Source organism: Lissotriton vulgaris, chromosome 9 (genome assembly GCF_964263255.1).
Source record: "Lissotriton vulgaris chromosome 9, aLisVul1.2, whole genome shotgun sequence".
Classification (NCBI taxonomy): domain Eukaryota; kingdom Metazoa; phylum Chordata; class Amphibia; order Caudata; family Salamandridae; genus Lissotriton; species Lissotriton vulgaris.
In genome coordinates, this window is record NC_141697.1 from 591,517,545 (window position 1) to 591,589,633 (window position 72,089).

The following is a 72,089-nucleotide window of genomic DNA, read 5'->3' on the forward strand; positions in this document are numbered from 1 at the left end:
TATACTGCTTGATGGAGCTCTGTATGATCTTAGGATAGAAACACAGTGAACTTTGAGAAATGTCACATCTACAACTGCATTATCACATTCATTGTTCGATTTGGGTGGAATGACATGTGGGATAACATGTCCTATGTCATATATCTTAGGGATATTAAAAATCAGTGAGGAGTTAATTTATCCTCGCGAGGATTGACTTACAATAACCTTGTAATGCATAGCAGAGGGTATTTTAATCATTATAATACATAATCACACCATCACCATTCCCACAAAGCACTTAATTACTTGGTGACTTGCTCATTCATATGAAAGGGATAGCATTGTTGCCATCATGAAGAATAAAAGCATGTCTGTGATACAGAAATATAAACAGGTTTTCAAACAGGGAACGCAGACTTCTATTTAATATATTATTTATATTTAGATATGATCATGACTCTTTGAAATGAGTTCACACTGATGGCCACATCACCATTCGGCGTTTGTACAATTGTACAATTAATGAAATGGTATTGACATTTAACACACTTTCCAAATACCCACCCGCAGTTTTATAGAAGTGATAATGAAATAACCGTTACAAATGGCATGCTGAGGCTGTCTCTGCATGCAGGAAAATTGGGAAATATTACAAGCCCATATTTAAAAGTTTCAGAAAGTTGTAAGAATAAATGTAAACATTTTCCTTCGCCATCCATTCTCAGCCAGAGGCTGGGCGATTGAAAATTATGGGTAGGTGCGTTAAAATAAATGGAAGCTATGTATTGAAATTGTAATGACAATAATCTACTGACAGTTTATAGGTATCAGTTTATTAGTAAATCTCCTACTGCCTTTGTATATATTTCACTCCTAATCTTATTACTGTTCACAGCCTTCCCTGAACACTATTCGCAGATCCTGTACCTAGGCGCTGCCACTAGGAGCTGATTTTGTTATCGTGGGATGGAGTAATTGCCATCATCATTATGGAGCGCTCTACTCTGAACATGGCGAGGGTACTCCATCCACTGTATTTACAGATGTCTGCCAACCTGCCGACAACTCTAGCATTTCCAAGAACCGTTATCACAGTGGTTCCCGGATATCAATTGTAACTTTGATAGATTTGTAAGATTTTGACACATCCCCTGGTTTACAAGTTCTTGTAAATCTGGGTATGCCTTAAAATCCATGGGAGTTGCATGGGAATACCTACTCAACGCCCATGGAACTCCTTCCCATGGCAGAGTAATGCAAGGCAGCTATTTGAATTGCGTTGTTTTCCTCCGGGTATTTTAGAGCCTCTCAGAGCCTCGCAAGGAGGCTTTCCATGGCTTTAAAGATATGCCTTATGGTTTACGTTGCTCTTGCACCATATTGCATGGTGCAAGAGCAATGCAAAAGGCCTCATAAATAGGCCCCTAAATTTCATGCAACGCAGAACAGAATGTTGCCTTGCTATGTTGGTTTCTGTGAATGGCTAGTAAATCCCGCCAGGATTTATGTATTTCTTCTTAAATCAACAAACCAAAAGAAACTTAACACTGCTTTTGTGGTAATACGAGGACAATGTAGGGCTCTTGACCCTGTGAGACATTTTAACAAAGCTCCTATTTATTACAGCCTTAATGGAACAATGTAATCTTCATAATCAGGGAACATTCTCATCAATCTTTCATTATCTTTAAGCATGTGTATACCCACAAGGTACAAAGCAGTAACTTATTTTCTTACTCATAAAATTGCTTTGTCATTGGTTTTTTGTAAACATGGACTATTGATACTGCTTGATGGAGCTCTGTATGATCTTAGGATCAAAACACAGTGAACTTTGGGAAATGTCATATCTACCACTGCATTATCACATTCGTTGTTCGATTTGGGTGGAATGACATGTGGGATAACATGTCCTATGTCATATATCTTAGGGATATTAAAAATCAGTGAGGAGTTAATTTACCCTAGCGAGGATTGACTTACAATAACCTTGTAATGCATAGCAGAGGGTATTTTAATCATTATAATACATAATCACACCATCACCATTCCCACAAAGCACTTAATTACTTGGTGACTTGCTCATTCATATGAAAGGGATAGCATGGTTGCCATCATGAAGAATAAAAGCATGTCTGTGATACAGAAATATAAACAGGTTTTCAAACAGGGAACGCAGACTTCTATTTAATATATTATTTATATTTAGATATGATCATGACTCTTTGAAATGAGTTCACACTGATGGCCACATCACCACTCGGCGTTTGTACAATTGTACAATTAATGAAATGGTATTGACATTTAACACACTTTCCAAATACCCACCCGCAGTTTTATAGAAGTGATAATGAAATAACTGTTACAAATGGCATGCTGAGGCTGTCTATGCATGCAGGAAAATTGGGAAATATTACAAGCCCATATTTAAAAGTTTCAGAAAGTTGTAAGAATAAATGTAAACATTTTCCTTCGCCATCCATTCTCAGCCAGAGGCTGGGCGATTGAAAATTATGGGTAGGTGCGTTAAAATAAATGGAAGCTATGTATTGAAATTGTAATGACAATAATCTACTGACAGTTTATAGGTATCAGTTTATTAGTAAATCTCCTACTGCCTTTGTATATATTTCACTCCTAATCTTATTACTGTTCACAGCCTTCCCTGAACACTATTCGCAGATCCTGTACCTAGGCGCTGCCACTAGGAGCTGATTTTGTTATCGTGGGATGGAGTAATTACCATCATCATTATGGAGCGCTTTACTCTTACCATGGCGAGGGTACTCCATCCACTGTATTTACAGATGTCTGCCAACCTGCGGACAACTGTAGCATTTCCAAGAACCGTTATCACAGTGGTTCCCGGATATCAATTGTAACTTTGATAGATTTGTAAGATTTTGACACATCCCCTGGTTTACAAGTTCTTGTAAATCTGGGTATGCCTTAAAATCCATGGGAGTTGCATGGGAATACCTACTCAACGCCCATGGAACTCCTTCCCATGGCAGAGTAATGCAAGGCAGCTATTTGAATTGCGTTGTTTTCCTCCGGGTATTTTAGAGCCTCTCAGAGCCACGCAAGGAGGCTTTCCATGGCTTCAAAGATATGCCTTATGGTTTACGTTGCTCTTGCACCATATTGCATGGTGCAAGAGCAATGCAAAAGGCCTCATAAATAGGCCCCTACATTTCATGCAACGCAGAACAGAATGTTGCCTTGCTATGTTGGGTTCCGTGAATGTCTAGTAAATCCCGCCAGGATTTACGTATTTCTTCTTGGATCAACAAACCAAAAGAAACTTAACACTGCTTTTGTGGTAACACGAGGACAATGTAGGGCTCTTGACACTGGTGAGACATTTCAGCAAAGCTCCTATTTATTACAGCCTGATCGGAACAATGTAATCTTGATAATCAGGGTACATTCTCATCAATCTTTCATTATCTTTAACCATGTATGTACCCACAAGGTACAAAGCAGTAACTTATTTTCTTACACATAAAATTGCTTTGTCATTGGTTTTGTGTAAACATGGACTATTGATACTGCTTGATGGAGCTCTGTATGATCTTAGGATCAAAACACAGTGAAGTTTTGGAAATGTCACATCTGCAACTGAATTATCACATTCATTGTTCGATTTGGGTTGAATGACATGTGGGATAACATGTCCTATGTCATATATCTTAGGGATATTAAAAATCAGTGAGGAGTTAATTTATCCTAGCGAGGATTGACTTACAATAACCTTGTAATGCATAGCAGAGGGTATTTTAATCATTATAATACATAATCACACCATCACCATTCCCACAAAGCACTTAATTACTTGGTGACTTGCTCATTCATATGAAAGGGATAGCATGGTTGCCATCAATAAAAGCATGTATGTGATACAGAAATATAAACAAGTGTTCAAACAGGGAACGCAGACTTCTATTTAATATATTATTTATATTTAGATATGATCATGACTCTTTGAAATGAGTTCATACTGATGGCCACATCACCACTCTGCGTTTGTACAATTGTACAATTAATGAAATGGTATTGACATTTAACACACTTACCATGTTTCTTAGGCGATCAACAGTTTTCTCCAACATCCCCACCTGCAGTTTTATAGAAGTGATAATGAAATAACCGTTACAAATGGAATACTGAGGCTGTCTCTGCATGCAGGAAAATTGGGAAATATTGCAAGCCCATATTTAAAAGTTTCAGAAAGTTGTAAGAATAAATGTAAACATTTTCCTTCGCCATCCATTCTCAGCCAGAGGCTGGGCGATTGAAAATTTTAGGTAGGTGCGTTAAAATAAATGGAAGCTATGTATTGAAATTGTAATGACAATAATCTACTGACAGTTTATAGGTATCAGTTTATTAGTATATCTCCTACTGCCCTTGTATATATTTCACTCCTAATCTTATCACTGTTCACAGCCTTCCCTGAACACTATTCGCAGATCCTGTACCTAGGAGCTGCCACTAGGAGCTGATTTTGTTATCGTGGATGGAGTAATTACCATCATCATTATGGAGCGCTCTACTCTTACCATGGCGAGGGTACTCCATCCACTGTATTTACAGATGTCTGCCAACCTGCGGACAACTCTAGCATTTTCAAGAACCGTTATCACAGTGGTTCCCTGATATCAATTGTAACTTTGATAGATTTGTAAGATTTTGACACATCCCCTGGTTTACAAGTTCTTGTAAATCTGGGTATGCCTAAAATCCATGGGAGTTGCATGGGAATACCTACTCAACGCCCTTGGAACTCCTTCCCATGGCAGAGTAATGCAAGGCAGCTATTTGAATTGCGTTGTGTTCCTCTGGGTATTTTAGAGCCTCTCAGAGCCACGCAAGGAGGCTTTCCATGCTTCAAAGATATGCCTTATGGTTTACGTTGCTCTTGCACCATATTGCATGGTGCAAGAGCAATGCAAAAGGCCTCATAAATAGGCCCCTACATTTCATGCAAAACAGAACAGAATGTTGCCTTGCTATGTTGGTTTCCGTGAATGTCTAGTAAATCCCGCCAGGATTTATGTATTTCTTCTTTGATCAACAAACGAAAAGAAACTTAACACTGCTTTTGTGGTAACACGAGGACAATGTAGGGCTCTTGACACTGGTGAGACATTTCAACAAAGCTCCTATTTATTACAGCCTGAACGGAACAATGTAATCTTGATAATCAGGGAACTTTCTCATCAATCTTTCATTATCTTTAACCATGTATGTACCCGCAAGGTAACTTATTTTCTTACACATAAAATTGCTTTGTCATTGGTTTTGTGCAAACATGGCCTATTATACTGCTTGATGGAGCTCTGTATGATCTTAGGATAGAAACACAGTGAACTTTGAGAAATGTCACATCTACAACTGCATTATCACATTCATTGTTCGATTTGGGTGGAATGACATGTGGGATAACATGTCCTATGTCATATATCTTAGGGATATTAAAAATCAGTGAGGAGTTAATTTATCCTCGCGAGGATTGACTTACAATAACCTTGTAATGCATAGCAGAGGGTATTTTAATCATTATAATACATAATCACACCATCACCATTCCCACAAAGCACTTAATTACTTGGTGACTTGCTCATTCATATGAAAGGGATAGCATGGTTGCCATCATGAAGAATAAAAGCATGTCTGTGATACAGAAATATAAACAGGTTTTCAAACAGGGAACGCAGACTTCTATTTAATATATTATTTATATTTAGATATGATCATGACTCTTTGAAATGAGTTCACACTGATGGCCACATCACCATTCGGCGTTTGTACAATTGTACAATTAATGAAATGGTATTGACATTTAACACACTTTCCAAATACCCACCCGCAGTTTTATAGAAGTGATAATGAAATAACCGTTACAAATGGCATGCTGAGGCTGTCTCTGCATGCAGGAAAATTGGGAAATATTACAAGCCCATATTTAAAAGTTTCAGAAAGTTGTAAGAATAAATGTAAACATTTTCCTTCGCCATCCATTCTCAGCCAGAGGCTGGGCGATTGAAAATTATGGGTAGGTGCGTTAAAATAAATGGAAGCTATGTATTGAAATTGTAATGACAATAATCTACTGACAGTTTATAGGTATCAGTTTATTAGTAAATCTCCTACTGCCTTTGTATATATTTCACTCCTAATCTTATTACTGTTCACAGCCTTCCCTGAACACTATTCGCAGATCCTGTACCTAGGCGCTGCCACTAGGAGCTGATTTTGTTATCGTGGGATGGAGTAATTACCATCATCATTATGGAGCGCTCTACTCTGAACATGGCGAGGGTACTCCATCCACTGTATTTACAGATGTCTGCCAACCTGCCGACAACTCTAGCATTTCCAAGAACCGTTATCACAGTGGTTCCCGGATATCAATTGTAACTTTGATAGATTTGTAAGATTTTGACACATCCCCTGGTTTACAAGTTCTTGTAAATCTGGGTATGCCTTAAAATCCATGGGAGTTGCATGGGAATACCTACTCAACGCCCATGGAACTCCTTCCCATGGCAGAGTAATGCAAGGCAGCTATTTGAATTGCGTTGTTTTCCTCCGGGTATTTTAGAGCCTCTCAGAGCCACGCAAGGAGGCTTTCCATGGCTTTAAAGATATGCCTTATGGTTTACGTTGCTCTTGCACCATATTGCATGGTGCAAGAGCAATGCAAAAGGCCTCATAAATAGGCCCCTAAATTTCATGCAACGCAGAACAGAATGTTGCCTTGCTATGTTGGTTTCTGTGAATGGCTAGTAAATCCCGCCAGGATTTATGTATTTCTTCTTAAATCAACAAACCAAAAGAAACTTAACACTGCTTTTGTGGTAATACGAGGACAATGTAGGGCTCTTGACCCTGTGAGACATTTTAACAAAGCTCCTATTTATTACAGCCTTAATGGAACAATGTAATCTTCATAATCAGGGAACATTCTCATCAATCTTTCATTATCTTTAAGCATGTGTATACCCACAAGGTACAAAGCAGTAACTTATTTTCTTACTCATAAAATTGCTTTGTCATTGGTTTTTTGTAAACATGGACTATTGATACTGCTTGATGGAGCTCTGTATGATCTTAGGATCAAAACACAGTGAACTTTGGGAAATGTCATATCTACCACTGCATTATCACATTCGTTGTTCGATTTGGGTGGAATGACATGTGGGATAACATGTCCTATGTCATATATCTTAGGGATATTAAAAATCAGTGAGGAGTTAATTTACCCTAGCGAGGATTGACTTACAATAACCTTGTAATGCATAGCAGAGGGTATTTTAATCATTATAATACATAATCACACCATCACCATTCCCACAAAGCACTTAATTACTTGGTGACTTGCTCATTCATATGAAAGGGATAGCATGGTTGCCATCATGAAGAATAAAAGCATGTCTGTGATACAGAAATATAAACAGGTTTTCAAACAGGGAACGCAGACTTCTATTTAATATATTATTTATATTTAGATATGATCATGACTCTTTGAAATGAGTTCATACTGATGGCCACATCACCACTCGGCGTTTGTACAATTGTACAATTAATGAAATGGTATTGACATTTAACACACTTACCATGTTTCTTAGGCAATCAACAGTTTTCTCCAACATCCCAACCTGCAGTTTTATAGAAGTGATAATGAAATAACCGTTACAAATGGAATACTGAGGCTGTCTCTGCATGCAGGAAAATTGGGAAATATTGCAAGCCCATATTTAAAACTTTCAGAAAGTTGTAAGAATAAATGTAAACATTTTCCTTCGCCATCCATTCTCAGCCAGAGGCTGGGCGATTGAAAATTATGGGTAGGTGCGTTAAAATAAATGGAAGCTATGTATTGAAATTGTAATGACAATAATCTACTGACAGTTTATAGGTATCAGTTTATTAGTAAATCTCCTACTGCCTTTGTATATATTTCACTCCTAATCTTATCACTGTTCACAGCCTTCCCTGAACACTATTCGCAGATCCTGTACCTAGGAGCTGCCACTAGGAGCTGATTTTGTTATCGTGGGATGGAGTAATTTCCATCATCATTATGGAGCGCTTTACTCTTACCATGGCGAGGGTACTCCATCCACTGTATTTACATATGTCTGCCAACCTGCGGACAACTCTAGCATTTCCAAGAACCGTTATCACAGTGGTTCCCGGATATCAATTGTAACTTTGATAGATTTGTAAGATTTTGACACATCCCCTGGTTTACAAGTTCTTGTAAATCTGGGTATGCCTTAAAATCCATGGGAGTTGCATGGGAATACCTACTCAACGCCCATGGAACTCTTCCCATGGCAGAATAATGCAAGGCAGCTATTTGAATTGCGTTGTGTTCCTCTAGGTATTTTAGAGCCTCTCAGAGCCACACAAGGAGGCTTTCCATGGCTTCAAAGATATGCCTTATGGTTTACGTTGCTCTTGCACCATATTGCATGGTGCAAGAGCAATGCAAAAGGCCTCATAAATAGGCCCCTACATTTCATGCAAAGCAGAACAGAATGTTGCCTTGCTATGTTGGGTTCCGTGAATGTCTAGTAAATCCCGCCAGGATTTATGTATTTCTTCTTCGATCAACAAACCAAAAGAAACTTAACACTGCTTTTGTGGTAACACGAGGACAATGTAGGGCTCTTGACCCTGTGAGACATTTTAACAAAGTTCCTATTTATTACAGCCTTAATGGAACAATGTAATCTTCATAATCAGGGAACATTCTCATCAATCTTTCATTATCTTTAAGCATGTGTATACCCACAAGGTACAAAGCAATAACTTATTTTCTTACTCATAAAATTGCTTTGTCATTGGTTTTTTGTTAACATGGACTATTGATACTGCTTGATGGAGCTCTGTATGATCTTAGGATCAAAACACAGTGAAGTTTGGGAAATGTCACATCTACAACTGAATTATCACATTCATTGTTCGATTTGGGTGGAATGACATGTGGGATAACATGTCCTATGTCATATATCTTAGGGATATTAAAAATCAGTGAGGAGTTAATTTATCCTAGCGAGGATTGACTTACAATAACCTTGTAATGCATAGCAGAGGGTATTTTAATCATTATAATACATAATCACACCATCACCATTCCCCCAAAGCACTTAATTACTTGGTGACTTGCTCATTCATATGAAAGGGATAGCATGGTTGCCATCAATAAAAGCATGTATGTGATACAGAAATATAAACAAGTGTTCAAACAGGGAACGCAGACTTCTATTTAATATATTATTTATATTTAGATATGATCATGACTCTTTGAAATGAGTTCATACTGATGGCCACATCACCACTCGGCGTTTGTACAATTGTACAATTAATGAAATGGTATTGACATTTAACACACTTACCATGTTTCTTAGGCAATCAACAGTTTTCTCCAACATCCCCACCTGCAGTTTTATAGAAGTGATAATGAAATAACCGTTACAAATGGAATACTGAGGCTGTCTCTGCATGCAGGAAAATTGGGAAATATTGCAAGGCCATATTTAAAAGTTTCAGAAAGTTGTAAGAATAAATGTAAACATTTTCCTTCGCCATCCATTCTCAGCCAGAGGCTGGGCAATTGAAAATTATGGGTAGGTGCGTTAAAATAAATGGAAGCTATGTATTGAAATTGTAATGACAATAATCTACTGACAGTTTATAGGTATCAGTTTATTAGTAAATCTCCTACTGCCTTTGTATATATTTCACTCCTAATCTTATCACTGTTCACAGCCTTCCCTGAACACTATTCGCAGATCCTGTACCTAGGAGCTGCCACTAGGAGCTGATTTTGTTATCGTGGGATGGAGTAATTACCATCATCATTATGGAGCGCTTTACTCTTACCATGGCGATGGTACTCCATCCACAATATTTACAGATGTCTGCCAACCTGCGGACAACTCTAGCATTTCCAAGAACCGTTATCACAATGGTTCCCGGATATCAATTGTAACTTTGATAGATTTATAAGATTTTGACCCATCCCCTGGTTTACAAGTTCTTGTAAATCTGGGTATGCCTTAAAATCCATGGGAGTTGCATGGGAATACCTACTCAATGCCCATGGAACTCCTTCCCATGGCAGAGTAATGCAAGGCAGCTATTTGAATTGCGTTGTGTTCCTCCGGGTATTTTAGAGCCTCTCAGAGCCACGCAAGGAGGCTTTCCATGGCTTCAAAGATATGCCTTATGGTTTACGTTGCTCTTGCTCCATATTGCTTGGTGCAAGAGCAATGCAAAAGGCCTCATAAATAGGCCCCTACATTTCATGCAACGCAGAACAGAATGTTGCCTTGCTATGTTGGTTTCTGTGAACGTCTAGTAAATCCCGCCAGGATTTATGTATTTCTTCTTAAATCAACAAACCAAAAGAAACTTAACACTGCTTTTGTGGTAATATAAGGACAATGTAGGGCTCTTGACCCTGTGAGACATTTTAACAAAGTTCCTATTTATTACAGCCTTAATGGAACAATGTAATCTTCATAATCAGGGAACATTCTCATCAATCTTTCATTATCTTTAAGCATGTGTATACCCACAAGGTACAAAGCAGTAACTTATTTTCTTACTCATAAAATTGCTTTGTCATTGGTTTTTTGTAAACATGGACTATTGATACTGCTTGATGGAGCTCTGTATGATCTTAGGATCAAAACACAGTGAACTTTGGGAAATGTCATATCTACCACTGCATTATCACATTCGTTGTTCGATTTGGGTGGAATGACATGTGGGATAACATGTCCTATGTCATATATGTTAGGGATAATAAAAATCAGTGAGGAGTTAATTTATCCTAGCGAGGATTGACTTACAATAACCTTGTAATGCATAGCAGAGGGTATTTTAATCATAATACATAATCACACCATCACCATTCCCACAAAGCTCTTAATTACTTGGTGACTTGCTCATTCAAATGAAAGGGATAGCATGGTTGCTATCATGAAAAATAAAAGCATGTCTGTGATAAAGAAATATAAACAAGTGTTCAAACAGGGAACACAGACTTCTATTTAATATATTATTTATATTTAGATATGATCATGACTCTTTGAAATGAGTTCATACTGATGGCCACATCACCACTCGGCGTTTATACAATTGTACAATTAATGAAATGGTATTGACATTTAACACACTTACCATGTTTATTAGGCAATCAACAGTTTTCTCCAACATCCCCACCTGCAGTTTTATAGAAGTGATAATGAAATAACCGGAACAAATGGCATACTGAGGCTGTCTCTGCATGCAGGAAAATTGGGAAATATTGCAAGCCCATATTTAAAAGTTTCAGAAAGTTGTAAGAATAAATGTAAACATTTTCCTTCGCCATCCATTCTCAGCCAGAGGCTGGGCGATTGAAAATTATCGGTAGGTGCGTTAAAATAAATGGAAGCTATGTATTGAAATTGTAATGACAATAATCTACTGACAGTTTATAGGTATCAGTCTATTAGTAAATCTCCTACTGCCTTTGTATATATTTCACTCCTAATCTTATCACTGTTCACATCCTTCCCTGAACACTATTCGCAGATCCTGTACCTAGGAGCTGCCACTAGGAGCTGATTTTGTTATCGTGGGATGGAGTAATTACCATCATCAATATGGAGCGCTTTACTCTTACCAAGGCGAGGGTACTCCATCCACTGTATTTACAGATGTCTGCCAACCTGCGGACAACTCTAGCATTTCCAAGAACCGTTATCACAGTGGTTCCCGGATATCAATTGTAACTTTGATAGATTTGTAAGATTTTGACCCATCCCCTGGTTTACAAGTTCTTGTAAATCTGGGTATGCCTTAAAATCCATGGGAGTTGCATGGGAATACCTACTCAACGCCCATGGAACTCCTTCCCATGGCAGACAAATGCAAGGCAGCTATTTGAATTGCGTTGTGTTCCTCCGGGTATTTTAGAGCCTCTCAGAGCCACGCAAGGAGGCTTTCCATGGCTTCAAAGATATGCCTTATGGTTTACGTTGCTCCCGCTCCATATTGCATGGTGCAAGAGCAATGCAAAAGGCCTCATAAATAGGCCCCTACATTTCATGCAACGCAGAACAGAATGTTGCCTTGCTATGTTGGTTTCTGTGAACGTCTAGTAAATCCCTCCAGGATTTATGTATTTCTTCTTAAATCAACAAACCAAAAGAAACTTAACACTGCTTTTGTGGTAATACGAGGACAATGTAGGGCTCTTGACCCTGTGAGACATTTTAACAAAGTTCCTATTTATTACAGCCTTAATGGAACAATGTAATCTTCATAATCAGGGAACATTCTCATCAATCTTTCATTATCTTTAAGCAAGTGTATACCCACAAGGTACAAAGCAGTAACTTATTTTCTTACTCATAAAATTGCTTTGTCATTGGTTTTTTGTAAACATGGACTATTGATACTGCTTGATGGAGCTCTGTATGATCTTAGGATCAAAACACAGTGAACTTTGGGAAATGTCATATCTACCACTGCATTATCACATTCGTTGTTCGATTTGGGTGGAATGACATGCGGGATAACATGTCCTATGTCATATATGTTAGGGATAATAAAAATCAGTGAGAAGTTAATTTACCCTAGCGAGGATTGACTTACAATAACCTTGTAATGCATAGCCGAGGGTATTTTAATCATTATAATACATAATCACACCATCACCATTCCCACAAAGCTCTTAATTACTTGGTGACTTGCTCATTCAAATGAAAGGGATAGCATGGTCACCATTCCCACAAAGCTCTTAATTACTTGGTGACTTGCTCATTCAAATGAAAGGGATAGCATGGTTGCCATCATGAAAAATAAAAGCATGTCTGTGATAAAGAAATATAAACAGGCTTTCAAACAGGGATTGCAGACTCCTATTTAATATGTTATTTATATTTAGATATGATCATGACTCTTTGAAATGAGTTCATACTGATGGCCACATCACCACTCAGCGTTTGTATAATTATACAATTAATTAAATGGTATTGACATTTAACACACTTACCATGTTTCTTGGGCAATCAACAGTTCTCTCCAAAATCCCCACCTGCAGTTTTATAGAAGTGATAATGAAATAACCGTTACAAATGGCATACTGAGGCTGTCTCTGCATGCAGGAAAATTGAGAAACCTTACAAGCCCATATTTAAAAGTTTCAGAAAGTTGTAAGAATAAATGTAAAGTTTTGCTTCGGCATCCCTTCTCAGCCGGAGGCTGAGCGATTGACAATTATGGGTAGGTGCGTTAAAATGAATGGAAGCTATGTATTGATATTGTAATGACAATAATCTACTGACAGTTTATAGGTATCAGTTTATTAGTAAATCTCCTACTGCCTTTGTATATATCTCACTCCAAATGTTATCACTGTTCACAGCCTTCCCTGAACATTATTCGCAGATCCTGTACATAGGAGCTGCCACTAGGAGCTGATTTCGTTATCGTGGGATGGAGTAATTACCATCATCATTATGGAGAGCTTTACTCTTACCATGGCGAGGGTACTCCATCCACCGTATTTACAGATGTCTGCCACCCTGCGGACAACTCTAGCATTTCCAAGAACCGCTATCACAGTGGTTCCCGGATATCAATTGTAACTTTGATAGATTTGTAAGATTTCGACACATCCCCTAGTTTACAAGTTCTTGTAAATCTGGGTATAGCTTAAAATCCATGGGAGTTGCATGGGAATACCTATTCAACGTCCATGGAACTCCTTCCCATGGCAGAGTAATGCAAGGCAGCTATTTCAATTGCGTTGTGTTACTCCGGGTATTTTAGAGCCACTCAGAGCCACGCAAGGAGGCTTTCCATGGCTTCAAAGATATGCCTTATGGTTTACGTTGCTCTTGCTCCATATTGCATGGTGCAAGAGCAATGCAAAAGGCCTCATAAATAGGCCCCTACATTTCATGCAAAGCAGAACAGAATGTTGCCTTGCTATGTTGGGTTCCGTGAATGTCTAGTAAATCCCGCCAGGATTTATGTATTTCTTCTTAAATCAACAAACCAAAAGAAACTTAACACTGCTTTTGTGGTAATATAAGGACAATGTAGGGCTCTTGACCCTGTGAGACATTTTAACAAAGTTCCTATTTATTACAGCCTTAATGGAACAATGTAATCTTCATAATCAGGGAACATTCTCATCAATCTTTCATTATCTTTAAGCATGTGTATACCCACAAGGTACAAAGCAGTAACTTATTTTCTTACTCATAAAATTGCTTTGTCATTGGTTTTTTGTAAACATGGACTATTGATACTGCTTGATGGAGCTCTGTATGATCTTAGGATCAAAACACAGTGAACTTTGGGAAATGTCATATCTACCACTGCATTATCACATTCGTTGTTCGATTTGGGTGGAATGACATGTGGGATAACATGTCCTATGTCATATATGTTAGGGATAATAAAAATCAGTGAGGAGTTAATTTATCCTAGCGAGGATTGACTTACAATAACCTTGTAATGCATAGCAGAGGGTATTTTAATCATAATACATAATCACACCATCACCATTCCCACAAAGCTCTTAATTACTTGGTGACTTGCTCATTCAAATGAAAGGGATAGCATGGTTGCTATCATGAAAAATAAAAGCATGTCTGTGATAAAGAAATATAAACAAGTGTTCAAACAGGGAACACAGACTTCTATTTAATATATTATTTATATTTAGATATGATCATGACTCTTTGAAATGAGTTCATACTGATGGCCACATCACCACTCGGCGTTTATACAATTGTACAATTAATGAAATGGTATTGACATTTAACACACTTACCATGTTTATTAGGCAATCAACAGTTTTCTCCAACATCCCCACCTGCAGTTTTATAGAAGTGATAATGAAATAACCGGAACAAATGGCATACTGAGGCTGTCTCTGCATGCAGGAAAATTGGGAAATATTGCAAGCCCATATTTAAAAGTTTCAGAAAGTTGTAAGAATAAATGTAAACATTTTCCTTCGCCATCCATTCTCAGCCAGAGGCTGGGCGATTGAAAATTATCGGTAGGTGCGTTAAAATAAATGGAAGCTATGTATTGAAATTGTAATGACAATAATCTACTGACAGTTTATAGGTATCAGTCTATTAGTAAATCTCCTACTGCCTTTGTATATATTTCACTCCTAATCTTATCACTGTTCACATCCTTCCCTGAACACTATTCGCAGATCCTGTACCTAGGAGCTGCCACTAGGAGCTGATTTTGTTATCGTGGGATGGAGTAATTACCATCATCAATATGGAGCGCTTTACTCTTACCAAGGCGAGGGTACTCCATCCACTGTATTTACAGATGTCTGCCAACCTGCGGACAACTCTAGCATTTCCAAGAACCGTTATCACAGTGGTTCCCGGATATCAATTGTAACTTTGATAGATTTGTAAGATTTTGACCCATCCCCTGGTTTACAAGTTCTTGTAAATCTGGGTATGCCTTAAAATCCATGGGAGTTGCATGGGAATACCTACTCAACGCCCATGGAACTCCTTCCCATGGCAGACAAATGCAAGGCAGCTATTTGAATTGCGTTGTGTTCCTCCGGGTATTTTAGAGCCTCTCAGAGCCACGCAAGGAGGCTTTCCATGGCTTCAAAGATATGCCTTATGGTTTACGTTGCTCCCGCTCCATATTGCATGGTGCAAGAGCAATGCAAAAGGCCTCATAAATAGGCCCCTACATTTCATGCAACGCAGAACAGAATGTTGCCTTGCTATGTTGGTTTCTGTGAACGTCTAGTAAATCCCTCCAGGATTTATGTATTTCTTCTTAAATCAACAAACCAAAAGAAACTTAACACTGCTTTTGTGGTAATACGAGGACAATGTAGGGCTCTTGACCCTGTGAGACATTTTAACAAAGTTCCTATTTATTACAGCCTTAATGGAACAATGTAATCTTCATAATCAGGGAACATTCTCATCAATCTTTCATTATCTTTAAGCAAGTGTATACCCACAAGGTACAAAGCAGTAACTTATTTTCTTACTCATAAAATTGCTTTGTCATTGGTTTTTTGTAAACATGGACTATTGATACTGCTTGATGGAGCTCTGTATGATCTTAGGATCAAAACACAGTGAACTTTGGGAAATGTCATATCTACCACTGCATTATCACATTCGTTGTTCGATTTGGGTGGAATGACATGCGGGATAACATGTCCTATGTCATATATGTTAGGGATAATAAAAATCAGTGAGAAGTTAATTTACCCTAGCGAGGATTGACTTACAATAACCTTGTAATGCATAGCCGAGGGTATTTTAATCATTATAATACATAATCACACCATCACCATTCCCACAAAGCTCTTAATTACTTGGTGACTTGCTCATTCAAATGAAAGGGATAGCATGGTCACCATTCCCACAAAGCTCTTAATTACTTGGTGACTTGCTCATTCAAATGAAAGGGATAGCATGGTTGCCATCATGAAAAATAAAAGCATGTCTGTGATAAAGAAATATAAACAGGCTTTCAAACAGGGATTGCAGACTCCTATTTAATATGTTATTTATATTTAGATATGATCATGACTCTTTGAAATGAGTTCATACTGATGGCCACATCACCACTCAGCGTTTGTATAATTATACAATTAATTAAATGGTATTGACATTTAACACACTTACCATGTTTCTTGGGCAATCAACAGTTCTCTCCAAAATCCCCACCTGCAGTTTTATAGAAGTGATAATGAAATAACCGTTACAAATGGCATACTGAGGCTGTCTCTGCATGCAGGAAAATTGAGAAACCTTACAAGCCCATATTTAAAAGTTTCAGAAAGTTGTAAGAATAAATGTAAAGTTTTGCTTCGGCATCCCTTCTCAGCCGGAGGCTGAGCGATTGACAATTATGGGTAGGTGCGTTAAAATGAATGGAAGCTATGTATTGATATTGTAATGACAATAATCTACTGACAGTTTATAGGTATCAGTTTATTAGTAAATCTCCTACTGCCTTTGTATATATCTCACTCCAAATGTTATCACTGTTCACAGCCTTCCCTGAACATTATTCGCAGATCCTGTACATAGGAGCTGCCACTAGGAGCTGATTTCGTTATCGTGGGATGGAGTAATTACCATCATCATTATGGAGAGCTTTACTCTTACCATGGCGAGGGTACTCCATCCACCGTATTTACAGATGTCTGCCACCCTGCGGACAACTCTAGCATTTCCAAGAACCGCTATCACAGTGGTTCCCGGATATCAATTGTAACTTTGATAGATTTGTAAGATTTCGACACATCCCCTAGTTTACAAGTTCTTGTAAATCTGGGTATAGCTTAAAATCCATGGGAGTTGCATGGGAATACCTATTCAACGTCCATGGAACTCCTTCCCATGGCAGAGTAATGCAAGGCAGCTATTTCAATTGCGTTGTGTTACTCCGGGTATTTTAGAGCCACTCAGAGCCACGCAAGGAGGCTTTCCATGGCTTCAAAGATATGCCTTATGGTTTACGTTGCTCTTGCTCCATATTGCATGGTGCAAGAGCAATGCAAAAGGCCTCATAAATAGGCCCCTACATTTCATGCAAAGCAGAACAGAATGTTGCCTTGCTATGTTGGGTTCCGTGAATGTCTAGTAAATCCCGCCAGGATTTATGTATTTCTTCTTCGATCAACCAACCAAAAGAAACTTAACACTGCTTTTGTGGTAACACGAGGACAATGTAGGGCTCTTGACACTGGTGAGACATTTCAACAAAGCTCCTATTAATTACAGCCTGAACGGAACAATGTAATCTTGATAATCAGGTAACTTTCTCATCAATCTTTCATTATCTTTAACCATGTATGTACCCACAAGGTACAAAGCAGTAACTTATTTTCTTACACATAAAATTGCTTTGTCATTGGTGTTGTGTAAACATGGACTATTGATACTGCTTTATGGAGCTCTGTATGATCTTAGGATCAAAACACATTGAAGTTTGGGAAATGTCACATCTACAACTGAATTATCACATTCATTGTTCAATTTGGGTGGAATGACATGTGGGATAACATGTCCTATGTCATATATCTTAGGGATATTAAAAATCAGTGAGGAGTTAATTTATCCTAGCGAGGATTGACTTACAATAACCTTGTAATGCATACCAGAGGGTATTTTAATCATTATAATACATAATCACACCATCACCATTCCCACAAAGCACTTAATTACTTGGTGACTTGCTCATTCATATGAAAGGGATAGCATAGTTGCCATCATGAAGAATAAAAGCATGTTTGTGATACAGAAATATAAACAGGTTTTCAAACAGGGAACGCAGACTTCTATTTAATATATTATTTATATTTAGATATGATCATGACTCTTTGAAATGAGTTCATACTGATGACCACATCACCACTCGGCGTTTGTACAATTGTACAATTAATGGAATGGTATTGACATTTAACACACTTACCATGTTTCTTAGGCAATCAACAGTTTTCTCCAAAATCCCCACCTGCAGTTTTATAGAAGTGATAATGAAATAACCGTTACAAATGGCATACTGAGGCTGTCTCTGCATTCAGGAAAATTGGGAAATATTGCAAGCCCATATTTAAAAGTTTCAGAAAGTTGTAAGAATAAATGTAAACATTTTCCTTCGCCATCCATTCTCAGCCAGAGGCTGGGCGATTAAAAATTATGGGTAGGTGCGTTAAAATAAATAGAAGCTATGTATTGAAATTGTAATGACAATAATCTACTGACAGTTTATAGGTATCAGTTTATTAGTAAATCTCCTACTGCCTTTGTATATATTTCACTCCTAATCTTATCACTGTTCACAGCCTTCCCTGAACACTATTCGCAGATCCTGTACCTAGGAGCTGCCACTAGGAGCTGATTTCGTTATCGTGGGATGGAGTAATTACCATCATCATTATGGAGAGCTTTACTCTTACCATGGCGAGGGTACTCCATCCACCGTATTTACAGATGTCTGCCACCCTGCGGACAACTCTAGCATTTCCAAGAACCGCTATCACAGTGGTTCCCGGATATCAATTATAACTTTGATAGATTTGTAAGATTTTGACACATCCCCTAGTTTACAAGTTCTTGTAAATCTGGGTATAGCTTAAAATCCATGGGAGTTGCATGGGAATACCTATTCAACGTCCATGGAACTCCTTCCCATGGCAGAGTAATGCAAGGCAGCTATTTCAATTGCGTTGTGTTACTCCGGGTATTTTAGAGCCACTCAGAGCCACGCAAGGAGGCTTTCCATGGCTGCAAAGATATGCCTTATGATTTACGTTGCTCTTGCTCCATACTGCATGGTGCAAGAGCAATGCAAAAGGCCTCATAAATAGGCCCCTACATTTCATGCAAAGCAGAACAGAATGTTGCCTTGCTATGTTGGCTTCCGTGAATGTCTAGTAAATCCCGCCAGGATTTATGTATTTCTTCTTCGATCAACAAACCAAAAGAAACTTAACACTGCTTTTGTGGTAACACGAGGACAATGTAGGGCTCTTGACACTGGTGAGACATTTCAGCAAAGCTCCTATTTATTACAGCCTGAACGGAACAATGTAATCTTTTTTTTCAGAACAAATTTTATTTGGGTTTAGCAGTTGACAGAATAGAAAAGAAACACTGCTTCCATTGAAGCAGGAAGACAGTGAGCTTATAAGTGCAATTATAATCAAAATATTCAATCAACATTCCCCTGAACCCCCCCTCCCCGTAATTCAGCCCAGTACCCACCCCCACCCTGCACGGTGTTGACATTGTCCAGAACAGGAGCTTAAGCATCTCAATAACAGCATGTGGTTCAGTTCACTCAGGGGCAGTGTGAATAAGGTCTATATCAGAGGCCCGAGTTGTCGGGGGTCTAGTAACAGGCCCCTATAGTCTGCCCATTTCTTCCAGATCCGATAGTGCTTTTTGGGGCAGCCCCTGGCCTCAAAGATTGGGCGTTCCAGACCCATGTTGAAGTCCATGCCTCGCTTCCACACCTCTACCAGCGGAGCCCTGGGGGCCTTCCAAGCTTGGGCTATGTCCCTCTTGGCCACCGTGAGACCCAGAAGAAGTAGGTGTCATTTGTATCTATTACCCCCTACTTGCTCCATAACATGAAGGAGGCCCAGTTTCGGTGTGCGGGGGAGTTCCCATGCCAAAACTTCCTCGAGGCAGTCCCACACGCCAGTCCAAAATCTCTGCAGCCGTACACATTCCCATACCGTATGTAAGAAGGAGCCTATCGCACTTCCACACCTCAGACACTCCGGAGAGGCTATCAGCCCCGCCTTCCACAGTCGCTCCCTCGTAAAGTACGCCCTATGTAGGTACTTAAACTGGATAAAGCGCAGGCGCACTGCTATCGCTGCTCCCCTAGGGGCCTCCAGGGCTTCCCTCCAGTCTTCCTCCTCCAACTCCCCCAGCTCATCCTCCCAGACCGCCCGCAGTTTAGCAAGAGAGGGGGAACAATGGGTCACCAATGTTTGGTATATAGTCGAAATTTTCTTGGTTTCCAATTCCCCCATAAATATCTTAGCTTCTAAGGGGCTAAATTCTGGTAAGGACGTTATGTCCGCTATTGCGGGGGCCAGAGCGTGTCGGAGCTGTAGGTATCTGAAAAATTGGGACTGGGGCATGTCGTATTCCTCCCGCAGTGCTTGGAATGATTTGAGGGTCGTGCCCTTTAGAACATGGCCCAGCGCCGAGATGCCAATGGCATCCCAGCCTTCGAAGCCCTGCAGTGAAGCCAAGCCTGGCAACCTCCCATTGTGCCACAGAGGAGTCTCGCTCGTTAATCTATTCCACCATCCCATGCAGCGGAGAGCGTCGCGCCACACTCTGAAAACTACCTGGGTGACCATTGGAAGCCTCTTTCGGATAGCCTCCGAGTATAGGATAGTATGGAGCGTGTCCGGGTCCATCATATATCTCTCTAGGGCATAGGTCGGGTCACTTCGATCCCCATACCACCATTCGTTAAGGACAAGCAGGTGCGACGACTGGTAGTAGGACTGGACGTCCGACGTGGCCAGCCCCCCACAGTAGGTCGACAGGAAGCAGGTGCGGAGCGCCACTCTCACCGCTCCCCCAGTCCATAGGAACCGGCCCAAGGCGGAATTCACCTGCCGAAACCACTGCGGCTGAACCGGGTACGGGTGATTCTGCAGTTGGTAGAGGATACGGGGCAGGGCCACCATCTTAAAAATGGCCGAGCGGCCATAGACATTCAGGGGCATCCTGGACCACGTCTGCATATCCGAGCGAATTCTGTCCCAAACTGGCACTATGTTGCGGGACCACGACACTCCCGGTATATCCGTCAGAAAGACGCCTAAGTATTTAAGGCCTCCCGTTGCTTCCTGCAGAGCCGAGGCCCAGGGACCCAAGGTCCCTCCGTCACCCAGGACCCATAATTTCGACTTCCGTACGTTAAGTCCAAGACCGGACACCTCACCGAAAACACGCATTATTTCCAGGACCCTCGGCCCTGATTTATTAAGGTCTGTGAGGAAGAAAAGCACGTCGTCAGCATAAAGGGCAATCCTGTCAGACGGGCCTCCCACCCACTCCACTCCGCGCAATTGGGCATCTATCCTCACCCAAGCCGCGAGCGGTTCCATAGCCAAAGCGAACAGGTACGGTGAGAGGGGGCATCCCTGCCGGGTGCCTCGACCAATGGGGAACGAGCTGGAGACCGCCCCCGCAATCCTGACCGCTGCCGTCAGGTCCGTGTACAGCAAGTGAATGTAAGATAGAAAACGGGGGCCCAGATTGAGTCGGAGGAGGAGCGCTCGAAGATAAGGCCAGCTAAGGGAGTCAAAGGCGCGGTCTATATCCGCCAGCAGAAGGGCCGCGGGGATGCCCGCCGCCCGTACCGCCTCCACCACCAAGTGCGCGCGCCGTATATTATGTCTCGTCGCTCTATGAGGCATGAAACCTGCCTGGTCCGCATGGATCAGATCCGTGATATATGGGAGGAGGCGGTTCACCAAGGCCTTTGCCAGTATCTTCGCCTCAACGTTCAGTAACGAAATCGGGCGATAGGATTCCGGCCTATCTTGGGGCCTCCCTGGTTTGCAAAATACCACAATTTCGGCATGTCGCCAGTCCGCTGGCAGTCTTCCGCGGCCCCTAGCTACCTCCAGGGCCTTCTTATAGCGCATCCCTAATTGGAGATGAAACATCTTCATATATTCACACGGGAATCCATTGGGCCCAGGGGCCTTGCCCGCGTTCAGCCCGCCCAGGGCTTCTCCCAGCTCCTCCGCTGACAACGGAAGGTCCAATCGATCTCGGGCCTCATCCGAGAGTGCTCGGGGTGGAAGGTCCGCGAGGAATTTGTCGATCTCCTCCGCTGGGAGGGATTCCAGAGGGGCATACTGTGTCTCGTAGTACTTAGCAAACGTCCGGGCCAGAACCCCGGGGTCCGAGATAGGGTCACCCACAGCGTCTCGGAGGCCGGGCAAGGGTTGGGCTTGATAGGTATCCTGACACAGCCTATATAGCATCGTGCAAGATTTGTCCCCCCATTGGTAGATTCTGCTCTGTGTAGCGAGCCAAGACTGTCGGGCCTCATCCAGCAAGAGGGAGGTGTACGACCACTGGAGGTGTAGGAGCTTGGTCACCTCGTCTCCACTCTCTCCCGTCAGGCAGTGCGCCTCCTGGCCTCGCACCTGAGCAGCCGCTTCCGCCAAAGCCAACGTGCGGGTCCTACGGTGCGTGGCGCACCATGCGATGTCTACGCCCAAAGCACCGATTTCAGGGCCTCCCACAAAGTCATGGCATCCATACACGGGTCCTCATTCTCCGCCCAGTAGTGTGCGATTGCCTCCCTCATGTGTGATTGGTAGTCATCGCGCTGCAAGTGCCACGTGGAGAGGCGCCAGCGAAACGGCTGTCGTTGCACACCTAGGCTCAATGTCAGCGCGGTCGGGGAGTGGTCAGACAGGCCCCTAGGAAGTATGGAAGTAGAGTCGACCCTTCCTATCCAGGGCTGTGGGACAAACAGGTAATCTAGGCGAGAGAAGGATTTGTGGACCGCAGAGACAAATGTATATTCGCGATTGCATGCATGGTGATATCGCCAGGTGTCAATCCAACCCATCCCCCGCGCCATTCTGCTCAGTCGTGTAATAGTATCAGAGAGCTGACCTCCCCCGGGCCTACAGCGATCAAGTCTCCCATCCATCACATCGTTCCAATCGCCACCTACAATCGTCAGTACAAGTGGGACCTCAGTCCATACATCGAACAGTCGTTCAATCAGAGCATCCTGGAGGGGGGGTGGAGCATACACACTGCCAAAGACCACTGGCTCACTCCCCAGCCTCCCTTTAATGAATGCGTATCGTCCATGTATATCCAGCCACTATCTGTCATGTGTGTAAGGGACCCTGCGATGTATCAGGATAGCGACACCCCTGGACCCCCTCGTGAACCCAGCATGGAACACTTGTTCATATCCATACCTCCGTAAACTAAGGACTTTGGTGCCCATAAGGTGTGTCTCTTGAAGGAGCAAAACATCCGCTTTTTCAGTCTTCCCCAAACGTAGAACCGCACTCCGTTTAATTTTATCAAGCATCCCTCTCACATTCCAGCTCAATATACGCAGCGAGGCTCGCGAAAGACTCGCCCCCTGTCCTTCAGCCACCATCAATCGTCCAAAATCTGAGATCTTCGGGCCACCAAGACCACACACGCACATATCGCTGCCTCCAAGTTCTTGTAAACACCATGCTAGAGCTAGAACCAACTTCCCCCCCCCGCCATCCCCGGGTCCCCAAAACCCCTGATCCCCCCCCTATACCCCTTCCCGCACCCCAAACTGTACCAACGACCCCCCCTCCAACCCCTCCAACCCCCCACCTCATACCTCAGCAACATTGAAGTACCTGTCACGGTGCAGGCAATCTCAACCCTCCAACGGGAGTTCCAAGACCCACTACACCAATGGATCCCACTCAACTACCCACCTCGTACACAACAACCCCCCACCCAACACGTGGGAATGAACTCCGGGAGTAGACCCGCTCTAGCGCGAGCGCCTCCCGACCCACCGCCACCCATGGGCAAGGAAATACGTAGTTCATCTGGAAGTGGCATGTCCATGAGCAGTTTTCAAAAGAGAGGTTACCCCACTGTCGCCAGGGAACAGGGCACAAAGGACAAAAAGTCAAAGAGGAATCCCTGGGATATGTTTGTTAGCCCGTAGTATCTATACCCATACAGTTACACCATAGCCCCTGGATTACAAGTTGCTATAGATCACCGTTAGAAGGGAAGAGATTTGTATAATGATTCCCACAAAGAAAAATGTTTGTTAACAATCTAGTTTTTTTATTAAAATAAAGAAATAGTTTACAATAAAAATACACACATTTAAAATTTCAAAGGAACTTTCCCTGAAAAGTAAAAGTTAATCAGCAAAATATCAGTGAACAATATAAAACAATAAAGCATATGAGTACATTCACATTACATTGCATATCATAAACACAAAGATTTTGTTACTAAAGACAATACATGGAATAAAGAGAAAAGAAAAAAGACCCCTTTTAAAACGGTGGCACTTTGATGTTTTTACCACTATAGATTTCCAGATCCACTAGCTAGAAATGACATGTACACTACTACACACATGCGACAAGAATACATGTACATCCAGTGTGTTTAAGTGGATGTACATGTATTCTTGTCGCATGTGTGTAGTAGTGTACATGTCATTTCTAGCTAGTGGATCTGGAAATCTATAGTGGTAAAAACATCAAAGTGCCACCGTTTTAAAAGGGGTCTTTTTTCTTTTCTCTTTATTCCATGTATTGTCTTTAGTAACAAAATCTTTGTGTTTATGATATGCAATGTAATGTGAATGTACTCATATGCTTTATTGTTTTATATTGTTCACTGATATTTTGCTGATTAACTTTTACTTTTCAGGGAAAGTTCCTTTGAAATTTTAAATGTGTGTATTTTTATTGTAAACTATTTCTTTATTTTAATAAAAAAACTAGATTGTTAACAAACATTTTTCTTTGTGGGAATCATTATACAAATCTCTTCCCTTCTAACGGTGATCTATAGCAACTTGTAATCCAGGGGCTATGGTGTAACTGTATGGGTATAGATACTACGGGCTAACAAACATATCCCAGGGATTCCTCTTTGACTTTATGTCCATGAGCAGTGCCAGGCCTGCTCCATCCGTCAAGGCCCCTCATCAGCCTTATAGGCCCAATTCTGGAATCAGCGTGAGTGTGAGGATCTCAGGATTAAGAGGGGGAAGAATCCGTCCCCTCCGGTGCCTCGGCTGTCTCGTCGCGGGGAGGCGGGCGCTTCTGGGACCGCGACCTCCAGTTGCTCTTGCTGCGTGATCTCCTAGGCGTCCTCGGGGGTCTCCCGGTGGTCGACGAATCCGAGTTCCTCCTAGGGGGAGTGTTCACCTTGACTCGCACCGTTTCGTCTGTCCACTCAAACACTTCCTCCGGGGAATTGAAGAACTGGGTGCGGGATTGGAAGACCACCCGCAGGCGCGCCGGGAAGAGTAGAGCATATGAAATCTTGAGTTCTCGCAGACGTGCTTTTGCCGCGGTAAATGACTGTCTCTGCTGCTGGACTAGTTTTGTATAATCCGGGAACACAAGGATTTTGTGGTTCTCAAACATCAGAGGGTCTTGGGCGCGGGCTTGACGTAGGATAACGTCCCTATCGTGGTAGTTTAGCAATTTAGCAATCACTGAGCGGGGGCGAGCTCCAGTGGGCGGTTTGGGAAGAAGTGCCCGATGCGCCCGCTCCACCACAAAGCAGCGCGACAGGGAGTCCGGGGGGAGCCATCCCTCCAGCCATTGGGTCAGGAAGGCCTCCATGTTCCCTTTTTCGCAGTTCTCCGGGAAGCCCACGAAGCGCAGGTTGTTTCTTCTGGCCCTCCCTTTCCGCATCCTCCACCCGCAGCGCAAGACCCTTCTGGATCCCCTCCATGGCGGCAACTTTCTTCTTGAGAACCACCACGTCGTCTTCAATCTCCGTGATCCTGGATTCTGTTTCGTGATGCGTGCAACCGCATTGCGTAGATCTTGTCGAAGCAGGGTCACGTCGGCTCCAACTGCGCCGATTTTCGCGTCCAGCATGTCCCTCGACTGCGTGATCGCCGCCATCAACGCTGCGTTGTCCGGTCCAGTGCTCTGGGCACCGCCAGAGGCCCCCGCACCCCCACCGGGCCCTGCGAACTTGTCCATCGGGCCCTGTTTGGGAGCGTTGCCACCGCCGCCCCCTCTCGTCATGGCGCAGGCAGAGTAGTACACTCAATTCAGGGGAAGCCAGCAGCCAAGGGTACCACTCACTGGATGTGCGTTCTCCGGTGACGAGCGCCTACGAGGTCATCGGGGTAGGTCGTGGCCCAGGAAGTCTCGGAATGCGGAGCACTCCCCTGCGGATCGCCTGTAAGTCACTATGTGCCCAGTGGCCGGAGATAGTGCTGGGTCCACACGGCCGATGCACCCGGCAACAGGGGCCACTCACTCCGCCACAGGTCTGTGCCACATCTCCCAACTGCTACGCCCACGTGTCCCGGGGCCGCCGGCCAGCTAGCGTCTGTGCGAGGGCGGCGGGGGTCTGTCCAGCTCGCTCCCCTCACCGCGGTCCGATACGGCCGCCGAGCTGGGGCGCACCTATTGCCCAGTACCTGCAGGGTCACAGTTCCAATGAGGAGGGGGGGGGGACCGTTAGGGGAGTCGGTATGGCAGCCAACTCCCTAATGCTGCAGTATGCCTCAGCCCCGCGGCTCGAGCCCGCCGCCGAATGGGGTCAGGCACGGTCTCAGAGTGCCCCCTCCCCCACTGGGTCACACGCCCCACCACCACTCCTCACCCCTCTGCAGTTGATGTCAGGGCGCCTTCTCCGTCCTCCTTCGTCGGCACTATCGTGCTGACCGTCCAGGCGCGGACGGGGTCAGCCCATCCCCCACCGCCACTCCGCAGCTTCTTTTCGCCGGAGCGGCACCTTCCGCCGGCGCACCCCGGCTTCCCCTCACTTCCGGTCGGGTGAAACCGGCAATCGAGGTCCCGGCCGCGGCCAGGAATGAAGGCCTCGTCTCCGTCGGGCCCCCGGCGGCCGTATCTCTCTGGCCCCGGACCGCCGAAGCTCCCAATTCGCCGTCGGGGGGTCGCCACCAGGGCCGCTTATAGCCACTCGGTTTTGGGGGCTGTGTGGTCGGGGCGACGCAGGATATATGCAGAATCAAGATTCGGCGGGACGGAGCTCGTCTAGGCTGCGTCCGCCATGGTCGCCGTCTTGGCCACGCCCCCGGAACAATGTAATCTTGATAATCAGGGTACATTCTCATCAATCTTTCATTATCTTTAACCATGTATGTACCCACAAGGTACAAAGCAGTAACTTATTTTCTTACACATAAAATTGCTTTGTCATTGGTGTTGTGTAAACATGGACTATTGATACTGCTTGATGGAGCTCTGTATGATCTTAGGATCAAAACACAGTGAAGTTTGGGAAATGTCACATCTACAACTGAATTATCACATTCATTGTTCAATTTGGGTGGAATGACATGTGGGATAACATGTCCTATGTCATATATCTTAGGGATATTAACAATCAGTGAGGAGTTAATTTATCCTAGCGAGGATTGACTTACAATAACCTTGTAATGCATAGCAGAGGGTATTTTAATCATTATAATACATAATCACACCATCACCATTCCCACAAAGCACTTAATTACTTGGTGACTTGCTCATTCATATGAAAGGGATAGCATGGTTGCCATCATGAAGAATAAAAGCATGTCTGTGATACAGAAATATAAACAGGTTTTCAAACAGGGAACGCAGACTTCTATTTAATATATTATTTATATTTAGATATGATCATGACTCTTTGAAATGAGTTCATACTGATGGCCACATCACCACTCGGCGTTTGTACAATTGTACAATTAATGAAATGGTATTGACATTTAACACACTTACCATGTTTCTTAGGAAATCAACAGTTTTCTCCAACATCCCCACCTGCAGTTTTATAGAAGTGATAATTAAATAACCGTTACAAATGGAATACTGAGGCTGTCTCTGCATGCAGGAAAATTGGGAAATATTGCAAGCCCATATTTAAAACTTTCAGAAAGTTGTAAGAATAAATGTAAACATTTTCCTTCGCCATCCATTCTCAGCCAGAGGCTGGGCGATTGAAAATTATGGGTAGGTGCGGTAAAATGAATGGAAGCTATGTATTGATATTGTAATGACAATAATCTACTGACAGTTTATAGGTATCAGTTTATTAGTAAATCTCCTACTGCCTTTGTATATATCTCACTCCAAATCTTATCACTGTTCACAGCCTTCCCTGAACATTATTCGCAGATCCTGTACATAGGAGCTGCCACTAGGAGCTGATTTCGTTCTCGTGGGATGGAGTAATTACCATCATCATTATGGAGAGCTTTACTCTTACCATGGCGAGGGTACTCCATCCACCGTATTTACAGATGTCTGCCACCCTGCGGACAACTCTAGCATTTCCAAGAACCGCTATCACAGTGGTTCCCGGATATCAATTGTAACTTTGATAGATTTGTAAGATTTTGACACATCCCCTAGTTTACAAGTTCTTGTAAATCTGGGTATAGCTTAAAATCCATGGGAGTTGCATGGGAATACCTATTCAAGGTCCATGGAACTCCTTCCCATGGCAGAGTAATGCAAGGCAGCTATTTCAATTGCGTTGTGTTACTCCGGGTATTTTAGAGCCACTCAGAGCCACGCAAGGAGGCTTTCCATGGCTTCAAAGATATGCCTTATGGTTTACGTTGGTCTTGCTCCATATTGCATGGTGCAAGAGCAATGCATTTGTGTACTTATACTGCTAGCTAACAACTAATGGGGAAACATTGGTATGGTGGGAGGTAAACAGAATGGGTTAAACTTCATTAATTAACATGAATTTGTGTTTGTTTCCATAATAGTTCCAAAAGTGGCTTCTGAGGCCTAGTTAAAAATGGACGTTCGGGTAAGTAGAGAGCAAGAGCTGGACAGCATAGGCGCGCCAGTAGCCTGCAAGACAGAGTGAACTGCCTGTGCTCGAGGAGGTTCAAGGCTATTATAGCTAGGAACCTAGGATGGGTGCCAAACATGGACGATTGAATGTACTGATCCTGGGAAAGACTGTCCTAAAACAAAGACCCTTTATTTTTCTGCTAAACCATCGAGAAAATGATGTTGTAATGGTGAGATGATCCTCACCCACCCTGAATTTGTCCAATCAGAGTGTGAATAAGTAGTGATAGTTACTTTTTAGATAGATTAAGTTAGGGAATTAGGGTATAAAAACCCCTGGTTTTGTCCAGAAGGAGTTGCTTTTTCGATTTCTTCTGGAAGTGCTGCCCAACTGCTGACCGATTCCTGGATGTAAGACTCTAATGATATTTTTTACTTGTTTGCTTTGCAGGATTAAAGGATAAGACGAGGGTGTTAGTTGGAGGTTGTTGGGAGAGAATGAATTTGGAACTATCTGTTTCTTTACTAAACTTTTACTGATTTCTTGAATAAGCGATTTTTCTGAGCTCTAAATAAAATGATCATTTAAAAAAAAAAAAGATTTTGCTGAATAAATAATAAATTAATGCACAAATGTCAGATGCAATAAAGTTTTTGCTTTTAATAAAGTTGGGAAAATGGAATTTTAAAAGCTGGTCTTGTGATTTTCCTACGCCTAATTTTCTTTCTAGCAGATCCATTGCCACAATGGTGGTGTGTCTGAAATATTAAATGCTTGAATAAAAACCATGGTAATATTGTGATAAACTCTAGGTGTAAATAATAACCGCTTGGATAGAATTTTAGACGCTCCACCAAATGTTACAGTATTTCTCCATTGAGATTCACCAAAGCCTTGAAGCCAGGAGTAAGTGAATAGAGTAAATGCGCAGTGTTATGGGCCCCACTGATGCATGATTTGTGTGTTTAAAGGTTTCAGGGAAAATGGTGAATATTGATTAGAAATGATTTCTGGAGCCGCGCTGTAGCAGTTATTTCTTGGTAGCAGAGTAGTGGTTGCTAAGGAAATTATGTATAGAGTACCATATACAATTTTGACGTATAAATTTATGACTAACATTTGTTGAGTTTGTATTACGTTATATGTAGTTCTGAGAAGGCTTCCAAGTGTTGGGTAAAGCCAGGGCCTCTGTCTGCAGACGGAGGAAGTGTGGCAAGGTAAAGTCGCACAGTGAATAGTCTGTTTCAAAAAAGGAGTATCGCCGAATACTGTGGTGGTATCGTCGCATATCACTGTTTAGGGACATTAGGTGTGAAAGGATAAATGTATAGTGAGGACAGTCTATGAAATTTCAGCCTTCAAGCACAGGGATCATTGCGTATCCTGATTAAAACTTACTGCTGGGAGAGTAGTAGGACTCAACCCGAGCTTGAAAGTAGGGTAAAAAGGAGCGGCGTCTCTTTTTGCTAACAGTAGAGGAATTCTGTGGTGGGTTAGTTGGACGCGCTGCCTACTGGTAAAGCAGAGTTCATGTATATATGAATAGGGTTTTCCGTATGAATGTGTGTAAATGAAATTGCAATACGCGTTCAAGTGAAACTCTGGGATTCTCTCTAAGGAGGTGAAAATGATCTCTGTATGTGTTTTCCTAGAGAAACGAGTTTGTTATTGCCTGATACAAGGGTAAGGCCAGTAGTGTTGCTTTATCGATGAGTCTAAAAATTCTGAGGAGATGAGCGTTGTCTACTCCGGTTACAGAATATTTGTGTGATTGAAAATTCTATCACTTTATCAGCGAAACAGATTAGTGGAATTGTTTTATGTAAGTTACTAACTGGTTTTGTAAAATATCTTGTAAATACGGCTTCTTGAAAAAACCCTGTAAAGGAGGGGTCAGTCAGCGCTGCAGAAGCCGGAGCGCTGGTGACGTCAAAAGTGTCGCGCTGGGATTGGTCCGTGTGACCGAGACAGAGTAGGAGCTGATTGGTTCTTCACAGAAAGCAGCAGAAGCTATTCGTTAAGCACTATAGTGACGTATCGTGTTCTTACTGGTGCATTAGTGCGAACCGCGCTGTGATAGGTTGGTGTTACGGAATCAGCAGCAGAATAGTACGCGATCTTTTGAAAGAAGGAAAAGTTTACCGAAAATGTCATACTACTATTATGATGATGACAAGAAGAAACCTTCATGGTTTAAAAGGCTGAAGAACATGTTTGTGAAAGACAAAGAGGTAGTTACGAGAGAGGGAAAAATACTTCCTTCACCGAAAACACCTGCTTCTTATATGATAACGAAATATGGATATCATACGTGTGTTTGGTTGGATAATTGGATACAGTATACCAAGGATGATGGTGAATTAGATTTTCCAGAAGGAGGATCGTTTGATGTGGAAATTTTGAGAAATTTGAGAGACAAAATGATGAAACTTGAACCGAGACCTAGACCGACTCAGTTTGAAGCACTGGTTGAATGGGAAGATGAGATGCATCAAATGGAAAGTGAGAGGTTGAGCAGGCATCTTAGACCAAGAGGTAGAGGTCGAGATTTATGGGGTGAAACACATGAGACTAGATTGCGGAGATGGAGGAACGGAAGTATGTGTGATGGCATTTATCCAGTCAGATTGGTAGAAGATTGTGAAGGACGAAAATATACAGAGAAGAAAAGGAATATTGAATGAGGGAATCAAAGCTATGGTGAAAGTGAATCAGAGGATGTTGTATCAGAAGAAATATTAAATAGGAGACCGCCACCATATCAACCAAGTTCTTCATGGACTACTCCGAATGCCCCAATGGTAGAAGAAAGAGTTAATGAAATGCCAAGACAGCCATCAAATTTCAGAGATTTCCCTGAGAGAGTAGAAACAAGATATATCCCAAGCACACCAATAGGAGAAGCTAGAATTACAGGTACTCCTGTACAAAATAATGATTCACACAGAATTGTGTTAAGTCCGGAAAGACGAAATGATGAACAGCCAAATATGTCTGATTATGAGCGTTCTGCACATGAATTGATTCAAACCCTGACTAAAAATATGGAAGCTGTAACTGTCCCAGTAACGATAGGACCTGTGATACCAGTATTTGATGATCAGAAAATAAAAGAGCCGAGATTAACAATCCCATTACAACAAAGTTTGCAGAAGGCAAAAGAGAGTACTTATCCTGATTTGTCAGAAATAAGGCGAAATATTAATGTAAATCCACCAGAATTGACTTTTAATCAAAGCTTATCATGTAGATACCCGACAGGAGCAGAATCTGACTCTGCAACTCCAGAGAGGAGTGCAGATAAAATAGATTTAACGCAAACGCCTATGGGTCCATCAGATAAAGAATTGAGTGAATGGATTAAAACGCTAAAATTAAAAGAGCAGGAATCAAAAGTGCTGGATGTGGCCAAATTAAAAGTAGATATGGAGGAATTAATAATTGAAACGATTGGGACAGACAGATTAAAAACTTACCAGGATGATGAGCTCATGTTTTTATGTAAAAGCATAACATGGAGAGCTAAGACAATGTATGATCAACTAGAAGAAGTGGCAAGTGAATATGGAATAGAATTTTCAAAAATAAAATAATTGCAGAAAACGTATCGAGTAGATTTTGCAGAAAGAGACATTGAGAATATGAATACTGCTGGAAGACTAGTTCAGATAAAAGATTTAATTGTGTTGTTGCGTAAATGGGGTGATGTAGGTAAATCAAGTGGGCAAAGAAGAAAGAAGAGAATAGTGATAAATCTACATTTGCCTTTCCGGTTAGAGAAAATGAAACATTGCCAACTGAATTCCCTATGAGAGAAATTCGTGGAGGAGGATATGTACATGTTCCTTCGAGCAGACAAGATATATTGTCATTTACGAATGATTTCCACAGATTGAGAGAAAAACCAGTAGAGTGGTATCGACAAGTTGACAGATTTGTAAAGGTGTCAAAGGTATTGTGGATTGATTTAGATGGATTATTTGATATAGTGGTACCAACAGATTTATGGACAGAATGTAAAATATCTGTGGATTGGCCAAGGGAGGAGTATCCCAGAGATCCGAGAACAGGAGCTCCATCACTTGATGTGATGAGAAAATATGAACAAGTGATAGTGTGGTCAAAGAATAAGATACCTCCAAAAGAAACTGATTGGGTAAAAATAGACAGGACCACACAGGAGCCGAAAGAAACTGTGCCTTCATTTTATGAAAGGTTGTTGTTAGTCTTCCAACAGTGTAGTGGTTATGAGGAATTAAATGAGAAAGATATGAGTCATTTTGTGTATAGGTTTGTATATGGATTAAGACCAGAAATTTCAGACATGGTTAAACATAGCATGATGCATTGGCAAACAAGCTCAGTATATAAGGTACTGAGACAGGCAAAGTATTGCAGTGAAGAAATTGACGCAAAACAGAAAAGGCTGAAAGAGAAAGCTATGTGGGCACAAGTGAAGGTAGTGGAACAGCAGGTAGCCCAGCTAGAGAGTAAGAATACAGGAGATCAAGGTGGTTTTAAAGGCAAACCTAAATTGGTAGGGAACATTGATGAATTGAAAAAGAAAATGCCATGTTTCAACTGCGGCAAGATAGGGCATTGGAAACAAGAGTGTAAATGTCCACCTAGAGTTAATGGGGAACATACATCACTTGAATTCGCAGGTGCAGTTTGAGGTAAATCAACAGCAACAGCAGCAGATAGCAAATCAGCAAAGTCAGGTGCCGCAACCGCCACTGCCATACAGTGGAAATCAGCAGAGATACAGTGCAGAGACCGGATTCAGCGGAGGTGCGCAGGTAAAAAGACCGCAAAGAGCAAATGCGTGTCCTCAATATTGGTTGCAAGAAGAGAATGGCAGTGAGCCGGATGAAAGTTTCTGACGGTGCCTGAGGGAGGAAGAAAAGTGTATGCTTGGAGCCACTCTTGAGGTAGATCAGTCAGGTCCATTTGTGAGCGGAAAGGTGAATGATGTGGAAATAACTTTCCTAGTGGGCACTGGTGCTACCCGTTCTACTGTTGGATCAGTGGAAATTCAAAATCTTCCTCTCTCGGGTGAGACAATCCAGGTTGTAGGTGTAGCTAATAGACAAATAAATACTCCTTTGACAAAACCAGTTGAAAAAGAGATTGGGACATACAAAGATATGCATCGGTTTGTGGTGTGCGACAGCAGTCCTGTTAATTTGCTAGGCAGAGATATACTATGTAAAATGAACTGTGCCATATATTGTTCACCAGATGGCATAGAATTGAAGATAGAATTGAAGATAGCTTGTATAAATTGACAATGCTCATGATTGAGGCAGAGCAAGATAAACTGTTTCTTGTTTTTGATAAAGAGAAAATTCCTGTTGAACTGAAAGAGGCAGTGAAAGAAAGCGTGTGGGATTTCACTGGAAAAGATATAGGGTTAATGAAAGGGGTTGATCCTGTGAAAGTGTCTATAAAAGAAGGGGCAAGCTACCCAAATATACCCCAATATAAAATGACTGCAGAGTCCTTGTAATTCACCGATTATGGGATTGAAAAAGCCGAATGGAACATTTAGGATTGTGCAGGACCTGAGAAAAGTTAATAAAATTGTTGTCCCATGTTGCCCAATTGTTCCGAATCCAGCAGTGATTTTGTATCAAATTCCTCATGATGCAGAATGGTACACAGTGATTGATTTATGCAAAGCGTTCTTTACTGTTCCATTGCATCCAGAATGCCAAACCAATTTTTGCGTTCCGTTTCCAAAATCGTATCCTGGCATGGTGTAGAATTCCGCAAGGGTACACTGAGAGTCCATCGATTTTTAATCAGTTGTTAAAGAAATCATTAGAAAATTTGAGCATGCCGGAGAATCTGTGTTAGTGCAGTATATTGATGATCTTTTGGTTGCGTCAAAAACAAAGGATGCCTGTGTAACTGATACAGTGGCATTGTTAAATCATTTGGCTGAGGAGGGACATAAAGTGTCTCCATCAAAATTACAGTTTTGTCAAAAAGAAGTACAGTATTTAGGACACAAGATTGCTAAAGGAATCAGACAGGTCACAATTGAGAGAATTAAAACGATACAAGGAATGCAGCCACCTAAAACTCAAATACAGGTAAGAATGTTCTTAGGAATGGTAGGTTACTGCCGACAGTGGATACGTGGATTTTCATTGATTGCAAAACCATTGCAGAGATTGACAAAGGCAGACATCAGAGACCCTATTGTTCTGACTAAAACAGAGATGGAAGCATTTGAACAGCTAAAAACTAAGTTGTGTGAAGCACCAGCTTTGGGAATGCCTGATTATGAAAAAGAATTTGAACTGTACTGCAGTGAGCGAGAAGGATGTGCTTAGTCAGTATTAATTCAGAGGCATGGAAGAATGAGAAAACCAATTGCGTATTTCTCAGCTGTTTTGGACCCCGTTGCAAAGGCTTTGCCGGGTTGTCTGAAAGCAGTAGCAGCAACCAGTGTAAGTTTGGAACAAAGTGAAGGGATTGTGTTGGGATTTCCTGTGAGGGTGTATGTACCTCATTCTGTGGAGATTCTCCTCACTACAGCAAAAACACAGTACATGACTAATAGTAGGATGACTCGTTATGAGAAAATAATCTTGGGAGCTGAGAATGTGACAATTGCAAGATGTGTGAATGTCAACCCATCGACATTATTACCAGATACTATTGAGGCAGAAGTAAAAGGTGAGCTAGATCACAAGTGTTTGGATGTTCTGGAGTATTGTACAAAGCCACGTCCAGACATTAAAGATGAACCTTTACTTGAATCAGATTTTGTAATGTTTGTGGATGGATCATGCTTGAGAACAGAGAGTGGTGTTCTAAGTGCTGCATATGCTGTCTGTACAGTAGCAGAAGTGTTAGAAGCATCTTGTCTGAAAGGAATTCATTCTGCTCAGATAGCGGAATTGATTGCTTTGATACGAGCATGTGAATTGGGAAAAGAGGTGAAAGTAACCATAGTGACTGATAGTCAATATGGTTATGGAGTTGTTCATTAACATGGACAGCTTTGGTCCCAAAGAGGTTATTTGACCTCTGCAGGAACACCTATTCGGAATGCTGAGTTTGTGAGGACATTAATAAATGTGATTCAGTTACCTGAAAAATTGGCTGTGGTAAAATGTTCAGCTCACAAGAGGGGTGAGGATTATATCACCCGAGGTAACAATTATGCGGATGCAATTGCAAAGCACTGTGCAAAGAACCAAATTTCAATAAATCGAGAAAAGATTGAAGAACATGTTCCAAGTCCTTTAATGCTAACCACAGTAGTTGAGACTTGGCAAGAAGTGAAACAGATGCAGGAAGAGGCAGGAGCAGCGGAAACGGATATCTGGCTAAAATCAGGATGCAGACAAAGGGAGGAAGATGAAATTTGGGTTTACAAAGATGAAAGACCAGTAATGCCCGATAGTATGATGTCAGATATGGCTCGAATGTACCATGGTCAGGCCCACATTGGGAGGGATGCTATGATTCGTCTCTTCAGACAGACTTGGTATAATCCCAAATTCAATGATTGCTGAAAGCCTGTGTCAAAGATGCTTAGTCTGTCAGCAATTTAATCCAAATAGAAAAACTGTTGTAAGTTTGGAAACCATAGGACGGGAGGGTGGCCCATTCACAAGAGTTCAGCTGGATTTTGTTGAGCTACCTCCATGCAACAGACTTAGATATGTTCTTGTGATAATCTGCTTGTTCTCTCGATGGGTAGAAGCTTTCCCCACGCAGAGGAATGATGGATTAACTGTTGCTAAGCTGTTCTTGCATGAGATAATACCACGCTTCGGGTTTCCGGTGACGATTGAGTCAGATTGAGTCGGACAGAGGCCCGCATTTTCAAAATGAACTTATTCAGATGATCTGCGAAGCTCTGGACATTCGCCAGAAGCTGCATTGTGCATATAGACCTGAAGCTTCAGGAGTAGTTGAGCAAGTAAATGGAACAATTAAAAACAGAATTGGAAAGATGTGTTTGGCAACAGGAAGGAAGTGGCCTGATGCTTTGCCACTTGTTTTAATGACACTGAGAAGCATACCAGACAGGAAAACTGGATTAAGTCCACATGAGATCTTGATGGGCAGGGTGATTAGACAGGCCTATGTACCAGTTGATAAGTTGTTAACCATTAATGATGACATCATACTGGATTACTGCAAAAATCTGTCTGATGTGGTAACTTCTGTGCTCCACCAGGTGGGAACTGATTCAAATTCCAAAGAGAAAAATCCAGCTCATGATCTAGTCCCTGGGGACTGAGTACGAGTGAAAGTTCATCGCAGAAGAAATTGTCTGGTACCAAGGTGGCAAAGACCACGTCAAGTTATCTTGGTCAGTACTACTGCAGTTAAGTGTGCTGGACTGAAAAGGTGGGTTCATGCTAGTCACACCATCCGTGTGCCTGAACCTGAATACCCATACGACGGTGAAAGTACAATTGACTTTGATTCTGAAGGTGAACCAGAGAGGGATCCAGATATTGAAGACCGACAAGAACGTCGACATCTGGAAGTATCAGAAGCCAGTTCTGCATCTGAAGGTGACGGTGAAAGGGAGATTATTGAAATACCAGATTCAGAAGATCAACTTGAAGGTCGAGAATCGGTAAAGACAGACACCAGTAAAGACGCAAAAGAAAGTGAAGAGAAAGTTGTTGAAAAGAAGAAAACTGAAACGCAAACTGAAGACTCTGGAAGCAGGAACGGAAATCCTGAGACTGGGGAAGAGGAAGTAACTCACGATAAGGATGAGATTCCAAGTACCAGTTATGAAAGTGTTCCTAACAGAGTAACAGTAGAGAAAACTAAAACTGATGAAGACAAAGACATTGTGAAGATCATAATCCATGATACAGTAGAAGACACTGAAAGTGAAACTGATGACAGTGCAGACGGTGACTCCATTAAGAAAAAGCACAAGAAAAAGAGCTTGGAGAGTGGAGCATAACACAGTAGAGCCAAAGACCAAGAAGGTCTGCAAAGGAGACAATTGGCCTAAAGGAGCTGGTGGATTGAGATTCAAAATAGTGAACAAAACAAAAGAACAAAAAGAGCAGGTAAACGAGATTACCAGCCAGAAATAAACATTGGGAAAGAAAATAGAGATTGTCCAAAGGCCAAAAAGAGTAAGACGTCAAATCAAAGATACAAATCATCTGAGTGGACATATATTGTTCTGCCACCAATTGTTGAGGTAAATAGCAGTCAAAGAAAATCTGTACGACCCAAAGCCAATTGGAAAAAGTGAGTAAGAAAGTCAATTAAGAGAAAAGAAATAGGTGCTCAAAGTATATGATATTAAAGTAAAAAGTCTGAAGTCCTGTGAGACGGTTTATGTAAATATAGGAGAGGTCGGAGTTGACAAAAGGTCGAAGAAAAACTAATTATAGCATAATTTAGAATAGAAATTAACACAAGGTCGAAGAAAACTTGTTAGAGTGCTAAGTGGTGTCAAATTTATAGGTGACATAAGGTCGAAGAAACGGTGTTAGGAAAAATGGCAATGAATAATCATAAAATGAAATGTTCGATTTTTAGAAAATGGTGCAGATGCTTTATGATATGTATGGGGTTATTGATTATATTGTGGGTAATTTTAGCTATTGTGATTCCTTTCCAAAGTAATTTAACAAAATTAAAACCAAATGTGAGTTCAAGTAAACTGAGTGAGAAATAAACAGGTGCATGAGACTCATGTGTATAAGCCAGAATTGCATCAAGATAGGTCCATCACCGACTATACCAAGAACACTTTTTCAAAGTTATTGCTTGAATACATAAAAACTATGAATGTTGATGACTGTTATGTTGTGTAAAATTGCCGTACAAAAGGGGGTGGTAATGGGCGGAGCATCTGAACCAATCAAACACTCACACCCAGTCAAAAGATCTGGTTTTAATCCATCACCGTTCTTTAGCCCACTCTGCCACCCCAGTTCAGACATGGCTATATGCAAATCAGTCTGACCCTGTGCCTCATGGGAACAGTCCAGCCCGAACTGCCAAGCCATGCCTTCCCTGGACCGAAAACCAGCTTCCGAGGACCGGTTTCTGGCATTCCAGCCGTCTTCAGCCCGGCTTGCTTGAATCCAGTAGCAAAGTGAGCAAGGGACTCACGTCTGAGCATACCCTGCCACACTTATGGCAGCCAAAAGCGGTACAAAAAGGGGTGGTAATGGACAGAGCATCTGAACCAATCAAACACTCACACCCAGTCAAAAGATCTGGGTTTAATCCATCACCGTTCTTTAGCCCACTTCCGGTCCAGGGAAGGCATGGCGTGGCAGTTCGGGCTGGACTGTTCCCATGAGGCACAGGGTCAGACTGATTTGCATATAGCCATGTCTGAACTGGGGTGGCAGAGTGGGTTAAAGAACGGTGATGGTTTAAACCCAGATCTTTTGACTGGGTGTGAGTGTTTGATTGGTTCAGATGCTCCGTCCATTACCACCCCCTTTTGTACTGTGTAAAATTGCCAGCATCAGTATCTGAAGGGGTGACCTATCAACACCTTCCTCTTACTTATGGAGTAACATGTAGTGTAATTGCAAGTTTGTTTTATAAAACTGGGAAGTTGGAATATCATTATTCCAATGTGGATGAAATATTTGCAAAATTAAAAATTGACAATACATTAAATAAAAGAAAACATGCAGAGGTAATGGGAGAATATTTCCTAGAAGTAGACGAGTTAACGCATGAATACGCTTTTAATCATAATTTGACATGTAAAATGAGAGTTGAGGAGAAAGCATTCTTAAATATGGTTGAGGAAAGAAGAATTGCTTACAAACGAAATGAGAAAATGAAACATGCAAAGTCTAAATATTACACATTTGATGATGAGAATATTGAGGATAAGAATGTGAATGTAGCAATAAACATAGATGCACCAATGTTGGGAACATTTTGTATTAGAAGAGACAACTCAATGTATGACAATTATTTTGTGGGTGCAAGTCAATGTGAAGATACCTATAGAATTATAGGGGGTTGGGGATTTAAAGGAGGAAATGATCCTATTTTCCCTGGAATTTATTTCACTTGTGGGAATCGAGCCTATTATAGATTACCAGACCATTGGTATGGGACATGTTATGTGGGTTTGGTCTTTCCTAAAATTTTCCATGTAGAGTAGATAGAAGTACTAATGGAAAGCATGAGAAAGGTAAAGTTCTAAGTCGAAAAAGAAGAGAAAGTGTATTAGAAATAATAGGTGATGTATTTGGAGCACTGATACCAGCAGTGGGAATTTCGTTTAATGCAAATAGAATCAGAAAATTGTCCACAATTGTTGATCGACTATCAACAGACACAGCAGGAGGATTCCTAATGGTAAATACTGAAATGGTTGCTATGAGAGCTATGGTTATGCAAAATCGAGTTGCCCTTGAGATAATTTTAGCAAAAGAGGGAGGAGTCTGTGGGATTTTGAAGGTGCAACATTGTTGTACTTATATCCCAGATAAAAGTCGGAATATTGAAAAGTATATTATAAACATTACAGATTTGCATAGAGAAATTGAACCACTGGAGGTTGAAGGTGTCCTTGAAAAGCTGGGTAAAAGTTTCTCAGCAATTAAGCATTTGTTTCAAGAAATAGGTAGTTCAATTATAGGTAAAATACTAATACCGATAACAATCTTAGTGATAATAGTTTTCATGATAAGATTATGCTGTATATACAAAGGTAGAAGAGATTTTAGAATGTCAATAAGAAAAGGAAATGAAGAACAACAGGCAAGAATGAGAGAAAAGAATGAGATAGAAATGGAAGAAATAAGAGAAAAGATTTTCAAAGACTCAAAAGAGAAAGAAACAAAAGTATGACAATTTCAGAGCTTGCATGCAAGAACTGGCAGCCTGGATGTCCGCCAACTGCCTGAAACTTAATGGCAGCAAAACCGAGGTGCTCGTGGTGGGGGGATGCCCATCTGTGTGGACGTCGGCGTGGTGGCCATCTTGCCTTGGAGAGACACCCGTTCCTTGCCAGGAAGCCAGGAATCTTGGGATGTGGTTGGACACTAATCTTGACTTCGAATCCCAGATTGGTCGTGTGGTGGGGACATGCTTTGGAGTCCTAAGAACTCTGAGAAAGGTCTTGGACTTCCTGCCCACTTCCGCTCGTCGGACGTTGGTGCATGCCTTAGTCACCTCACGCCTAGATTATGGCAATGTGCTGTATCTGGGGGCCACGGGAAAGGCTCTCAACCGCCTACAGGTGCTGCAAAATGCCGCCGCTCGCCTTATTTTAAGGCTTCCTAGAAGATCTTCCTCCAGGGCAGCACTTCAGGCTCTGCACTGGCTGCCTGTGAGGAGCAGGGTGGAATTCAAAGCCCTCGCTACGTGTCACCGAATTCTGGGTGGCAAAGCCCCTGCCCCGCTACAGAGCCTGGTGACCAGGTATGAGCCCACTAGAACTCTGCGCTCCTCCTGTACAGGCCTCTTGAAAATTCCTAAAATCAGAAAAGCGCGTATGGGGGGAAGGTCGTTCAGATTTTTGGCACCGAAGCAATGGAATGACCTTCCGTCTGAGATACGCCAGGAGGCATCAGAACCTCTGTTTAGATCTAAACTTAAGACCTACCTTTTCAGACGGTAGTTGGCTGCGCTAGCTGTCCTACTGCTTACCCCACTATTATAGCGCGGGGACACGCCTGCAGGCGTACACCAGGCGCTCTACAAATGCCCCTAATAATAATAAAAATAATAGATGATACTAAACAGAAGGCGTTGAAACATGTTCTGCTAAATTTTCCAACATTTTGAGAAATATTTGGTGATAAATCACCAGATGAGGGAATTGATGGAGCAAGGTGGCAAACACAACATTTTGTGTACCCCTCTCGAAGTTAATGTCCCATAACGTTAACAATTATTAATAGTATGTTTTGTGAAATTAACCAATCATAGAATAAGATGCACACATTATTTTTTTATTATTATACACAAGAATACTAATGCAATAAAACTAGCTAATATGTATTGTCATGGTGTTGTGAACTAATGTGCAGTTTAGTTGTAAACAAACGCAATCTAAATGTGCTTATTGTATTCGTTTGTGTTATGGAGTGGTCGAAAATGTAAGTATAAAATGCATTTGTGTAGCTTATACTGCTAGCTAACAACTAATGGGGAAACATTAGTATGGTGGGAGGTAAACAGAATGGGTTCAAATTCATTAATTAACATGAATTTGTGTTTGTTTCTATAATAGTTCCAAAAGTGGCTTCTGAGGCCTAGTTAAAAATGGACGTTCGGGTAAACTGAGAGCACGAGCTGGACAGCGCAGGCGCGCCAAAAGTCTGCAAGACAGAGTGAACTGCCTGTGCTCGAGGAGGTTCAAGGCTACCATAGCCCGCAACCTAGGATAGGTGCCAAACATGGACGATTGAATGTACTGATCCTGGGAAAGTAATGTGATGTAGCCACTCAAGGAAGTGGCTAGGCCAAAGACTGTCCTAAAACAAAGACCCTTTATTTTTCTGCTGAACCATCGAGAAAGTGATGTTGTAATGGTGAGATGATGCTCACCCACCCCGAATTTGTCCAATCAGAGTGTGAATAAGTAGTGATAGTTACTTTTTAGATAGATTACGTTTGGGAATTAGGGTATAAAAACCCCTGGTTTTGTCTAGAAGTGGTCGCTTTTTCGATATCTACTGGAAGTGCTGCCCGACTGCTGACCGATTCCTGGATGTAAGACTCTAATGATATTTTTTACTTGTTTGCTTTGCAGGATTAAAGGATAAGATGAGGGTGTTAGTTAGGGGTGTTAGGAGAGAATGAATTTGGAACTATCTGTTTCTTTACTAAACTTTTACTGATTTCTTGAATAAGCGATTTTTCTGAGCTCTAAATAAAATGATCATTTTGAAATAAAACTTAAGATTTTGCTGAATAAATAATAAATTAATGCATAAATGTCAGATGCAATAATTTTTTTGCTTTTAATAAAGTTGGGAAAATGGAATTTTAAAAGCTGGTCTTGTGATTTTCCTACGCCTAATTTTCTTTCTAGCAGATCCATTGCCACAATGGTGGTGTGTCTGAAATATTAAATGTTTGAATAAAAACCATGGTAATATTGTGATAAACTATAGGTGTAAATAATAACCGCTTGGATAGAATTTTAGACGCTCCACCAAATGTTACAGTATTTCTCCATTGAGATTCACCAAAGCCTTGAAGCCAGGAGTAAGTGAATAGAGTAATGCCCAGATGCATCAACCATGTTTGGAATCGCAAACGGTGCGATTCCTTAAAATCGGCCGTTTGCGACTCCAAAAATGCTTGTTGATATGCATCATTAGATTTTGTCCAAAATCGCTAATTTTGCGAATTTCTAAAATGCGATTGCATTTAAGGAATCACAATTTTGCGATTCCTTAAATGCAATGCATCATTGTTTAAAAATTTGCGAATTTCAAAATAGCAAGTGCAAATTACCACGAGTTTGAACCTCGTGGTAATTTGCAAAAATGTTTAATAATGCACAAAAATGCATTTTTTAAACTGTTAAGTTACAGACACACATGTCCTTAGGACATGTGTGTATGTAACTTATAGCTAAAAGTGCATTTCATGGGTGCAGGGGGGGGTCATTTGGACCCCCCTCTCCACCCTTGAAATGCTTTGGTGAATTGCGATTTTGAAATTGCGAATTCGCAATTCCCATTCATTCCTATGGGCATTTCAGCCGATAGGAATGAATGGGAATTGCGAATTCGCATTTTCCAAATCGCATTTTTTTTGCGATTCGGTAAAAATTGCGATTTTTACCGAATTGCAAAAAAAATGCGAAAATAATGATGCATACCATTTTGCGAATCCTAATTTGCGATTCGGTAATTTTTGCAAATTAGGATTCGCAAAAAAGAAGTTTGATGCATCTGGGCATAAATGCGCAGTGTAATGGGCCCCACTGATGCATGATTTGTGTTTTTAAAGGTTTCAGGGAAAATGGTGAGTATTGATTAGAAATGATTTCTGGAGCCGCGCTGTAGCAATGTCATCACGCCGACGTGGGCCTATTATGGTGTCTGTGACGTCAACGGAGCCACGAGCGGTGCCGTGCTTCTGTGACGTTGTTCCATGTCGGCGCGAAGCTACAAAAAGAATTTCCGAATGTTGCTGACGCAGGGGGATATTCACAAGGTGAGGAATCCACTGGCAGATGTATCCATCAGAAGAAGGCTACTATCTTCTCCATCGGGCCACTTTTGCTATAAGTACCTGTTGGGTGTATTGGCACGATTTGTGCTTGGACGATCTAATAAATTATATATCATCCTAAATAAATATTTTCATGGTCCGGGGCAAAACACCACTGCTGTGGTGATTAAAGTTTGAGTCAGTAGAATTTACTGGAATCGGTTAACGAATCCATCACGTTGCAGTGCATGAAATTGAAGATCGGATTCATCACGCTGAAACTGGAGACTGAAGATGTAAATAAAAATAGGATACTTGACAAAAAAAAAAACTTTTTTCAATTGCCATCCCAGAAAAGACACAAACCCACAATTCCTGTCATTGGAGGCCAGTGCCTCATCCATTAGGCCATTGGGGATTTATGTATTAATGTCATTGCCATGGCACTTCCTAAAGTAAGAACTCCTGCGTAAGCGCACGGCTCTTCACTGGTATATGTATTATTTTTCTCTCGAGCACACTTCCATCTTGTAAACATTCTGAGTCTAATGTAATTTGACGGTTAAAAATTCAGGGCATTGCGGGGCTCAGCCAATGTGGAAGTTCACATAAATTGTGGGCGGACTGCGTTTTACAGGCCATCTCACAAACACATCTCTGAAGGAATCACCATAAAACACTACAATTCAACCATTCATTATTTGGATTTGTAGTAGTCCAAAATACACTATTCCCTCTTGTGCAAATACATCTCTCCCATTCAGACCTAGTAACGCTTAACTATATAATGATAAGTGTGAGTCAGTAGATCAATAATGCTTCGGTCTAGGCAAAAGCAGGAAAAATGACCACGATCCACCCCAGATGGGACTCAAACCCATAATGCCTAGCTTAATAGGCCACTGTTTTAATCATTAGGCCATTGAGGCTTTATAGTTTAAACGTCGTTTCCTGATTCTCATGTCTCAGCACAACCAATGATACAATAAGGTTTCCGGTAGAAAGGGGGGAATGCTTGCGTGCGCGTGCATAAACAGAAGTACAGTGCATTTACTTGTCTCTGCATATACACGCATCCAGCTACTATCTGGTTTATCCATGGGATACACTCACGCGTGCTGCCGAACGAAACCCTCTAACTGCCTTGCACATTCTTCCTTGCCAGTTTTACGACAGTTAAATATCAGAACCAACAAAGAAACTGACCCAATCCTTATTAAAACGAAACCCAAAACCAACTAACATCCTACTAAAAAAAGCCCAAATGACGGTCAAAACGCTAAAATTTCTAAAAGCTCCAAAAATATTACCAGCGAAGAGGGGGGCATGGCGAAAGACGTACCCTCAATGCAACTGTGGAATTAGGAGGAGGTGGGAGGGAGGAAAATTATATTTAAATGTAATCAGCTATGGTGCTGAAACTACACACAGGCAAACAGAAACAGAGCAGGAAACCAAGAAAAAAAAGTAGTCCCCCACACAACAGACAACGAACTGTAGTGTGATGAGACAGTACTTAGTCCCTGCTGCATGGGAGGAACAGAAGAGAAAAAGTAGGGACAAAGAGGCAGGACTGACCACTGGCAAGCAAGGATTTTTGAAGGACACTGAAACAAACAAATCAAAAGTAGGGGGATGGCTTTAACCCAACATAGGAAATTACAACAGGTCTCGAATGCTTGACCTAAAAACTGGCGATGTGTCTGCCCAATCTAAATACGGTAGGTAGACACATGGCTAAACCTCTGATGGGTCATACTCATTCAGTTTGTTTGAGGATTATGTAGGCGGCGGAGATGGAGTAGTCTCCACTGTTTATACACTGAAGGGCCCCTCTACTCTAAGTGAAGTGGGAGGACCTTCAGGTTGGTGGAAAGGGTATTCCATTGCAGTTACGATATAGTACCTTTCCACCAACAAATAAAGCAGGCCATTAATACTTAACAGCGTTATAATCTTCCATCATTATATTCTTCCACCTCCACTCATCTATAAGACACATTTTGTGCTAGATGAGTACGTTTGGGCCTTTCTCTAGATAGAGAAACCCTCCAGTGTGCCTCCCCATTACACTGCTCTAGCCCAACCACTTGCGAGATGGATTATGCGAGTGGAATGTTACTGAGTCTTCATATCCATAAAACATATTCACTTTTCCATAAAGCCACTCATTAACTAAGGTGAAATTGGACCTTTTTCACAAGTAAACTGCAGGGCCGGACTGGCCATAGTGGGCATTGGGCGCTTCCCTGGGAGGCTGAAAGGGTGGGGACCGATTTTGAAGCGGCGAGGGACTATTTTGTTACTGGGGCCGGTTATGCAGCGGTGCTGCAGCAGTTCTTCACACTTTAAAGCACCCCCAGCTCCAACAAAATTGGCAGGGCTGCTTTGGGTTCTCAGTACAGCGCTGTTTACAGGGGGTAGAAAGCGAAACATAGGGATCCTAGAACGGTCCCTTTTAAGAACTCCCTCACTCACGCGATTCCGCCGTAGGTCCTTTGCTGTTTGAAAATCTGCTTTCTGGGTGGGGTAAAAGTAGAAAGTGCAGTGACTCTACAGCACAAAATCAGATGTTATCAAATGCTCAAGGTATCACCTCTTTCCCTTGCTAAAGCCCAATACACTGCTCACTTCCACTTTTACTGAAAGCTGCTGATAGTAGAGGTTGCTCTTGCCTTGGTTATTTAGACTGATATCGGGTAATGTGGTAAGAAACATAGCGCATCGTAGTGGTGTTATACATTGGTCTTCAACCTAGAGATGTGTGGAATTTGCATAACTTACTTTTGGGTAATGACACAAAATTCTAAGTAAATTACATACAATATGTGTAAAATGTGAAATGCAAATCTGACAGCGCTATATTTTAGGGCAAAATGCAACCCCACTTCCACTTTGGCTGCAAGGGCACTTATTTGCTCTAAAAAAAGATCCGAAAACACACACAGGAGTTGCTCCCTTCTTTTTGTTGTATGTCACTCCCTCTAAAGGTTTCGCTTTTGTAGTCTTATTCGCCACCACCTTCGGCTCCAATGGCATAAAGGAAGGGTAACGCTCTCTGTGAAAACACAAAAATACTTATACAGTCCACAAGAGAAGATACAAGATCAAATACCTGTCGGAGGATAGTCCTTCTGCAACCGGGGTCCTAATTTTTGTATTTAAATTTCATGTTAGATCTACAATCATGCACTTTATTAAATAAACATTTTAGTGTCACCATCTGCCCAAATTACTCACCAGTGATACTGATTTTCCAGTGGCCTGTGCCTCTTTAGTTCTCTGAGAAAAAGGCACCATGTAGTATGGCTTTCCTACAGTTAACATTACAATAAATGTAATTATTAGTAGTGATGATACATGAAGGGAAAGACTCCCTTGTAATACTCTGTGATTTGCCAGACTTGGACCAGGTGCTACTTTTTGTTATCTGGTCTCCATCTGTGTGTTGTCCACATCAGACTTCTATTGTGCACTGTAAATAATGCACTTCACTCAGTCTTTTCTTGCCTGGCATAGTGTACAAATAGGAGTCATGCCCAGCCTGTCACCCTCCTCTATGGCAACTAAGGCACACACCTCTTTGGACTGTCCAGTGCTACATCAAGCATAGCACTTTCCTGTAAGCATCAGTCCTTTTCTTATCCAACTTGACCCCTCCATCTCTGTAATGTCAAACAAGCATTCTTTAGTTTGATACCAGTCTCTGTCAATTCTTTGTCATTTTTTTGCCATGGTTCCATTTATATTAATATGAATCTCATAATGTATACAGATTTGTGTCTGGTTCTATGATCTTTGTTCTTCCTTGAATCCCGAGGGGCTTATTTACAAGCCCCTTGTACCACCGCTGCGTCACTTTTTGTGACACACCGCTGGCGCCACCTCCTGCCTCATATTTACAAGGAAACGTAATGCCACCCTGCGTGGATTTTCCCGTCTATGTAACTATAATATAAACTACCCCACTGGATTCAAGCTAGCCTGGCTGATGAAGGGTGATGCCCTGAAACCGATCCCAGGATGCTTTTTTCAGTTTCAGGGAGGGCCTGGCTTGGCAGTTCGGGCTGGTGTTCCACAAGGAACAGGGTCAAGACTGATTTGCATATGGCTGGGTTCAAACTGGGGTGGTGTAGAGAGCAAAAGAATGATTGATTAAACCCAGATATTTGTGTCTGGGGGTGAATGTTTGCATTGTCCAGCATTCCGTCCATCAATTGTTTCCTTTGCATATGTCGCCCTAAGTGGGAAGGGTATGCTAAGACGTGGGTCCCGTGCTTACTACACCACTGGTTTCAAGTTAGCCTGGCTGATAAAGGGTGATGCCCTAAAAGCGGTCCCAGGATGCTTGTTTTCGTTCCAGGGAGGGCCTGGCTTGGCAGTTCAGACAGGACTGTTCCCTCAAGGAACAGGGTCAAGACTTATTTGCATATGGCTGGATCCAACCTGGAGTGGTGTGGTGAGCAAAAGAATGATGGATTAAACCCAGATCCTTGTGACTGGGGGTGAATGTTTGCATTGTCCAGTATTCTGTCCATCAATTGTTTCTTTTGCATATGTCACCCTAAGTGGGAAGGGTATTCCCAGACGTGGGTCCCGTGCTCACTACACCATTGGATTCAAGCTAGCCTGGTTGATGAAAGGTGATGCCCTGAAACAGGTCCCAGGATGCTTGTTCTCGTTCCAGGGAGGGCCTGGCTTGGCAGTTCGGGCTGGACTGTTCCCTCAAGGGACAGGATCAAGACTGATTTCCATATGGCTGGGTCCAAACTGGGGTGGTGTGGTGAGCAAAAGAATGATGGATTAAACCCAGATCCTTGTGACTGCCGGTGAATGTTTGCATTGTCCAGCATTCCGTCCATCAATTGTTTCTCTTGTAAATATGTCCCAATCTCACGCAACACTTCGCGTGAAAGGGGAATGACATGGGTGTTGCTGTGGGTGTTCCGAAGTATCACCCTTGTATTCTGCAGCATTTCCAGATTTACAGGAATTTGTAAACCTGGAAATGTGGCAGAATACTATGCCACGAGGGGCAACAAGGAGAAATGTTTACATTTCTCCTCGATTTTTCCTCTTTCTAGGGTTATTGTATTCTGCAACACACATAGGAAGGAAGAGGAAATCACCTCTTCTTATCGTTTTTGCTATTGTTTTTGTGCAGGAAGGAACCTCTTCATGCACAGAATCATTCTCCCCGCAACACAGGCACCTTTGCACCATGGTGCAAGGGTGCCCGCATGGCAGCAGATTGTGCGCCAGTGCAGGGGAATCCACAGGGATGCATCATATTGTTGTAAATATGACATATACCTGTGTTGTGAAAGTGCTGTAGCATGGCGCAGCCGAAGGGCTTGCGGCGCTGTGTTGCTGCACTTTCTTGTAAATAAGGCCCTGAGAACTTTGGCACTGGCTTCTAGGTACTGACCAACACCTTTTCTTACAGCACGGTATTGTCCTCTGCACCAGGCCTTGTGTTATAAATCAACACATGATACTAATTGGGTTCCAGCATGTAGTTTTAATGGAAGGTAGAACAGCTTTACATCCACAGAAAGAGGCACGTCTTCCTCCAACAGCCGCCCAGAACTAAAGCCCCAGAACACTCTACTGACATCATAGGTTCTACATGACATGTCATGGTTCTACATGACATGACATGGAATACCACACACCTCCCCCCCTTCAAAAAAAACAAAACAAAAGCACAAAAAAAAATCAAAACCTGACAAAATCCTTAAATTTCATAGGAAAACATTTGATACGTGAACTACGACGAGAATCAGTTGACTTTTGGTCACAGGTAGGAAGAACACAATCAGAAAAGTCCGTATTAACCAAGTTATCTGCAACAATATCCTGATCAACATTCACAGGAATAACATTCTTGGTCACATCTTTACAAGAAGCAGAAACATTGAGAAAATCATCATTGGTAAAATTGTTAACATTTACATTTTTATTTGAAGACAAATTATCAAAGGCTTCATGAGTACCACAAAGCTCAGAACTGTCGCTCACTACAGGTGAGTTATTTGAAGGAGAAACGCTAGAAAGTGGAGGGGAAGAATTAGAATGAGCGGATCTATGTTCAGAGAAATTTCTTAGGTCATCAGATCTACACACAGATATGCGTCTCAAATTCCAAATTTTCCCATCTTCCACCCTAACAGCTTTGCTAAAAAGTTCGATGATTCGAAGAGGACCAGACCATCTAGGGGAGCCTTTACGGACTTGTCCACCAAATTTCACTCTCACGAAGTCACCAACACTTAATTTGGGTAGACCCAAATTACGTGCTGGAATACTAGACACCTTAGCTTGGTATTTATTGGCTCTCTCTCTGACAGTCTTCAAATCTAATTCTAGATAGTCACCTTTTTCAGTACGCAACCACCAAGGCATAAGCTTCGAACCAGGTTTTCTACAACGCAACATCTCAAAAGGTGACAATCCAGTTACAGTATTGGGGGAAAAACGATACGTCAATAAAGTAGCTTGGAGAGCTTTCCTCCACTTCAAACCACTACGCAAAGCCAACTGACAAGATTCTTTAATTACTCTATTAAAGCGTTCCACTTGTCCGTTGGCTTGAGGAAAATAATTGGAAACTCTTTTTTGTTTGATGCCACAACTGGAGAGAAATGACGAAAAATTTTCGGTAACAAATTGTGGACCATTATCAGTGACAAGTTCTTCAGGCAGACCTTCTCTGGAAAAAACTTCATTAAGGAAGTCAATAATAACATCAGAACTTACTTTCTCCACAATTTTCAACTCCGGCCATTTTGAGAAATAATCAACCAGAACGATGGCAAACATCTCTTTGCCTGATTGATAACTAAAAGGGCCAATGATATCTACACCGAGTTTGCGCCACGGACCTTGAGCAAACTCGACAGGAGTAGGATTCACAATAATAGGTTTCACGGATTTGTCACTCAAGGAACAAGGGGAACAATTTCTTACCCATTTATCAATCATGTTGTCCATACTAGGCCACCAGTAAAATTCTCTGATCCTTCTTTTAGTGGAAGACATCCCTAAATGACCTTCATGGGCCAGATCACAAATCATATCTCGTATGCCTAAGGGGGGAATAATTTTGTCATCCCTAAAAATCATAGCACCATCATCCATCAATTCATCTTTCACCTTAAAGAAAGAAGCTAGTTCACCACTAAGTTTCCTCTCTTCAGGCCAACCTTTGTTTAAAAACAACCTTACATCCTTGAGAACATCATCCTGATTCCAAGCTTTAGTCCAAGCATCCTGAGAAATCAGTTTGGACTGATTGTCATTAACAATGATGTTAATATCACCCATGGTAAAAGCCACATCACACTCTTCAGAATGATCCACAGTTGGACTATCCTTAACGGGAAAACGAGACATGCAATCTGCATGGACATTTAGACGGCCTGGAACATAGGTGACAACACAACGATATTCCTGCAGCTTTGCGGCAAGCCTCGCCAGACGAGCAGTAAGAGTTCTACCTCCTCCAGCCGATAACATAGTGACCAGAGGCTTGTGGTCAGTCCTTAGTGAAAATCTGGTACCCCAAATAAACTGACAGAAATGTTGTGTGGCCCAGGTACATGCAAGTAACTCCCTCTCTATCGTGGAATAATTGACTTCAGAACCTCGAAGAGATCTTGAAGCATAGGAGACAACATATTCTCCTGAATTATCTTTTTGCATTAACACTGTGCCAAGGCCTACATTACTAGCATCCACACAAAGTATACATTCCTTGTTAACTGAATAAGGTTTGAGAAAAGGAGCACAAACAATTTTCTTTTTAAGAGAATCAAAATACTCTTGCTGGTCTTTTCCCCACTCAAACTTTGCTTGTTTCTTGAGTAAGGAGCGTAGAGGGTGTACTAACATGGAGTAATTTTGAACAAATTTCCCATAAAATTCCGTAAGTCCTAAAAAGGATAGTAACTGTTCCTTGGAGGTAGGGATAGGAGCAGATAGAATACTTTTGACATGGCTGAGTTTGGGCTTAATACCACTCTCTGAAATCTCATGGCCTAAGTATTCGACTTTGGACTGTCTAAATTTACATTTGGAAAACTTTAAAGTTAAACCTTTCTGTTGAATACAATTTAGAACAGAATCCAAGTTCAAATCATGCTCTTCACAATCTTTCCCAAAAATCAAAATATCATCTTGGAAGGCCACTGCACCACTGCAGTTCTTCAGTACATCTCGCATGAGTCTTTGAAATACGGAAGCAGCACTGGCAAGTCCAAAGGGCATCCTTAAGTATTGAAACATGCCCTCTGGAGTCACAAATGCCGTTAATTTCTTGGAATCTTCATGGAGTTCTACTTGGTGATATGCACTCGCCAAGTCTATCGTAGAGAACACAGTGGCACCAGACAAAGATGAAATCAATTCATGAATATTTGGTAAGGGATGTTTATCAACCCAAATTTCCTGGTTTAGGCTACGAAGGTCCACACAGAGACGGAGATCCCCAGAACTTTTGAGGGATAGAACAACGGGGGAAACCCAAGGAGAGGACTCAATAGGTTCGATGATATGTTTTAAAACAAGATCATCCAAAATACTTTTGAGTTTGTCTCTGTAAGCTAACGGGACATTCCTCACTCTGTGTCTAACTGGCACGGCATTCTCATTGAGAATTATTCTATGTTTGAAGTTTGTGTACTTACCAAGGGTATCACTAAAAACATTTGGAAACTTATTTTTTATATTACCAATGAAACCAGAATCATTCATGTCAGAAAGTAAATTCACGTCAGGTTCAATAAAACACACAGGAGGATTTGCGTTCGGATCTAGTTTTATGCCTAATTCCCGTTGGTGTGGCCATCCTAAAATTGCTACGCCTTTAGTGGCTACATACACTTTCCCATTGGTGACACGATTTTTAACTTGAAGTTTGGCCCAGAAGTACCCTTCTAGTTCTATTTTCTTACCTGAGTAACCACCAGGATGAATGTCCGGACAACAGAGTTCCCTATTGTCCCAGAAGTTTTTAAACAAATCTAATCCAATGATGGAGTAACGTGAACAAGAATCCATCATTAGCTCAATGGACTTGCCATCAACAAAAATGGGATAAGAGGGAAATTCATCCAGTTCAACCTCATCCACCGAAAGGATGCAATTGAAACTGTTGAGAACTTCTTCCTCTTCTTGTGAAATATAATTTACTCTTTGTATAGATCGACAGACATTTCCAAAATGACCTTTACGTTTACACTTCACACAAACTCTATCCCATGCAGGACAACCTTTATAATTGCCAACATGGTTGGGACTACCACAACGGTAGCATGAAATGTTTTTTCTTTGGCCAAATCTGTTATCTGGATAGGTTTTGACTTCACTGGATTTTTTTTCACTATCTTTCCTCAAAACGTTTTTGGAAGAAAAATTGGGATTAGATTGATTTTTAATTAGGCTACTTCAGGCTCAGGAACCGAGGATTTGACATTTGCACCTCTAATTTCTGATACAAACAACTCTGACTGTTCTATACCTTTGGCTATGTTAATAACAGCGTTAAGCGTAGTTTCTGTTCCAAGCCAAAGTCTCTCCTGTATTTTCTTGCTCTTCGTTCGCATCATTATTTGGTCTCTAAGAACCTGTTCGTAAGAAATTGTTTCGAATGAACAATAACAGGCTAATGAGCGTAGTGCCGAAACATAGTCTTCTATGGACTCATCTTGCTTTTGAATGCGAGAGTAAAACTTAAATCTCTCCATTACAGTGTTTATTTTTCTGCCAAAACGGATTTTCATTTGCCTTGTAGCTTTTTCAAAAACGTCAATATCACCAGCATCTTCTATTGGAGGGAGATTATCAAATTCTTTAATTCCTGCCCCTCCCAAACAATGTCGCAAAAGAGCTAGTTTTCGTTTGGCAGAACACCCCTCTTTTTCCAAGACATCTACATAAGCTAAGAACATGGGAAACCATAAATCCCATTCGATGTTAGGATCTCCTGCTGTTTGTAAAAAATGCGGAGGAGCAGCAATGTTCGACATTTTTTTTTCCAAAAATAAAGTTTATGACATATATTCCATGAATATGTAATTTTATAGATAAGTTTTCGATACCTTCAAATTGTTGTAGAATGACTGTTCACTCGAACTGTGAGTAAAACGCGCGAATAGTTAATTTTTTGTGCAGTCCGGAGTATTTCCTTGCTCTCCGGTGAATTTCGAGGAAATCGAAGATGGCGGCACGCTTGTGACGTCAGCGCGTCATCAGGGTCGAAGGTTATGGCCCACAAAGCTTTGCGTCTTGCTTAGCGTCAGGAAAGAGAGTCGCGCGTCAAACAATGACGGGCTGGGAGGCTTCACGAGTCGCACTGGAACGCTCAGCCGTTTTGAATGACAGGTGAGCGGTTGGCTAGTACGAGGGAAACTCCGCTAAGTAGGCCAAGTAAAAGCGAAAAAAAACAAAAAAAAGTTGAGTAGCAGTACTTTACCGAAATCGGCGAAAAGCCGTCAAATTTCTTTTGAAGGTGGCAGTTCTTTTGAAGTTGGCAGCTTCACGTGAACGCTGTTCCGCCGTGATTTTTCATCCAAACACATCCAGAATAGCTGATCCCGATCGTCGCCAGTATTTGTGTTATAAATCAACACATGATACTAATTGGGTTCCAGCATGTAGTTTTAATGGAAGGTAGAACAGCTTTACATCCACAGAAAGAGGCACGTCTTCCTCCAACAGCCGCCCAGAACTAAAGCCCCAGAACACTCTACTGACATCATAGGTTCTACATGACATGTCATGGTTCTACATGACATGACATGGAATACCACACCTTGGTAGCTTGCATTGGCCATTGTGTACTGGTCAAGGTCCTGTCCAGCTTGTCACTGCCTTGTGTGTAGTATTAGGTACTGCAGTATGTGTACTCTAAGCATTTCCAGTAACTTGGCTCCCTTAGCTCTGCTCTACGTCTTGGGAATGGCTTTAGTGCTCTGCTCTTGATACACATGCCTGCCAGTGCCTTTTCTGTGTATTGCCCAGGTTGTACTGTCATCTTTGTATCTTTACTGGCTTTGCCCATATGACTGTGCCCACCGTGTACTACCACTGTTATCTCATACCAGGTACTTCTCTTTGTCTTTCACTCCTGCTCAAATCTGACCTTTGTTCTTTTGGAACTGCCTGAGATTCCAAGCAGAAAGGAAATGTCTACTACAAGCTGCAAGTATCACCTACCTGCAGGCTTCTACATGAATGTTAAACACACAAGATGATGGATGGAATGTTGCACAATGGCAAAACATTCACCCCCAGTCACAGATCTGGGTTTAATCCATCGTTATTTTGCTCACCATGCCACCCCAGTTCAGACATGGCCATATGCAAATCGGTCTTGACCCTGTGCCTCATGGGAACAGTCCAGCCCGAACTGCCAAGCCATGTCTTCCCTGGACTGGAATCAAGCATCCTAGGACCGGTTTCTGGCTATCAGCCGTCATCAGCCAGGATAGCTTGACTCCAGTGGCGTAGTGAGCACGGGACCAACGTCTGGGCATACCCTTCTCCCATAAGGCGAACAGCAAAACACACAAGATGATGGACGGAATGTTGCACAATGGCAAACATTCACCCCCAGTCACAGATCTGGGTTTAATCCATCTTTATTTTGCTCACCACGCCACCCCAGTTCAGACATGGCCATATGCAAATCAGTCTTGACCTCGTGCCTCATGGGAACAGTCCAGCCCGAACTGCCAAGCCATATCTTCCCTGGACCTGAATCAAGCATCCTAGGACCGGTTTCTGGCTATCAGCCGTCATCAGCCGGGATAGCTTGACTCCAGTGGTGTAGTGAGCATGGGACCCACGTCTGGGCATACCCTTCCCACATAGGGCGAACAGCAAAACACACAAGATGATGGACGGAATGTTGCACAATGGCAAACAGTCACCCCCAGTCACAGATCTGGGTTTAATCCATTGTTATTTTCCTCACCACGCCACCCAAGTTCAGACATGGCCATATGCAAATCAGTCTTGACCTTGTGCCTCATGGGAACAGTCCAGCCCGAACTGCCAAGCCATGTCTACCCTGGACCGGAATCAAGCATCCTAGGACCGGTTTCTGGCTATCAGCCGTCATCAGCTGGGATAGCTTGACTCAAGTGGCATAGTGAGCACGGGACCTACGTCTGGGCATAGATCCAAATCAGCCACACTTTATCACTCATGTTTTGCTTTTTACGCTGCTCACACTTCCCCTTAAGATTTCCCACTTCTTCATTTGCCTACTGCATTATTCCTTTCATATTTACCCACAGGCTTCTACAAGTTTCCATTAAGATCTAAAAGTTTCCATTAAGATCTGACAGTTTCCCAAAGTACCCTGCGTTGTTGACCTTACCATAGGCATTTTTCACATTATTATTCTTCTAATAGCATGTTGTCTCCCACCCCATCAGCCTGATGTTTGCTATTTTTTATTTTTTATTTTATTTCCGACCCCACAAGAACGAGCTATAAATATTTGAACAGTCAAGAATTTTCAAGTAAAGTGCAGAAAGGTTACTTATCCCTTTTCTAACAAGGACAATACGATAATTAATTTAATTTACCCATGATTAAATACAGAGTCTTAATTTCGCACATTATTTAAAAGTAGGATTAGGAAATCATAACTTATACGGGCCAAACAATAAATTATCGAAAGCAAGCAGCATAATATTTTAAATACACTTGGCAACAACCCATATACCTTAATTAATTCATTGGGCCATTAGCAATCGTTTCTTCCCTGGAGATGTCAGAATTAATAATGATTTGTTTTTTAAACCTGATGATTGCTACTTAGTCTGTCACTTCCAGACATGGTCCCTATTTAAATCTTTCTTGAGACCGACATTTGATTCTGGCGTTTATATTTTCATCTTTCTCTTACCTGGTTATAACTTCCAAATTCCCATTGAAGGATTACTCTATGTTATGTCATTTACCCACTGTGCTTATCCCATGATTCCTCTATCATTTGATTTTTCTGCAGCTTGTCCTTACCATGAATAGGTGTGTCTTGTTCTGTTACTTACCCCTTGGCCATCTCCATGAGAACCAAATAACCTTGAAAAGAGGAAGACAACAGATATAAGATTGCCATGTATTTTAATATACACAATGTTTATTTTTTATGAATGTAGCTTTTTCATGCCTTTGCCTTGACATTGTTTCCGTAGTTGACTTCACACAATATGAATTCAGACAGAGATTTTAGCCAAACTGCAAACCTTAACGCAATCAGTGCAACAACTTCTTTGCACAACCTTATCCTAATTGTCAAAGCAATACTTATCGTTGCCTTTACTCCTTCTGTTTTGCAACAGATTCACTTCCGAAGCTGCTTTGGGTTTTGAACAAGCTGAGCCACAAACCAACACATCACTAACCAGGCTGGAAGTTCATTCAGTCAAGTTTCCCCCTGAAGTATTCAAACAAATGTCTAGAAGCCCATTACAAATGATCTTGTATTTTTCACTTGCTCCAATCCCTCCTGCTTCTCCCATACAGGTATTTAATTCTGTGCCGTGCCGTAGAGGGTGGAACCAAGCCAAAGATGGTGGCGGAGGACTGAGATTTGAGCGCTTGCACCACCTACACTTACTGCCAATGATCCTTGACATGACACCTTAAATTGGAATGCCATTCTAGCACATGCAAGTTCGGCAGAACAGTTAGGGCCATGGAAACCCATTGATGAGTGTTGCAAAATAGGTTTCACCTATTTAGTGTGCCTGGATTTTTTGCTTTTTTTTATCACCCGGTTTTGTACTTATTACTGTGGAGAGTTTCACTACTTGTGTCGTTCCCACGGTACTAGCATGGTAAGGAGACTGCGTGTTTTTTATTGCCAGTGTCCACCTTTTAGCATAAGGCTGCTGCGATGCAGCTAGGGTAAGGCGGCACTTGGCTGGTTACACATGAACATGTTAACACGTGTGCACACGCATGTGCACAGGTGTGCATGCTGTGTGTGTGGACTACTGTTGTTTGCAGCCGGTAACTATGCAAAGCTAGTCTGGGGTAGAGAGGACTCCCAGGCTAACTGAACAAAGGAGGAAGCCCAGACAACTGGAGATAACACAGGAGGAGGCTCTCATTGATGTTTTGGTGGAAAAGACCCTGGCAGTGATGTCAGCAAGAGGTGGAGCTGAGGCTCCCAGGGGAGATATAGCCAGTGACTTCTAGATGGCGTCATCTTGAACTATCCCAGCATGCTTTGCAGGTGGGTTCGAACGGGGTGGAGAGGTGATGTGGCATGCTCGGATTTGCCAGGGGTGCCTGGCCTCTAAAACCTTCCACCTTCCTTTACAATTCTTGCACAAGGGAGAGAAAGTGCATTTTGCTGTTGGACTCTGAACACTGGGGCTGCGACTGCAGCAGCAGCCACAGACAACTGGAAGGACAAACCCCCTGATGCCTAAGAGACAAAGGGCCTGAATTAGATCTTGGAGGACAGGTTACTTCATCACAACGGTGACAAAGTACCCGACCACCGAAATATAAATCCCATAGGATAAAATGGGATTTATATTTCAGCAGGCGGGATATCCGTCATTGTTGCGACAGAGTAACCCATCCAACTAGATCTACGTTAGGCCCTATTTATTATTTATTTATTTATTTATTTATATAGCGCCAGAATCAACCCCCGAAGGGGTATCTCTGTGCTGCGGACATGCAACAGAAATGCTGAGGGGCTGGCACATGATCAGAGACAGAAAATTAAGGTCCTACGATGGTTCCGAAATTGTAGGTGGTCAGGGCATTGTCTCAAGTACAAGGGGAGCTGGTTCCAGTAAAGAGGATCAAGGTGGGAGAAAGCCTTTCCACCCATCTGGCTTTCCTAACTCGGGGGACCACGAGGAGGGATTTGGTTCCAGAGCGGAGGGATCTAGATGGTGTATACGGCGTGCATTTCTCTGCCAGATAGGCGGGCCGTGATTGTTTAAAGCTTTGTGGACCGTGCAGCAAACTTTAAACTTAATCCGCTCACGTACTGGGAGCCAGTGTAGCTGATGGAGGAGAGGGCGAGAGGCAGTCCGGGGTAGGGCATTTAAGACCAGTCGCGCTGCAGTGTTCTGGACTACCTGCAATCTGCACAGCGAGGACTTATTGACCGAGGCCAAGAGGCCATTGCAGTAGTCCAGACTGCTCAGTATTAGTGCCTGCGTCAGAGTCTTCCAAGTGGAATCGGGAAGCAGAGGAAAAACTAGACGTAATAGGCCCAACATGTGGAAACAGGAGCCAGCTGTCAGAGCAGCGTGCTCTTTCAGACTTAGACCCTGGTCAAGGCGAATGCCTGGGCTCTTGACAGTTGACTTGGGAGTGGGGGGCATGCCTAAGTCCACTGGCTACCAATCAGGGTTCCATAGTAAGGGGGTGTCTCCGAAGAGCATGATTTCTGTCTTCACCACGTTGAATTGGAGGAAGTTACATCTCATCCAATTGGAGATGGCTTTCATTCCGGAAGAGAAGGCCCACTGCACAGAGGAAGTGAATTTATTGAAGGGAATTAGCAGCTGTGTATCGTCGGCGTAAGAGATAGGAATGAAACAGCAGGTTCTAAGGAGATTTGCCAAGGGAGCCACATAGATATTAAACAAAGTAGGGCTCAGACAAGAGACCTGGGGAACTCCCTTGGTCACTTTCATAGACGCCGAGCGATAAGGGCCAAGATTAATGGTCTGAGTCTGGTAGGAGAGAAAGCTCGACATCCACCGGAAGGCAGAATCTCTTAGTCCAATCTCTTCCGGTCTCCTGAGCAATATCTCATGTTAGACTGTGTCGAACGCGGCAAAAAGGTCCAACAGCACCAGAATCGCCGATTGGCCCCTGTCTAGGTTAATCCTGATGTTGTCTTGACTGCTAGCAGGGCTGATTCGGTGCTGTATTGGGCCTGAAGCCTGACTGGGAAGGGTCAAGACTGCCAGTGAGTTCGACATGGTTGGACAAATGTTTGTTGATGTGTTTCTCTAATAATTTGCTCATGAGAGGGAGAAGCGAGATAGGACGGAGATTGGAGAGATCAGTCATTGGGGCCTTGGAGTTCTTGCGGATAGGCATAACCTGTGCTGCTTTCCCTTCCAGAGGGGCATGACCCTCTCTCAGCGAAAGATTGAGGAGAAACTCTATGTATGGAGATATTTGATGGGACAAGGAGGCTGCGACTTTGGCCTGAAAGATATCTAGGGGTGAGCCTGATTTTACAATACGTAACATTGTTTCAACATCTCCCGAGGTCACAGGAGGGAAACTCTCTAATAGCTGAATGTTTACCTGTTCTGGCAAGTCATGAGTCACGGGTCCCGGAGGCTGGCTCCCTGATGAAACGAGTTTATCATATATAAGCTCTACTTTCTGAGAGAAATAGTGTGCGATGTCATTGCAAAGGAATTGTGAGGGGGCCTCTAAAATATCACATGCCGAGGGGTTGATAAAAGACTGGAGAATACAGTAAAGGGTTTGGGGAGCGTTTCCAGCCTGTGCTTATTGAGAAGCGATATCTGCTTTCCTTAAGGTTTTTTTGGTAGTCAGAGAGAGTGGCCTTAAAACTATCTTTATCTCTCTCATCAAGGGTGCCGCGCCAGCATCTTTTGAGTTTTCTGCATAATTATTTTTGAGTGCAAAGCTGAGGGGAAAACCAAGCAGTCTGAGGGCGTTTTGAGGAGTTGGAAAAAGATTTCAGTGGCGCGTGCTGGTCCATGGCGCAGGTGATTGTAGAGTTGTATTTGACAAAAGCATCCTCTATATTGACAGGTGCGGTTGCCCCAGGGCGCCAGGAAGGTGGCCTGGAAGCGCTTTGGGGTGATTTTCTTCCATTGTCTATGGGCAGAGTAGGCAACAGGGGTGGGACTGTTCATCTCCCTAGGGCCATGGATACAAAATTCAATGATCTGACCATGTCAGCGGCTGAGGAGGTTCACACAAAATACAGGATGAGTTAGAAAAAATGATGTCCATTGTGTAACCTGCTATGTGGGTGGGCCTTCATTGCGCTTGAGTAAGCCCAGAAGAGCAAGGTCTGCCATAAGTGTCATTGCATCGGTATTAGAGCTACATTCACTGTGGACATTAAAGTCTCCCAACTGTAAGAGATTGTTGGTCGAAATCACATGGGGGGCTAAAAATTTGGTGAGTTGGACTGAGAATTTGGCTAAGGGGCCAGGGGGTTGGTAGACTAAGGCCCCCTTCCAGCTGAATTGTGACAAGAGGTGCAACCGATTGATCATGATTTCAATAGTTGAGTTGCAGCGCTGCACTAATGAAGTGACTTTGATGCTGTCCTTTTGTATTATTGCACTTCCGCCTCCTACCTTTGACTGTCTATCCATTCTTATGATCCTGTACCCCTCAGGCAGAGCTAGTGTGATGGCAGGAGAAGAATGGGGCTTAAGCCATGTTTCAGTCAAGAAACCGATGTCAGGCTGCACGGAGGAGATGAGGTCCCATATTTTGATGGTATGCTTGGGCAAGGATCTAACATTGCAGAGCATACTTTTCCAACCTGACTTGGTAATAGGGGGATCGATTTCCTGTGTCACTGGTAGAGTAGGTAGTAATTTGAGGAAGTGGGGGATATAAGTTGGGGTAAGAACAGCATGGTTCACCATAGGTGGGGGCTGCCTCCATGAAAGTACCTTGATATCGGAATGCTCGGCAGGAGAAAGAGCCCTCTAAAGCTGGCCAAGTCCCAGGCCGGCATAGCGGCCAGGGGTCAGTTCTTAGATCTAGAAGCTCTTTGCTGGAATAGGATCAGAGGCTAATCCATCCTAGATCGGGGGGTGGATTGCCCAGGGTCCCTGGCTCCTGGCGACGTCTGGGCACGGACGGGCGCAGACGGGCTTGCATCTGGCACGCCGCCAGCGCACCCGCTGCGTGCGTCCGGTGAAGCATCCTTTTTTGTAGAGGTGAGTTGGGTCGCTAGAACGCCAACTCCCACTCTACCGGAAGTGAGTCAGGTCAATCCCCCCTCCCCTCAAACGAGATACTCTCGCAGTGGACCGAGGAGGTTGCCCTTAAGTATGAATACAGGCAAACCTTAATGGAGGACAGTGAGGTAGTAAACTCTTTTGTTATTAAAAACTCGTTATTCAGTTTTAAAATATACAGAGCTGTCCAGAATAAATACGGTAGTTAAAACCAGTCGGGATCAGTTATGAAAGCTCGTTAGTCAGATTTAAAAACATACATACAAAACTGTGCAAAAGCGCAAAGCAATCAATATCTGTACTCAATGCTAGAAGCATTCTGCCCACAGTTGACCCCTGAATGGTAGGTCTCATCAATGGCCAGTGAGGCTGGCCTCCTTATGGCCTCTGAGGACCTGCTTTGGAAAGATCTAGACTTCGACAGCCCAGAAGGAGGAGAGGAGCACCAAGCACAAAAGTAAAGGAGGAAAACTGAAACAGGAAGCCAGTAAAAGCAGCTCTCTGCAAAATGTACCACCTTGGGGTGAGGAGGTCTGCAGAAACTATTCCTGGAGGCTAGAGCTCACCACCAGGAGAAAAAAATGAGTCCAAGATTGTCTAAATCAGCCCAAAGGGGCCGGAGATATTCACTTTTAAAGATCTTGACCTCTGATCCCACTGTGAGGAACGTAGCAAGTGGCACTGTGCGGCAAGTTCTAACCTTACCCCAGGGGTGGGCCAGAACCTGGGAGTCGGTGCACCTTTAATGACATTGAGGGAGGGGCGTGCATGGGGTGTCGGGACCCCTCCCTTCCAATTTTTTGAGTTAAGTGGATGTAATTGCAGAGAGCAATTAACATCCATAGTTAATTTGGAATAATGCCTGGGCTGCCTGACTGTCCCAGTCTCTAACATTAACATGTCAGGTAGGCAGGCAGTTATCAGGAGACACATGAACTAGTGCATATATGCCAGTATTATGTTTTCTCTTTTTGGGAGATTTGATTTTGTGGTTCAACCTAAGCAGTCTAAGTACTGACTTGGACTAACTGGGACCACTGCCAGTGGATAAGGGAGAACAGACTCCCCTTGCCAGGCCCAGGCTCCTCATCCTGGCACATCCTTTAATTACTCCTAAATAGATGAAGAAAGCCGTCCTGCCTGACGCTGCCAGCCTGCGTTTTAAGCTTCATGACCAGACTGGCCTTGAAATACAGGGCTCAGGGTGTACACTGTGCACAATCCTTTCTGCATGGTGCCCATCCTAAACTAATGTATTTCAATGTTTTAAACTCTCATATCTGCTAAGGCAAAGGATTCCATTTTGCACACAGCTGCAACGCACATCCCAAGCTGATGTACTTCAAGCCACAACATAAGTCAGCATATAAGGAAACACCTTAAAAATCACAAGGATGTGCGCCATACCAAACACGCATTGGCATAGCCAATAGGTCTCGCTTTTGGGACCTTATAAGTATTTAGCTTTCAGTACAATATCCTTGGTGCACCAACATTAACCGTTGCATGGCTAAACACTTATAAGGTCACTAAGGCGAGACCTATTGGCTATGCCAATGCTTGTTTTTAAGGCAGACAAGAATGGTCTGTCAATTGTCATTCCTAAAAGAAAGGAGTAAAGCCAACTCTAATGTTTGTCCGTGTTTTGGCAGCATATGCTTTTCATAAATCTAGTAACTATTCATGTTACAGCTCCACCTGGGGAGCAGTACTATGAATTTGGCACTTTCACACGGACAATCAAACTGTTGCTCATAAGTCTCTTGTCATGCTGTCAATCTAACTTGTCAAGAATTTTATCCAGTTTCATTTTTGATTTTGAAAAGGGATTTAATTACATCTGATCTAGGCCCATGACCAGTGGCAACCCAACATTTTCCATAGGCGACCAAAGGTTTCAATAGAAAATATTAATTAAGGAAGGGCTTACTTTTTTATAAGGTGCCTGGATCTTTCAGAAAATCATGCATGTAAGAATGAGAAAATTCAAGACAGCCCGAAGAGACAAAACAAATAAGACAGAAGTAAAAATGCAGGTGGAGAGTCAGGTTGGAAAACATGTAAGAAAGAGGGGTAGAGAGATTGCTAGAAAACGAGAGAAGTAAGACAGAAAGGAGAGAAAAACAGAGGCGAGTGGAAGGGGAGAGAAGAGAGATAAGTACAAGAGAAAGGAGAAGAAAGACATAAGAAGAGAGAAGGTGGTTAGTACGGGAGCAGTGGGGAAAAAAGAAGAGAAGAAAGTACCTGGAGAGAGGACATGTGGTTGGAGTGAGTGGTGAAAGGCAAAAGTAGCTAAGAAAGGAAGCAGGGAACACGCAGAAAGGAAATTAAAAAGAGGAGAGGAGTTGAAAGTGTGTGAGGTACAGAGAGGTTGGAAAGATGTGAGGCAGATGAAAATTAAGAGATTCTGAGGGAAGAGGAGAAGGAAAAGAAGAGAGCAACAATGAGGAAGAAGAAAGAGGGTAGGAGTGAGAGACAGAAATGATGTTGAAAGTACAAATCAGTCAGACTTGATGCTGTCAGTCTGCAGGTTTCAAGAAAATCGAAAATCACCGAGTGAATTTGTACATTTACTCGGAGAGAGTATCCTTTCGCACTGCCTTCTAGGTGATCTCTGAGCTCCTCCAGCTTTCGATGGGGCTACATGTAAACATTAGAAAATGGATTGAAAAAGACACAATCTGTTTTCCGACTGTTTCTTGTAAAGAGCATGGCACATTGCACACTTCCATTATCCGGGCATACTTCATCAAGGCCATAATTGCTACTTGCACAGCTTCCATTTACATGCTCAAAAACAGCAAACACAAATGAATTTGGAAGGCAACAAGCAGAATAATGCAGCAACAAATTTGAGAATGAATTTTCAGAGCGGCTCATTCTACAGCCCGCCACATGGTACAATGTCTCTTTTGCGTGTCCTTCCTGTATGTGAGGAGGTGGAAGTGAAATGTACCAGGGGTTAGAGCTTCCTGGGTCCAGCAATCCTTGACAATGAGGGGATACATGAGATGGAGCGACTGAAGCCCTGTTGGGAATGGAAGTCAGGCAGTGTCCCATCTGATCAAACCCTGGGAGGGAGAGGGGTCTGGCCATCAGGGCACGTGCACCGCCTGTGCTGGATGGCCACAGCGGCTATGGCCAGAGGAGCCCGAGGTGCAGCAGAGGTTTGCCATACCTCGGTACCATAGAATGAAGACGCAGGTGTCAATGTAGGAGCACCAGATGTCCCCTGAGGGAGATGCTAAGATTGTGACCTGTGCATTAACTTGTGGAAGTCTCCAGAGCAAGCACTTGCGTCCAGGCTTACTATTGGTTTACGTTGTCAGCTTTACACTTAAAGTTGAAGTGAACTGGAAAATGCTGATAAATCCTGCAAAGTGGCCGTAGCGGGAGAAACAGCACTAACATTGGCAATCCACGCAAAGTCGTATCAACTAAAGCCATGCAAAGCAGCTCCCTAGCCTGCAATGGAGTACTGTGCCACATGAAATGAATGCACAAACAATGGGACAAAGGAATTTCCATGATAATTCTAAGCGTAACATTGTGTATACATTTACCCTTGAGCCGTCATTTGCTTGAGGTAAATTGTACACGAGGGTGGGCCTCAAAGATAGAACTCCCTCAAGACGCTGCAAGTTGAGCCTTGCACCATGGCACAATGCTAAATTATTCCCAACATCATACAAGCATGACTTTTTGGGTGACGTCATTGACGCGGGACGCATCAATACGACAAAGCCGACATTTTGTCAGTTCACAAATGCATCATGGGAGATTGTCTTGCAGCGGTGGCGTGGATCGAGGTGAATCTGCCCTTAGTTTGCTGCGACAAACAGGGAGGAGGTGAGGTCTTAGACCGCAGAGAGGGGCTGCTCCTTCGGTAGCCTGTGGCAGTGCAGCCCCGCAATGCACCACTGTTCGGCTTAACCTTTGTCAAGGAATTCCAATGTTAGGGAGGCACTTATCGACCACTAATCACAGGGCTTCAAAAATAAACAGTACAAGGTTAAACACACCAGAGCAAAGCCACAGATTTAAGGTGAGAGGAACCTGCAGAGATGGAAGCCCTCGGGAGAGGTAGGGAGAGGCGGTGAGATGTGGGGGAAAAGGTGCTCGTGAAAAACAAAGGAGGTCATTGTAGAAGCAGCAGCAGATGCTTGGCCACGCGCGAAAGTGAAAGCAGTGTGGCGGGGTAGGGGCATGAAAGTGAAAGCAATCGGACGCGCTCTGTGGTAATCACGCGAGTGGTGCACACGCAGCGGTGATCGTTCTGTAAGGGAGGCAGAGGGATGCTGCGCTCGTGCAAGCTCGCATGAACGCAAGCACTAGGACTAGGGTATGGCAGCACTTTCAAAACCTGTATACTAAATGTCTCTCCGAGTAGCGCATGTGCTGGCTCAGGCGAGACCTAAAAAGGAATTCTATCCACACAGTGCCCACCCTAAGCTCATTTATTTTATAGTGCTCTTGTAAGTGCTAATGAAGTAATTTGCACATATGAGAGCACCCTGGAATTTGTAAGCACAGAGTGGCTTATTTACAAGCCCCTTGCGCTGCCGGTGTGTCTCTTTTAATATTGGGAAAAGTGACGTAATGGCGGCATAAGAGGCATGTAAATAAGCCCCAGAATGTTCGCTGTACTACAAGTATTCCTGTTATATACGGCGCACATTCTGAGCTTGGGTTTCAAGGCCCTCTCATATTTGCTAATGAGGCCATTAGCAATAGATGTGGGTGAGCCAAAAAGGTAGCAGGGAGAGCCGAGCCAAGGGTCAGGGCTGGCTCTAACAGGCACATGCATCAACCATTTTTGTGAGCGCAAATGGTGCGATTCGCAAAAATCGCCCGTTAGCGCCCACAAAAAGGGCATTTGTGATGCATCAAGGTTCAAGGCAATCGCAATTGGAGGATTCGCAATTATTTGTGATTTCTCAAATTGCGATTGCATTTAAGGAATCGCAATTTGCGACTACTTAAATGCAATGGAAGAACCACTTTAAAATAGCAATTTTGCTAATAGGGGCGCAAATTACCATGAAGTTGAACTTGATGGTAATTTGCAAAAACGTTGAAAAATGCACTTTAGTGCATCTTTCAAAGTTTCATGTTGCGCACACACATGCCCTTGGGACATGTGTGTGCGCAACATGGGTGCACATCACTATTTCAGGGGTGCAACAGGGGTGTCATTTTGACACCCTTTTACCCTTGAAATTGCATGCGCAATTTGCGAGTACCTATTGGTACTCGCAAGTTGCGCATGCAATCTACCATTTATTCCTATGGGCCTGTAGGCACATAGGAATGAATGGGGAGCCATTTCTTAATTGCGACTCGCAATTTGCGAGTTGCAATTAAGGAATTTGTAGGAATCGCTATTTTCTCTGCGATTCCTACATGCATAAGCATTTGTACTTCCTTATTAGCAAATCCTTATTTTTCGATAATAAGGAATCGCAAAAAGCATGTTTGATGCATGTGCCTGTAGGAGCCCATACACAAACTGAGCCTCAAAAATTCTATATATATATCATGCAACAAAGATTATGTTGAATATGATAAGATGTCCTCATTATTTCAAAGAGTGTAATTCTTTAACATGAGGAAGTCTTACACCTTAGCCCATCAGATTATATCACTGTATCGAGAAGTATTTATTTAAAGTGAAAGTGCTTAAACATGAACTGAGCAATTCCTGCCCCACTCTGACCACAATGCTATTAGTGACCTAAGAGGCGAGTCAGGGATTGGGTGTACGCAATATGTCGGCTAGATTCTTACCATACATGAATCACAATTGCATCATTTTACACCAATTTTTAAAAATTCTCTATGGGGAGAACCCTCCAGGGCCCTCACTTTGCAACAACATTAGTTAATCAGACATATGTCACACCACTTTCAAATTCCACTAGCTGCCTCTGATGAGGTGTGTACCATTTTAGGTGGTTTGGGGGTTGACTTCGATTTGCCACCATTGACAGACCCCAAAGGCAAAAGTCCTCCTTTCAGAGAACGTTATGTTTTGTGTATTTATACGTCATGTATTGTGTTGCTAAAGACGTTCCATGACTGAGATGGTGGCTCAGATGTGCAGGAGGAGGTTGTGCAGACTCTGATCTTAATCTCCCTATCCCAACCAAAACATGGCTAAACGACTCCTCTTCCACTATTCTTGACATCCAAGTCCCACCCAGCTACGATAACATTCATCAAGACAATGCTAACCATCTTGGGGGTGGTCTTGCTTGCATTTATCAGTCTAACCTATCTGTTAAGTAGAGCTTGCTCTTGCCTTGGTTATTTAGACTGATATCGGGTAATGTGGTAAGAAACATAGCGCATCGTAGTGGTGTTATACATTGGTCTTCAACCTAGAGATGTGTGGAATTTGCATAACTTACTTTTGGGTAATGACACAAAATTCTAAGTAAATTACACACAATATGTGTAAAATGTGAAATGCAAATCTGACAGCGCTATATTTTAGGGCAAAATGCAACTCCACTTCCACTTTGGCTGCAAGGGCACTTATTTGCTCTAAACAAAGATCCGAAAACACAAACAAGAGTTGCTCCCTTCTTTTTGTTGTATGTCACTCCCTCTAAAGTTTTCGCTTTTGTAGTCTTATTCGCCACCGCCTTCGGCTCCAATGGCATAAAGGAAGGGTAACGCTCTCTGTGAAAACACAAAAATACTAATACAGTCCACAAGAGAAGATACAGGATCAAATACCTGTCGGAGGATAGTCCTTCTGCAACCGGGGTCCTAATTTTTGTATTTAAATTTCATGTTAGAGCTACAATCATGCACTTTATTAAATAAACATTTTAATGTCACCATCTGCCCAAATCACTCACCAGTGATACTGATTTTCCAGTGGCCTGTGCCTCTTTTGTTTTCTGAGAAAAAGGCACCATGTAGTATGGCTTTCCTACAGTTAACATTACAAAAAATGTAATTATTAGTAGTGATGATACATTATTATTATTATTATTATTTAGCGATTTATAGAGCGCCTGGTGACCCGGAGGCATCCCCGCGCTGTAGCATTTGTGGAGACCAGAGGGGAAAGGGGACCTTATTTTGGGAACAACAGAGTTTTCAATTTTTTTCGGAAAAGGAGATGGCTGGGTTCCAGCCTCAGGGGGCGAGGAAGTGAGTTCCATCCTGAGGACGCTTTTACTGAAAAGCGTCGGCCGCCGGTGCGTACCTTCCTGAATCTGGGGACGTTGGCCAGACGCTCATTGTCCGAGCGTAGGGACCAGGGGGCCTTGTATGGGGTGACCAGGTCTCTCAGGATAGCAGGGCCAAGACCGTTGAGAAGTTTGTGTGCGGTGCACAGGGCCTTAAATTCTACCCTTTGTCGTATTGGAAGCCAGTGGAGGGCCTTGATCGCTGGTCTGGCTGAGACTCTGGAAGGGAGATTCATAAGGAGCCGGGCAGCTGCGTTTTGCGTACGCTGAAGTTTAGCCATGGTGGCTTCAGGAGATCCCAGATAGACCATGTTACTGTAGTCTAGCCGCGCAAGGATCAGACCTTGGACCAGGAGTTTCCTAGATAGGGGCGGAAGTAGTGGGAGGATCCTGCGGATGGAGCGCATGAGACCAAAACAGGTGCCTGCTGTTTTGGCTGCTTGAGTTTTCAGAGACAGCTCGGGTTCCAGCCAGACTCCTAAGGTCTTAATTTCTTTTTTCGGGGTGGGTACTTCCCCGAAAACGTCTGGCCAGACCGATGAGGGGATGGTGGTCCATTGCTTGCCCAAAAGCATGACTTCTGTCTTTGATCCGTTTAGCTTGAGCGATGACTCGCACATCCAGTGGTGAATTTCCTGGAGGCAGTTCAGCAGATTGTCTGGGTGGTTGTCAAGATGTGAGAGTGAGACAACCAATTGCGTGTCGTCCGCGTAACTCACTATCTTGATCCCGAAGGGGGCGACGACATCCTCGAGGGGGGCCATGTATGCATTAAACAAAGTGGGGCTTAGTGAGGACCCCTGGGGGACTCCGCTCGAGAGGGGGAGGGAGGCAGAGTGGGAGTTGCCATCCCATACCTGGAACGAGCGCCCTGAAAGAAAGGATTCTATCCATGTGAGCGCAGAACCTGCGAGCCCTGCCACGGCTAGCCGATGGAGAAGGACACGGTGGTTAACCGTGTCAAAGGCTGCGCTGAGGTCCAGGAGGATCACTGCCACTGACCCTCCTGAATCCAGAATGCACCTTGCATCCACGATGACAGCGAGAAGGGCGGTATCTGTGCCGTGGCCCGGGCGGAACCCAGTTTGGGACTGCCGCAGAAGGTTGTTTGATTCTAGAAACTGTGACAGTTGCCTATTGACCAGTTTCTCAGCCATTTTGCTGACGCATGGGAGGAGTGAGATTGGCCGGTAGTTCACCATGTCGGCGGGGTCCAGATGAGGTTTTTTTAGAAGTGCCTTGACTACTGCACTCTTCCAGCTTGGGGGGACAGAGCCTTGAGAGAGCGAGATGTTTATCAGCTCCGTGATCGTGGGCACGATGGCAGGGGCTACTGTTTTCAGGAATCTAATGGGGGCGGGATCCAGAGGGGAGCCGCTTTTCATTTTGGCCATGGTTGCGCCTACTTCGTCCAGTGTTACTGCCCTGAAAGCGGTCAGCTGAGGATGCATGTTGTTTCCTGTGAGGTTGGTAGCTGCATCATTGTCCATGTGGTTCGGCAGGCAGGGAGGGGGGAGGGAGACTAGGATACGGGCGATTTTGGAGTTAAAGTAGGTTGCCAGTTCGTCACTTCTGTCCGCAGGGGGTGTGTTGGAGGAGGGAGAGCTGGTATTTTCAAGAGCTCTTTAACGATGAGAAAGGATTCTCTTGCCGAGTTGGCATGAAGGGAAAGACTCCCTTGTAATACTCTGTGATTTGCCAGACTTGAACCAGGCGCTACCTTTTGTTATCTGGTCTCCATCTGTGTGTTGTCCACATCAGACTTCTATTGTGCCCTGTAAATAATGCACTTCACTCAGTCTTTTCTTGCCTGGCATAGTGTACGAATAGGAGTCATGCCCAGCCTGTCACCCTCCTCTATGGCAACTAAGGCACACACCTCTTTGGACTGTCCAAGGCTACATCAAGCATAGCACTTTCCTGTAAGCATCAGTCCTTTTCTTATCCAACTTGACCCCTCCATCTCTGTAATGTCAAACAAGCATTCTTTAGTTTGATACCATTCTCTGTCAATTCTTTGTCATTTTTTGCCATGGTTCCATTTATATTAATATGAATCTCATAATGTATACAGATTTGTGTCTGGTTCTATGATCTTTGTTCTTCCTTGAATCCCGAGGGGCTTATTTACAAGCCCCTTGCACCACCGCTGTGTCACTTTTTGTGACACACCGCTGGCACAACCTCCTGCCCCATATTTAAAAGGAAACGTAATGCCACCCTGCATGGATTTTCCTGTCCTTGTAACTATAATATAAACTACCCCACTGGATTCAAGCTAGCCTGGCTGATGAAGGGTGATGCCCTGAAACCGATCCCAGGATGCTTTTTTCCGTTTCAGGGAGGGCCTGGCTTGGCAATTCGAGCTGGTGTTCCACAAGGAACAGGGTCAAGACTGATTTGCATATGGCTGGGTTCAAACTGGGGTGGTGTAGAGAGCAAAAGAATGATTGATTAAACCCACATATTTGTGTCTGGGGGTGAATGTTTGCATTGTCCAGCATTCCGTCCATCAATTGTTTCCTTTGCATATGTCGCCCTAAGTGGGAAGGGTATGCTAAGACGTGGGTCCCGTGCTTACTACACCATTGGATTCAAGCTAGCCTGGTTGATGAATGGTGATGCCCTGAAACAGGTCCCAGGATGCTTGTTTTCGTTCCAGGGAGGGCCTGGCTTGGCAGTTCGGGCTGGACTGTTCCCTCAAGGGACAG

General features: G+C 42.9%; 1 pseudogene; it reads left to right on the forward strand.

Moving 5' to 3' along the window:
* The first annotated feature begins 32,101 nt into the window (after positions 1-32,101).
* On the forward strand, positions 32,102-37,672 carry LOC147691905 (uncharacterized; annotated as a pseudogene).
* The last annotated feature ends 34,417 nt before the right edge of the window (positions 37,673-72,089 follow it).